This window comes from Varroa jacobsoni, unplaced genomic scaffold (genome assembly GCF_002532875.2).
Source record: "Varroa jacobsoni isolate VJ856 unplaced genomic scaffold, vjacob_1.0 scaffold_1118, whole genome shotgun sequence".
Lineage (NCBI taxonomy): Eukaryota > Metazoa > Arthropoda > Arachnida > Mesostigmata > Varroidae > Varroa > Varroa jacobsoni.
The window spans coordinates 122,615-194,703 of NW_019214020.1; the positions used below are offsets into that span (position 1 = coordinate 122,615).

General features: G+C 43.6%; 1 protein-coding gene across 4 annotated transcripts; it reads left to right on the plus strand.

Moving 5' to 3' along the window:
* Window positions 1-392: 392 nt before the first annotated feature.
* On the plus strand, window positions 393-10,659 carry LOC111266809 (uncharacterized). Of its 4 annotated transcripts, none has more exons than XR_015313556.1 (8): window positions 393-747; window positions 1,520-1,741; window positions 1,991-2,278; window positions 2,766-2,945; window positions 3,184-3,480; window positions 3,670-3,795; window positions 7,331-7,500; window positions 10,263-10,366. XR_015313556.1 is itself a non-coding variant. In XM_086971070.1 (8 exons), the coding sequence occupies exons 1-8, from the start codon at window positions 535-537 to the stop codon at window positions 10,475-10,477; spliced, it is 1,737 nt and encodes a 578-aa protein (XP_086827196.1). In that variant the 5' UTR covers window positions 396-534; the 3' UTR covers window positions 10,478-10,659. The 4 variants fall into 4 exon arrangements, 2 of the variants coding, with proteins under 2 accessions (XP_086827196.1, XP_022700342.1); XR_015313555.1 differs by lacking the exon at window positions 10,263-10,366 and adding an exon at window positions 8,664-8,802 and having other exon boundaries at window positions 394-747; XM_086971070.1 differs by having other exon boundaries at window positions 396-747; window positions 3,670-3,821; window positions 10,263-10,659.
* The last annotated feature ends 61,430 nt before the right edge of the window (window positions 10,660-72,089 follow it).

Here is a 72,089-nt window from a genome sequence, read left to right on the forward strand (position 1 = left end):
AAGGAATTTGTTCCCTCTGTCATTCTTACATCATACTATTGCCAATAATGATACTTCAAAGATATTTCACTATGTTCTTCGTGACTCGACAATAATACGGCCGTACCAGATACACGCTTAACCTATTATCATGGCTACTGCGTTCATATTTTCGATGGCTAAGCTCTTGCGTCGGACGGCTGCAGCCGAAGAATCGATCCAAGCAAGGAACGAAGCTTGGTGCCTTCGAGTCCTTTTATCGTCCAAACCGAGTAGCCGTATCACATGTCGATCATCGGCCCTCACATTAACGATTTGCCGCAGTCTTACTCACCGCCATGGTCGTTTAACTGGGTAGAATCTATGCTTTTAGCACCTTCAGCGACGGTGCGTCGTTGCGGGCCAAAGCAAGAGGGTTGGGGCTCACTGTGATATGGTAGAGGAAACGAAGCCATTGATTGGCCTAGTGCTTAGTTATATCTATTTACGTCAACACGCATATACAAGGGAGACTGACACGGAAAGAGACCAAATATCAGCGCCATTAAGGCGCTGATGGAGTTCTCATTTCAGTTGTTGCCACTTCCTTATCTGCGACTTCTAAGGGGCGTTATTTGTCGAGATCAAGGAGAACTGCGAATATGTCAAGGTTTATTGGAGGTTCTTTACAAACATGAACGCACTGTCCGTGAGGAGTGGTCGCCTTGTCGAGTCTTTGGCGGCCTGCAGGTAGCCAATGTAGCGTACGAGACTGGATCTCGAATTCTGGTGAGCTTTTGTTGATTTGAAGTACACGGTGTTCTTTGAAGCGTTACTAATAAATAGTATTTAAAGAAGGGATTTATCGAAATATTTACCGAAAATCGAATTAGGTATGCGCTTCATAGTCATTTGACTGTCCAATTCAGAATCAGAGTCGCTTGATATTAGCTGCAGATTGCAACGGGAAATTCTAACGCTATTTTATTGTATCTATTTGCTTAAATCTGTAAGCTTTCTATAGTCAGTTTACAGGCAGTATTTTTCAAAATCTAAAAATCTTGTTGCACATCTTCGGGCGATCTTTGCGGTGATAGCGAGGCTGGTATCATACACAAGTCTTGTGTTCGAATCTTCCGCAGAAAGATTTTTTTAGGTCTCTGGGAAAAACGGACCTTCACAGAGAGGTGTTAATGTGACAAACATACCGACGATGTAACGGGCGAATACATAGAAACGGCGTGGCTACGGGCCAGGCATGCGTACCTTACGGCTTCTGTAATTGTTTAAAGAGACTTTAGGACAAGCTGTGCGAGACTAAGATAAAACATTTAGCAGTTCATCTAAATATTTTCGCCTAGATATTTTTTTTACCTGGAGTGGAAGACTATCCGTGCGGGTATGATGTAGGTGTTAAAAAATGTCTTAGTGACCATTGTTTCAAATCGAAGAAGCGCTTCTGGTTGTCTTAAACTTAAAATCTTAAAGGTTCTCTTTCGTCATCAACGTCGCCACAGTTTGTTTGCATAGTCCCTTCTAAAAAAAAATCATTCGCGTGCAGAACAATGTCCTTCAGTATGACGTACTCGTGGAAAGCATACGAAACCTGGTTGAATTTATCAACCTATTCACATCGCTGAATGCCTTCGACGTCACGGTCGAGATTTCGGTTCAGGTGAAAAACTTCATTGAAGCATTGTCCGGTGTGGCGAATTCGATCGAGATAGCAAACGGGCTGTCGCGGTTTCCCTGGGAGGTGATTGCCGAAGAGCTTGTTATGAAGGTATGATATTGTCACAGTAACCGCACCCCAGTTCAGTAGGCAGGCTAACGTAGATTGATTTCGATAGAATTTTGCAAATATATATGTACTGTTTTTCTATACAACAACGTTTTATTAGCTGAGAAGTAGCTTCGCCTAATAAATACTTTGTTAAACAATCAACAGTAAAAAGTTGAGAGTATATTTATAGCTAATTTAACTATTTTGGTTTTGTGTATGTCTACGATTCAAATGAAATTCAAACTGCAGGCGCGTAGTAGAAGTTCGGACGAGCCTCAACTAAATACTTTTACCATTGACGACATTCCAAAATTGGAAGACATAACACGAGTACGATTTTTAAGAAGGGATCCTGGCAGTTCGTGCAAAAGATACGCAGGCCTGCGGGCCAGCACCGACGAAAAGCTTCTTATACGACTAAAACAGCGTAACGTGAAATATTCCGAAGAGAAAGCAATAGCCTCGGTCATGTTCGGAATGCCTTGTGTTGAGTACGTCTCGTTTTTCTGCACGCAACAAGCACACGTGTTCCTGCAGGTCAGCGTTTTATGAACAAAAATCGCTTTCTTTTTATTTAATGATTGTTCGACGGTAAGGTCGTCGGTGACGTAAACTGTGTCTCTGTTGTTTTAAATGCGTGTAGGAGCCAGGTATTGATGATAGATTTATAAGGATATCGGCTACCTTGTGAATTACTGAACAAATCGATAAAAAAATAAGGTAGAAATTAAAAAAAAAAAAACAAACGCCTGATAATATATCGACAGGCGTTCCGACTACCCGGGCCTTCCTTGAAACAATCTGTTGCTATGTGGTACATGGTCAATCTCATATATAATCCTCTCACTATGAAGCCTACGGTCGAAGATAAATTACTCTGTTGAACTAGCTGGGCATTTAGTTACTGCTAAATGGCTTTGAATATCGTGATTAGGAATGGGTAACTGAAAGTGTTGATGTTGACAGAATAAGCTGTAGAGTAAGATATCAATCAATATATATATATTTTTTTTTTATCACTCAGCGGGGTCCTGAGGGTCCTCTTCTATCAGACCTCTTCTCTCCGAAAAGTAAATTTCGTTGTTCAGAGCTGCTGGAAGCTGTGAACGCCTTGGTCAATGCTGTGAGCGCACTACACGCTCTAGGAGTGATCCACAGAGACGTCAGGCCCGACAGCGTGTACTATCACAACAATAATATCAGGGTTAGTAGAGATCGATAGCACCAGTCGTCACTTAGTATATGCGGTTGTAAATACCGCGTAATCCGTATCGGTCAAACATTGATTATTTGTTGGGATAAAGGACAGCTGCAAGCTGACCCAGGTCAGTGATTCAATAGCCTGAACGTGGTACGTAATCCAGCCATAACATTACAGAATTAAATCATAAATATATATCTGAAATTAATACTGAATGGTACCTGTCGTGTCCCTTTCAAAGTTCGCGAACGTAGAACATGCAAGGGTCTGTATTGGCAATTACATACGCAACAAGGAATGGATCTCGACGTTTTTTGTTCGTACATCAATGGAATTCTACACAGAAGATTACAACAGATGGTCACTATTGTCCCGGCGAGAGTTTCAGGCGCCAGAGATTTTGAGCGGTAGGGCGTACGGCAGAGCAGTTGACTGGTGGGCTGTGGGCGTCAGCCTATTCAAAATGGCCTGCGGTCACCTACCATTTCGAGAAGGGAACGAATCTACAATTTTAAGACAACGTATTCTTAGCGACGAGGTATATAGGTGTCTCTATTCAAATACTACGTACCGTCGTTTTCTTCAAGCATCTGTAACTTGATGATTAAATCCGAAAATAGAAGAACTTTATATAAATTTATAGAATGCGTCCACTAGGGCAAATCAAACTGCCTGCAAAGACATACATATTGAAAACAATGTCGATTTCGATATAATTAAATTTCAGGTAAAATGGGAGCCGAGATTCCGACGAAGGAAAACGCAGTTTAGAGACTTCGTATTAGGATTACTCATGAAAGATCCCACGCAACGGCTTGGGTCGAAAGATTATAGGGAAATTCTATATCACAAGGTATTCAAGCTGCGAAAAAGCAAAAGGTTACTAGACATTTAAAACAAATTATTTAAGCACAGAGACAGGACTCATAGCGTTCATACGTTCACAAGAATATTGTCTACTGTTGAATTAGGGCTAAAGCTAAAAACGAATTCATGAAGCCATACTAAACCATTAGATACGTTTAATACCGAAGTAAAAACGAACTCTTAAAGGTCCCAGTTAATAATGCTTGAAAATACTTAGGCGCCTTAGTATCTTTTTACAGTTGTAGATAGGTGTAAGCTTGGAACATAGGTAGTGGTAGTTTACTTGTCTACCTAAAGACGTAGCGTTTCACCGAAATTCTAGTAACAAATTGATTTTCTACGTATTCACCGTCACCCTTATAAATTTTCTCCCATCTCTCAACCAATTTATTTGTTCAGCCTCGCCAGAAATGTTCAGGTGTTGAACTCGTCCAGCCCTCTTCTGAGCTCCCTTCATTCACGAATTTCATCTACCGGTGGTCGAAACAGGCGACAGTCCGTTTTGAAAAGATACTCTGGGCTTTGCAGCACAACAGAAGCATAGCCACATTTTTCAATATTGTTATGAAAAGAAACGACTTTATTACCGATTTACTATCGATACCTTAATATTGTAAAAAGGTAGCCTCGAGTATTCGATGCAACTGGGCCATACAGGGGTCCCATATAATAGGTATGGGTTGTTAATTGTGCGGTGAAATTGCAACAGGTTTATGCAGAAGAGAACGCTTCAAACGCCATAGAGGCAGACAAACAGTGCTTAATATAAAGCTAATGTTTAGAAAATTACGCTCCATCATAGCCTTGTTGCATTTATTCGTTTGGAGGGGTACCGGTTATTTCGATGATCATCTTATCAAAGGCCAGTTGTGTGATCTCAACATATGGCCACGAAGACAATGGAGAGTTTCAACGTATCCATTTCTTTGAATACAATTTTATACTGAATGGTAGCTATATGAAAGAAGAACATCGATTATGTCTCACTGATCTTTATAATAGTAAGGGAAAAGTGTCGCTGTTTAGCGCGGTATTTATTCTGTGAAGTCACTGATGCGTAGTAGTACGCACTAGTTAACAAAAATCCCTACGAAGGAGGTTTACTTTAGATGCCGCTGAAAACGTATTGAAAATGAGTTCCTAAAGGGTAAAAATAGAACCGGAGACTATATATAATATAATTTTAATTTCTTTGCATTTTATGGTATATTAAGTCGCTTAGGTAGACACTGCAAAATTGCATGTATTTCTAAACTACCCTTAATAACTTATATTATCATAAACAGATTACGGCACAACAGAATTTTATATTGGTTATGTCCAACGAAATTGTTTTCATTGCCATGAACTGCCAGCATCATTGTCGGGCACATCAAAATTATGATATATAATATAAACTATATGAATGTGACTAAGCCTATAGTAGAGCTGAAGTATAAGTATTCAGCAAAAGAACAAAATCTCGTAGTAGGGTAACAACAACAACAGCCGCATGGGTGGAAACCATCCTCCTGGGGCATTGTGAAACGCCAGGCGCAAGACGAGCATGTGAGCGATGACGCCACCAACGTATAGCAGCACAGCCAATAACAAACCTGCCTAGCGGAGGGAGCCGACGGTTTCGTGGATGTTTTGAGGGATTACCATATTTTTACTTTGTTGCTTTTGCCCTCCCTGTCGTGTCAGCAGAGTACAGTATATTTGGCTTAGTCGCTGCAGCGACGCGCAGATACTTGATGTGTAGAATTGCGCTGAGGTAAGAACAGGAACAGAAATCTACGGCAGAGATCTGCCGTACCTAGAGTTTGTTAGTTCGGTTAGATGACGCGAGGAATCGCTCGAGCAGCGGCATTACATGTCATAAGAAGTTGTTATGCAATGCAAAGTTCTTCGAAAGCTGTTGCGGTGGAGGCGGGTACAGCCCGCACAAGTCTTTTCTTAATCAGTTTCTCTTGCGTAAAACAAGACGCCTGTACAGGTGGCGCTGGTGTGGGTGGCAGAGGAACCAACCAGTTCCCGAAACTCAACTACCAGCAGCAGCAGCAGAAACAGCAACAGCAGCAGTCGTCGTACCATCATCGTTGACGATGAGCTACGTGCGTGACGTAGACGTTGCCTGAACAATCAGCCAGACAGGCGGAAACGTTGCAAGCAGCAAGAACTGTTTTACGCTTAACAACGCAGTAAGGGCACACAGATAGAGACGACGGGACTACGAGACACGGAGGCACGAAGCAGTTGGTATAACAGTGACAGGAAAAAGGGAAGCTATTGAGGCCGCCGGCGAATGGTAACCTTTACCATCTACAATCCCTGCAGTCTACCAGTTCAGTGATCGGACAAGAGATCAAAGAACATTTCAGAACAATGCTAATCACTCAATGCTACTCAATACACTGTGATACCAGCGTTCGCGATCCGCAGCCGGGTCCGCCAGAAAATCCAACAGGTCAGCAATAGATGCGCAGGAACGAAAGCGGATGAACGTTTGTTTTGTCTTTCTATGCCACTTTTTGGCAGTATTTATGGCTGTCCGCTCAGGAAACGCAGCAGCTTGTATCTTCTCTGCGGAGTCTGGTTATAGGGAGACGAGCAAGTATCTCTGGACGATAAAGATCAACAGACACTCGCTAGAAAACCAGAGAGGCCAGCGATACCGGTATCAAGCTTCTTGGGTTTGACGGAAACGACTTCTGTTAAATCAAGTCCTTCAGGTTTTTTCTACGAGTGTATGCCTTAGATCTATGCGGCTCTTACGCAATTGTACACACATGTATATATTTGCCGTATAATTATGAACTGTATGTGAGAGGCGTGCATAGCGTTCACTTCTCCGCCAAGGATAACGAAAAAAGGAAATTGGCAGCTGATAGTCGCAGCACAAACAAGAACAACAGTATTACCTAGATAATTCGATAGGACATTCAAGTAAGCTACGTGTTATTTCTGTTGCTTCGTATGATTAGTTTTTCTTAAGCTGCTAACGTATGCATAACACGGACAACGATGGCACAGCAATTCTTATCTAGCAATAAGCCGTAATAAATCTGTACTCCAGCCAAAACGGATCAAGCCAGTGCTACTATCGTAAGCTAATAAACTTACCACCATTATGTAAAAAAACAGGTGCCTATTGTAATTTTGCACTGAAAAAAATTGTTATTTCATCAAAGTTAAGCAATTAAGCAATGACGGTTATTGTTGTACGTTAGTGACCCCTCCTCCCGCAGTGAAGTTCCGGCAAAGCGCCGAAAATGAAGCGCAGACGGCCAAGATGAGTGGAAGGCCGGAGATGTAGCTTAGGGCTCTGCAGTAAACGTTGTCTAGTGTGTGACTTTGTCCGATCTAATCAACTTTGCGTGCAACAAAGCTCCGGCAGAATGAACGGAAATAAGAAAAAAAAAAAGATAAAAGGAATAAAAAAGGAAGTCGCGATTTGAAGTTTGTATACCGCGTTCTTTCGTTGCCTGTTTCACAAAGTTTAAATCAATTTTTTTAATCTGTTTTTTGGGACCTCTCAGCCGCAACCTCAGGAAGTCGAAAAAAGAGGACTACAAACCATTCGATGAGCAAGCCAGTGTTCGTAGCGAAAAGGAAACCCGACTCAGGGAGCTCAAAGAAGTAGGATCATTGGTAATGGTTCCGCGAGAAACGTTTGTGTCACTGCAGTGGAGAGGACAATCAGTAGAGGGTACGGAAAATAACCTAATTTTATGTGGGATTCTCAAAATGTCCATAGGTAATTTGTAAAGGTAGTTTACACTAGCATTCATAATTCATAGTTAGTAATAGTAAGTTGTCGTTGTTCCTCTATACCTTAATGTGAAAAGGAAATTATGTATTCACTCAACTCACTCAAACGAAATGCAACTATTTTCATTAGATTTTTTTCTTTCATTAGTATTTTAAAGCTGTTGCTTTCTATTCCATTGCCGAAGTTCCCTGTAAAATACCTGCATCATTATTAACGCTACGAACGTTTTGAGCGTAGGTTTTTTAGAGTTAACTATCTCGTCAAGCGATGCTCTTCGAGCACCGTATTGTTTCTACTTGAAGAATAAACAAATATCCGAAAACTAACTAAATTAGCAAAAAAAAAACAGCTATCATTTAAATACAGTTGGTTTCAGAAAACAATTCATTAACATTTTATAAAGGAATGGTTTTAGTTAGTGGCGATTCCATAACGCAGTCCACGTCGTACGCTAAAATACGTTAAATATGACCTAAGTTGTTACGAAAATAAAAATATAATAATTATGCTTCGATGTTGAATATGTATGGGAAAGTTATGGGACGGTTCTCAACGAGGAACACCTTATTATTGCGAGCAAGTAGCAATTACGAGCGCTTATTGAAACGCTCCTGGGTACTCTATGCATTCTCCGTAGATATACACCTTCGTTCAATACAACGTTGAACTGTAGGGCATAATTTAGTTTCGCCGTAACTTTTGTCTGCCAGTTGGCAACTTTGTTATGGTATCAGAAGTATAGCGGAGCTGAAATTTGTCGAGGAATTATCATTGGGAAGTTGCATTAGTTAGCGAGAAAAGCAACTCCACGTTGCACCGAAGCCTTTAAATTAGCGAAGTTTCAAACATCGTATAGTGTTACGTATCTAAGGTCAACAAAATAATTTCGACATACCCTCGTAACCTTTAGTTGTAGTTATCAGAACTCGGGGGTCTGAGCTGAGTCTGGAATCTTCGCGAATGTGGAACTCTGGACTTGGTTCTAGCAAACGCGTTAATGGTTAACCCATACTTGAGCGTACTGTGTTAGAAACCGTTGACCAACCAGATAAAAATCATTGTTTGGGACTATTTGGGTTTCTATATCGCTACCATTGCAGCATTAACGATGGTTAAATCTGCTAAATTGGGTTCCAAAACCGTTCACTCGTTGGATAGTAGATTATCCACATCAAGCAAGAGCACCCTTAAAAAGAGGCCTAAAGAACTTGCAGGACGAACGATCTAAAGGAATATTGGACCGCTCGTCCGCGTGCAACAGCTATCGAATCTGTGCTGGATCGGGAAACTCTCGATATCACCGACCCAAGGACTAGCCTTCGCACGAATTTCTTCGGGTCATTATTGTCGGCAATGCGTAGAAACCTTTCGGTTACGGATTACAGTGCTTGGGCAAGACGTCCCATGGCAAAGAAGCTCTGAGGAAACAAAATTGAGAACTCAAGGAAGCCTGGCTTAATTATCCATCGACGAATCGTTTTCGGCGTGAAAATCATGGACTAAGTAATATCGACTGAGCTCTACCCAATAAACTAGGATGCACATTTTTGTAACCTGTATGTTTAATGCATTGGCGTTTATTATTGCTACCATTATTAGTTGCGAAATTAACGAAACTGCTGTTAGGCCACCTTCAAGTCGTTCTAGATATTTTCAGGTAGAATGCAAATTTCGAAGGCTAAAGCCTTTTAAGGATCGAATAGTAGGTTGGCTGCCGTGTTACCTTTCCACGCGGTTAAATAATATTAACAGTCGCGGTAAGGCGATCGGTTTCTCTTGAAGACTAATTTTTAAGCATACTCCTTATGCTACTCTGTACGTGGCGTCAATATTGTATTGTATTGTAGTGTATTGAAACGACGTCATTGAAGCCCATCATTACCTAGTAGTGCTTAGTGAATCAATTTTTGGGCATAAAACCTGGGCGAGTCAAAGCCGTTGAGTAGGGCTAACAGCTATTCATGTAGATGAGATATTATTTTAAACGTTTGCAGTTAGCCTTCTACAGATCCAATGGCCTCGTAGCAGGATAGGTTGTAGATTACAGGTATGCAAGGGTGCAGTTCCGAATGATCTACGAGACGTAGTGTATGCGATGTGGTACATTTTTCCTACCGATGAGCAGGGACAAACAGTAAGATCTTCACCAAAGTCATGAGAAGAATGAGTTTTGAGATCAACGCAGAAGCACTCCGTCAATTGTGGGGATGAAGCTCCGAAGCCAGATCTTGTCCCGATGCAACCGAACGAAAGCGGTGTGAAATTTTGCGAGTACTCAAAAAAACCGCACGTTTCGAGCAACTAAGGGGAGACCATAAGTGTCCACCTATTATTTGAAGACAAGCAATGCCAATGTACGCTAGTATTGGACGGCCTAGGATGTCTAGTTGAAAATTATGCAATCTCCTGAAGTATTCTTCGTGGAGCAGTGATTTAAACGCCTGTACGATATGTAAACGGTTGTATAATGTGTTCGAATGAAAAACAAGGCTTGATCATAAGAGGTACCGACGTATGTTACATGGTAGGCTGTGTTTTGCTATGCGTGAACCCTATTCGTACTGGAAGAATGCGTACACATGCAGACGTAAAGGCTCGCAGGCACTACAGTTTGAAATAAGAATTATCACTGTAACGTCTCATTCTAAAAGTAATAATATTGACATCAAATGTGATACGATATGTCGATTCTTTTTTAGAAGTGTCCGATTCTTCAAGTGTAAGTTCTGATCAAAGGAAAGATCGGTTCCCTGAGAGTGGCCAACTTTGGTATCCAGATCAACGTGTGGCAAGTCAGGACGTCGATAGCGGTGACTCTAAATGTACGCCTGTTCCAGACAAAAGTAGAAGAAAGCGAAGTGGGAAAGAGAAAGGTAGAGGCATAAAAGCAAAGCATTTCTGTGTCCCGTGGTAGAAAAACGCTATTGACATAAGTGGAAATTCCAGATTTATCATAGCACTGATATAATAATTATGAGTCGATCTCATTGTTGCATCCAGAAATTCTACGTGTGCGGGTACCTCTATGTCGAAAATCAGACATATATCGTTGTGGCGTAATTCAGATAAAAACATGTCTGTATTGTTAGGTTGTGTTTTGAGCGCCTTTTTATTCTGCTCCATATTATAGCTAGGAAGTATTAATTTACCTGACCTAGACTTTTGTACATAATGGAAAAGAGTTCGATGCGTAGGCAAGGTTAAGTTATAGTTTACATTAACTATATGCATTTTGTCATACATAGTGATCTTTAAAATGCCCCTCGGAGTAGCTCCTTATTCAAGTAGCTGGTTATACTTAGTCAACGATGCATTCCCCGCGAAGACACAAGTACGCTTTATCATATTTTGGCCGCCTTGTTTACCTTGCAGGTCCGCGAGTCACTTCTCAGATGATATTGAATTGTGCAAAATCATGCATTTCAAACGCTTTCTTTGCAGTGCAGAAGTTTGCTATACACTCGGCTGCATCTCGAGGACCGCTAGTCGTTTTCTAGTAGCTTTTCAATACGTTCTAGTAGACGTCTAAATTTGGCCTTAGAGCTATCGCTAGATTGGCAAGATCCGCCTATAGCAACATGTCGCCCCTAGCCTATTGCAGTCACGATAACGCATGCTCGAATCATCATATTGGGTTGAGAATTTTTTTATAATGTCAGTTTCAATTAATTAAAAACTTAAAAAAATCAGACCGACGAAATACGCGTTGAGATCGCTGGCCGAAGTGTTCGTCGCTGACTTCTCTACATCAGAAACAGAGCTTATAAAGATTCGATGGAAGAGTGTTGTGTGTGATTCACGATCAATCCAAACAGGTAATTTTTGTATTCTGGGGCCGTGAATGAGGACGCCGACAAGTCACTGTCGCAAACGAAACTTTTATCAGTTCCGTACGGAACAACAGTTTCTCTACAAAACAACTCTTGTCCTCACGGTAAAAATACAGTTGGCTAAGCCAGCTATTCGTGAATTAGTCTTACCATTTGATAAATAAAAACAACTGATAGAAAACAATTGATAAATTGTATTGCCAACTGCCATTTTTAAAGGACTAATGAACTGAAACGTTAATATTCATTTTTATCTTAATAATTTAATATTAAATTATTCTAAAAATAGCATATTATTATATTCTAAGGATAGTATATTTTTTATGCCGTACTGTTTCATTTCACTGTACCCTGTTGTTTCTTTATCACAGATACAGAACATATATATATAGCCATATAACTTCCCCATCTATCCAGGTAAATTTCCGTGAATTTTGAGACGAAGCTTCCCTTTCCGATTTCATCTGTCGTTGTGTTGTGTGTGATAAGCGTAAGAACATCTACGAACTAGTAAAAACATTGCACTAAGTTACATTAAAACTTTGCTTGTACTAACGCAAAACGAGCGCACGTTTTTGGGCTGTACGTAAGTAACTCTCAAGCTTGCGCTTAATTTCATTACCTGCATAAATTATTGAACGGCTTCCAGCATCGGGTGGGATTATTTAATTAAAGCTAATGCGCCCCTCCTCTTGACACGAAGCCTTTTTCACGCTAACTAACCCATACACGTCCATCACGGTAATAGCTGTTGTTTATTAAGCTCATTGAATTTTCGCCCATTGTCTGCGACGACAATGGGATAACACTAATAAAGACAACTATTACAACTGTCTGCCTACAAGAATACCCTGCTTTGGTCCGTATGATGACTCGACGTAAGATTGTGCGCTCCTGGTCGCGTTTGTGTTCTTTTTGTCGGCAGAAAAATGACATCGCACGATATGATTCCGAAAAGAGCTGCCCTCTCTTTCTGTGTGAGGTACAGCGTCCTTTTCGCCTTCGCGAGGTCGTAATTGTGCCATTTATAGAAGGCTGATGGCGCTATCATAAAAAACGACAGGCAGACTTCGTGACTCTCACGTTATAGCGTTGGTCAATTACTCCCTGTTCACACTTATGGCCCTTTTCAAAGACAGTACTGTCCTGTTTTCGCTCTCGCTATTTCTCAATGCGCGCCTGCTGTTGTTATTGTCCGAGGTGCGTCGTTATCGATGCGTAGGATGCCGTGGAAGTGTTATCTCCGCATTTGTTGAAGGTATTTAAAAACACCCGGTTATCGTAACAGTCCCTATCTGCCAGTACAATGTAGAGTCTTGAACTCTTCTCATTGACTTGAAGCAGTTATTCGGTAAGTGCGAGAACGAAGTACCTACCGTTCAGTCGCTGCAAGGATGTAATATTGATCACCCAGGCATGCTAGTCCTTGTTTAAGACGGTGATTGTCCCGTGTTTGCTAGACATAGCACGTCAGCCCTGATTAGCCTAACGCCTCCCGCATCAGAATCAGATAAACTACATCTGCATAGCATATAGAGTTGTCGTTGACTCTTCCTCTATTATTCCTTATATTTTGTACGGTGTTTGCGCGGGTAGACAATACAAGGTAGGACAAAGGTACCGCAGGCCTAAGCCGCCAAGCGAGTTTGGAACATTATACTGGGGCCGGAGGCGAAGGCCTGATGTCCGTGAAATCCGTACCACAAGCAGGCGGTTGATCCTGTTTACATGTTACTTAGGAAATTGTGCTCGTAGAGTGTCTGTGCATTACGACAGCTGTTAAAAGCTGCCTGTGTATAGTTGTACAGTTTTCCGTTAGTTCTTTGACGTTTTAGCGGAGAAATTTGAGCGGCAAAGAGGCAAGAAAAAATAAAAGAAACCTTAAATTATGCTGCTAGTTTGGTTTAATTAGTGACATGGTGGTAGTGCGTTTAATGTATTAATACCCGACGAGATGTGGCAGTTAGCTTTGCTAGGGCAGTCGACGATGGCTCGTGTTATTGTTTTGGCTGTTGTTGTTGACCAGTGTAAGTCTATTGCGGAATGATGAATGTCATGGCGCGTTAGCTACGTCGACGTGTGCGGGTGGGCTTTCGAACCTAGTAGTAAGATGGCTCGGTTAGCTGGCAGTATTGGAGCAGTCAACGTAGTGATGCAGGGATGGGTGGCTGTGGACTGTGGTCAGTTTACGTCCACGCAATGCTCTTTATAGGGTTCCTCTGCTGCTCTAACCAGCTCCTTTCGTAGCTCCCGCAATAACCGACAACCAGTTCCGCAGGGAGTTCTACCGTCGGCGAAATTGCCACATTGCTTTCCGTCGGGACCCCTGATGCACGAACATGTCCACTGTCCATATCTATGAAGCCAGACCATCAGCTGTTTTGCAACCATGCGCCTACCAACGCCGGATAGGAGAGCAGTGCTACTACTGGAAACTTGGAAACGAAATTGGGCCTAAGTAATCGAGGGAGTAATAGTTGGAAACTGTTAAGGCCCCTGTCTGAAAAGGCCTTCCACGTATGAGCATGTGAAGTAGATCCATGGACCGTCGGCTGCAGCTACTGCAGGGTGGCAGAGTCGGGACGAGTGCCTTTGGTTGGACCTGATAGCAGAAATTACGCACGAACGGGGGAAAAACTGGGGTGACGGCGTCGGATAGAATAAATATAGATAAGAAAAGAAAGAATGAAGTTGTTGTTTTTGTCAAGGAGCAACATTGGTCTTGTTGCGCGCCACACTGGTGCTGCCGTATTGTGCAAGCAACGGTTTATCTGATATTGTTGATTCATATTCTTCATATTCTCGATAATCGGTTTGTCATTGCAGTATGTAATACACCGCTAATATACCTGCTACACCGCGTAAATTGAGTATACTTTTAGAAAATAAATTTGATGATAATATGGTTCCGTTTACTTCCGTTATTACCTGGGTTGTCTCGACAAGTCATAAAATTTGCTCCAGTTTGTTCATTTGTCAGCTAAGTAACCGCGCCAGATTAGGCAACGATACGTATTACCTATACTTGTCCTAACGTATTTACTCAATCTCTTACTGCTGCTTACTGTAGTCATTCATTGCTAACTTAAATTTTACCCTGAATAATTGCGTTCAACCTATTACCGTATCGTAGGTTACACACGCTCACGTAAAAGCAAGAGCACTTTAAAATCGTAATGTGTGCTTGCTTTATTTTTTACATAAGGATATTTCGAAGTTCAACCCAGCGGTCGCGACACAAGCGAACGCGACTCGTTCAGACACTGTCTCCCAACTGATGGAACCGTGTCGTTCTATATTCCGGATTCGGACAATTGCACAAAGTACAGTGTACCCTCGGGATCGTTTGACATGCAAATAGTGTGTATCAAGACGTTGTCATGCACCTATCCGTCTTCGGTCACTTGCACAATGCTGTATAATATAAACAGATAAATGTTACAGGCGTCACGAGCAGTGCTACTGCCGCAGCTTATCGTCGGCTTGCTAGTTTCATCGAAAGACAAAACATGCCCAGTTTCCAACCTAGATCGCTCAAGCTCCCGTAAGTCTGGTAGACAAGTACGCTACCACTGCACCATGCTTTTAGCAGACGCAATATTAATTGGTAAAGAAATCGTTGTGTGAGTTTTTCATTCACTAAAATAGAGTACAAGGCTATTATGTTTCACACACAGTGTATACGCACAGATTACATACGTCGTATTACACAGGGGAGATTTTCACTTGAGGATAGGTGGCGAGACCGTTCGATTTCCTTATCTGTAAACTTTAACTTTATGACTGGGCCGTCTAATAATCGTTTAACCCGGGCAGTGTCGGTGGCGCCATATTTTTTGTTTAATATGTGTCGTCTTAAATATACACGAAGCGTACAAAGGACTAAATGGCATAAGTAGTTAGTAACTAGTTAGCGCCTACTCAAGCCAGCTAAGGTCAACGGGCAAAGCAGAACTTATTCAATAACGAATAGTCATAAAGGAGAAAATTACGTTGAAATGCAACTAACAGAACCGAACAGTGGTAAAAGAGAAAGCTGTCAAGCACCGATTGCTTTGCCCAGCAAATAACCATCGAAAAGTTACTCGACCGCCCATTTGACCACCTCTTGCATCAAGTGGTACTACTTTTAGGCTCACTGATCAGGACAACAATAATATATTATTTTTGACCTGCACGGAGTATCTAATAGACATTTTATCGGCTTCGGATTAAAATAGCACCTGGACAGCACGCGTTCTCGTAACACTTTATGCAGTGTCTGGCCGATTCAGGTAGATTGCCTATTTAACCTAAAAAAAACATACCTTGCGGCCAGATGATCATAGGTAATCATATCTATTTTTAATGGGCGTCCCATTAGTAAAATTGGCCTGCTCCTCGATCTCTTACTTATTTCGTTGTTGTTCTTTGTTACTATTTCGGGACAAAACCTGAACAATAATCGATGAACACGTCGTAAGTTGGTGGTGAAAAGATTCGACGATACGGTTTCCGACGCAGATTTTTTGTATCAAAATTAAAAATTTTTAAGTTAAATATTCTCCTACAAAATCACTGTCTTCCAGTGATTTTGTAGGAGAATATTTTCATGAGGAGATGATCATTTCGCGCAGCGCAATGGTTTTTTTTTTTTTTTGAAAAAAAAAAGTCGCAAATGACATAGGCACGCTGTATGTCGTATGATGATATATCAACCTTAGCTAATCATTAAAGGAAGTTTTTTTTTTGGCGTGTGCATTTATTAACAGGATTATACTTCCACTGTAACGTTCCTTTGGATTACTATTGTTTCGTACAAAAATTTCCCTGGTATGACCAACCGTATGAGAACTATAATATCATATATATATATGATAATACATCCGTTCTTGAACTAAACTCATATAATCATGGTTCGAAAATAGCAATAGGGTCATGCGAGCTACTGGCTGCCGTCACTTGAAGCACGCCGCAACAAAACAGCTGAACAGTTAGGCCAATTATTCAGGTCAAGATACAAATTGAACCACTCACTCGAATCGGGCTTTAAAATAGGACGGCGGCACGGTACCACAGGGACCTGTTAAAAAGAATCAGGTCGCATTCGAGCTCGGCACAATACACACTCATATAAAATATCAAGCATAAAAATGTGTGTTAGCGATCACAAGACGTAAACAAAATCCTAACGCGGGTAGGTCCATGCTTCTGTCGAAGAACACCGGTACAACATGCTGAGAGGGTCTTCATATTTAGGTTGCCGAACTATTTAGATTACACGAGTTGTCAATTAGCAAATCTTAGCTCATCAGCGGCGGAGCTTCACCTTTCAAGTGAAGCTGCAGAGAAAAAAACAAGGGCGAGATACATTTTCTCTAATGGTGTAATCTGAAATGTTATGGAAATGTACTGCTTCGTCAACAAATAAGGCCACATTTTTGCAAATCAAATGCATGATTTCATAGTGAATGCATCTTTGTTATTTACATTGATAAGTGTAACTTTCTATCGTAAATTTCGTCACAGTACAACGTACTTATCAATAATAACCCGTAAATAAATAAGGTAACATTTGGTCTGGCTACAGTATCTTCTTATCTTCCCAACGACAGCAACATAATGATCATCTGAATTTTATTACGTTTCTTTAACCTGAACACTTTGTCATTTGGCAGAGCCCGAGAATGGAACAGCTAGCGAACCGTCTAGGGATAGTTAGGGATGAATAGTTTTCCCGTAAATATAGAGGGTTATAGGTGATGATATCGGCCTACCATTGTCCGAGCTGGTGACGAGGATTTTTCGTTTGAAACTAAAGCGAACTATTGAGCATTTTAAAAAAAGTATATATATATATATAGCCTGCAATGTAGGTGTACTTTTAGTTTGTTTCATCAGATGAGATGTTCAGCTATGTTAATTAGGTAAGAGGACACACTATAGTGCTGAACGATGAAATGAATTGCTTACGTGGTGATAATAATGTTTCTAATTTGCTTCTATTTCGTCACACACGCTGCGTTAGTAGGTGCTGATGGCGCGGCTTGAATTAGCGATACTTGGCTTTTGGGTCAGAGACCCAGCCGTGCATTTCTTCAGGTTTGCATCTGTCAGATTGTACTTTTACACACTGAGTTTCTACTTGACGTATAACCAATTGTCGGACCTTCTTTGCCGATTTCAGATGTTTGTTTGCAATCAGTCCACCTTACCTTCCCTCTACTCAGACTTACTTTTAAATAACGATAACTACAAACGTTAACAATCTACCTGCACCTGCTTGAAAGATCCATTTCCACGCGGGAGACATATGCATGTGTATATGTTAAGTCTTTTGCAGCAAATTCCTGACGATAACAACGTTCTCTTTTAGCTTTCTCCGGGCTGATCCAAACTTGTTTGCTTGACGGGTTGCTTTTCGCTCTGAAGAGCCAATTGCCTTTAAGCACTTGCCTTGTTCCGTGAGTCCAGTTCAACATTAGGGAGGGACCACGGACAGGGTGCCTCGGTCCTCACTATTCTTTTCAGACATCCGTGGTTAGACGCACTCGGCGCGACGTTGAACGAGGCTGCCCTTCTTGTTGTCGTTTGTTGTGAATTGATGCGGTCGTTGGCGGTGAGTAGCCAAGCGAGCGAAAGCCTGGACATGCTTGAGCCTTTTTCATCGTTTGTCTCGTTTTGCTCGTCTCTTTGAGTGAGATGCGTCGCCAGCTCGCTTACTGCGCTATCCCTACGTTTCGTAGACTTCGGCTGAAAGCAGGCCGCGCTCCTCCTTTACGGGGGGCGTGCAAGCGGCCTCGTTCTCAGTTTTCGTTCTACCGCACTCTAGGGATAGTATTGGTCAGGCAAGCGACGTTGCTTGGCCACTTCTACCACTGTACGACCTCGCGGTCCATCCGACCGACCAAGCGTCTTTCTGCTTGGCGTCTACCGCCTCAGGGCTCTCCAGGGAGTCGAGGCCTATTTAAGAGTTTATTTATCATCGCAGTTGTTACGCACTGGGCAGTCGCTTGCGTGTATGTGTGGTCGTCGACACACATGTGCTTCTTTGACTGCTTGCGCGAGTGCGTATGTGTGCGGAACTGGAAGGCCAATAGAAAACCCCCGGCACTGCCGCATAGTTCACATCGGGGACGTAGTAGACAATAGGGGCAGGGCGGATGACAGCGGGCGAATTCCGGGAGCCAAAGAAACACGTAACGAAACGGCTAGCGCTTGGGGGTATCGGTGTGGGGTTCTGGGAAACAACGACGACTGGCTCTGGCCAAAAGAAGCAAGAGCATTCGTAATAACCTATGTACATAGCCCGAGGGGCCCAGAAGGTCACCCGGAGGGCTTGAGCAAGCGGCACAACGCAACTTGGGCGCCCCGTTTGCAATGGCAGCATCAGCAGCCGTAACGGCACCACCACCGTCACAGCTATTCAGCATCCGCGCTGCAGTAATCGGACACAACAGGCCCGGACACATTGGGCCGATTTGGCGATGGCCGATCGGGATAAACAGAGAGGTTGAGATGGTGTGGGAGAGGCTAGTAGAACGAATTTTGTCATGGAACCTGGCACCACCGCTGTTGCCACAGCTGCTCTTTTCGCATATTACTTGCTTACTGTAAAAGCTAGTCCGCTCCTCGCCCCTTATAGATGCCCCTTTTCGAACTTCGCCTTTCGAACTGGCCTGGCCGCCCGTACAACTCAAGCCTCATGCAGTAGAAATCAGCAACAACAACAATTTGGTACATTCGAACTTAACCACGGTCAGCTACCATTCCTGCTTCAAACTGGAACAAAAATAACACTTTGAGCGAATAGAGCGTCAAGCAAAGGGTAAAAATAAAAGACCCAGCGAGCAGTACCTCATCGTTACGTTGTACAACTACAATCAACAAGTGGATCTGTAAACAGTAATTATTCTTTGGCTGCGCAACGCAATTCTGTGACTTTCTGTGAAAGGCGCTTTTTAACACTTCGCGGGATACCTGTCTAACCGTGTACATGAAATCGACGATGATGCAGAGTGCGACGGTTTCGCAACCGCTGCTACTCTGCAGAGGTGAAAGTACGATCCGCTGGCGTTTATATTTCCTCAGTGTCGGCCGCGAGTACTGCTGCTAGCCTGACGACCCGGAAAAGTTCCCGAAAGTCATCCGGTAACAATGCATAGAAAACAGTACCGCGATAAGTTGCTGCCGTGACCATCAATAGTATGGCAGAATCACTTGAACTTCATCTCTCGCATTCTCCTTCCCGATCGCTCTTTCAGCTTCTTCTTTACTTGTGCACATGGCGTGTATAACGTCATACAGCCAGCAGCGAGGCAACTATTGCGTCGGTTGGGCACTCGCTGGTTCATTCAGCACGTGGCGCTGCCTGTACTATCGCGACACCAGGAACGCCTCCGACCGGTTTCGCTTAGGGGTTTCCTTTGCATTACGGCGTACATAGCCAACCATCTCATGTGAAATGACGCGGGGTAGAGCACGGGTCGGCGTCATACTGTGTGTGCGTTCATGTGTGTCGTTAGCGCTCTGTGAGCCACTCCCGGCTCCCATACGCAGGCCATTCTAACTGATTTATCGCACAAACACTAGCTTTCACCTTCGTCACCTGAGCTAGTGACTTGACGCTCAGGGGTTCGTACGCCGTAGCGCGACGAATGTAGTACGATAGCTTTTGGTGTGCAATGCTTACTGCTGCTATTGCAGAACTTCAATTTCACAGTCTGCTGCGATTGTATGGCCTTCAAAGGCGAAACAGCTACCCCAAGCCAAAACAGGGCAGGGTTCCATTGTGCTGTGGGAACTCCTTTTCTTGTAGACATAACGCACGAACATTCGACAAAAAACGCAGAAGATATAGTTCCTCACCTCAGTCCTGAGGGGAGAACTTTTTTTTCTTTGTTGCCGTAGTATTATTATTATTATTATAGAAGTGTACACTCATCGGGTCGGTTGGCCGACAGTCTGTTTCGCGATATCTAAGTCGCTACCGCTATCATTGTTACCGATAGTCCAGCTGCAGCAGTGTCGCTATCTCTGGTTTCGTTCTTGTAAAAGCTAGCTAAGAATAGCAGGAAAAAGATCTGACGCTGCGTGGAAGAAAAGTGGCGGATAGAAACGAAGCGGGCGTACATGAGAACAGGAGACCTCCAAACGAAAAATGCGCATCGAATCAAATACTGCAGTCAAACTAAATTCTCTATTTAAGACTTTGTTGTAACTCGTACAAAGAGCGAAATACTGCGATGGGAAGTTTCGCGTCAATGTATGTGTACGGTCATTGCCGCATGTGTTAGCGGATCATTTAGAATATCAGCTAATTTGAACGCAAAACGTTAATGTTGACTGCGTCAAGGTAACAGCTCTTATGAAAAAAGACTAATATACCATGGGATTGGTTACGATATATTCATCAGTCCTGCAACATGAATTTGCCCCGTAGCGCTTGTATTTTTGAGAGCAGGCTCATTCTGAGAGTGTTTGGGATCGTATACAATTTCAATATATTAAACCTTGAAATAGAGTCACTATTACGACAAAAAAAACAAACCATAGTTGTTCACCTTTTTTGCTAACACGTTATTATCTGTTTTTCTCATAACCAAACGAATAAGTGCTCTAAATGGCCAAACTCTTCAAAATCAAGTTTGCCCCTACAAACCCATTGCTCTTGGCGTACTAGGGATCGTATCAAAGTTATCACGATTAGAAAATGCGATTATTTACACTGTGTATTTTGTATATTGTTTGCCCTTTACAAGATCGGTGTAATTCCTATACTTCGATGCCGACAAAATAGGAAAGTCTAATCACACGCAGAGTTTATTCGGAAATATTGTCCTTTATAGAACAAACCTTCCAAATAGAACAATAAAAAAAAATCGCATATAAAGCTGTTCTGTTTCTCGTTTATGCTTTTTTATGGAGTAACAACTATCGAAGAATTAACGCCTGATTCGGAAATTGTTATAAAACCCCCCGGTTCATGCCCCAAATTTAGTACTTGAACCCCGCTAACACCCCCCAGCCCGCTAACAAATTCGATTCAAGCTGATCGCAAATATTGCTGAATTAAGATAACCCGCTTCTATACTACTGCTTTGTTTGGTGTGTCAGTCTTTGCTTCACTTGTCGAGTCGCCGGTCGAAGTCCACTTCTGCGATAGCCTCGATGAACCCCACTAACATTGATATTAGCAATGCGTTAGTCGGCAGAATCGTGGGAGTCAACTATCAGTTTAATAGAGATCGATGTGTAAATATGACAGACGCGTTTGCACTTACGTTACGAAATTGTGGCATTTTAAAATTCCGTGCAGCAAACAAACCGAATTCGGTTCTTCTGGCTGTTCACTTTGATGCTAGGGAAATTACTGTGAGGATATGTTCGCCCACGGAAGGGCAACTGCACGGTAAATCCCGGTTACTATGCCATTAAAAATTTCGACTCGCCCGAGGGCAACCTTTGGCAGCGTTATTGCCAGGCATAACCACTACTTGTACTACAGCAGCCTCCAGAATTTGTGCAACGTTTTCAATCCGAGTCAAAACGAACTTCCGTCGAAAAAGTTCTGTGCCTAACATCTTTAGCAGGGCGCAGATACCATCTAATATACAACTCCTTTCCAGCTACCTCAATCGGCCGATGTAATGATAGTGAACGATGATGTCAATAACATGATCGATAACTCACGACTGAAAGCTTGAGTTAGGCCCATTTCGCAAAGACGTAGGCTTTTGCTTAGGCGCTTGATTTCATGGACGTGGCAGACATCGTGCAGTATCAGGCAGTTAGAAATGGCCGGTTCAGAGGTAGATTTGAATCAATATTGTCCAGATAGTGTCATTCAACGCACATAGGATTAGATAGGGTGTAATTCACAACATACAGAATATATTGTAATATTAAGAGTATAGCGCCCATCTAATTGATGAAGGAGAAGCTAAGCTTTGATACACTGGGCTTCTCGAAAGTAATGATATGAGCTGGTTATGAAGTTACGGATTGCTGACTTTTATATGCTCAGCTAGCCCGGAGAATCTTACGTACAGAAGAATTGACGATTGTTTCAAGTCGTAATCAACCATATTTTGTTGTTGTTAGATGATTATTGTACTTTCTCTTTTAGTGCTAGCATTTATTAAACATGGAAGTACGTTTGAACGTATCGCAGTGCTAACATTACTAGCCATAAAACTTACTACGCTATAATCTGTGTTTTGGAGTAATTTTTTGTTCCTTCCCATCATTTCTATGTCCTATTGCACATATTTTCATTTTGGACAAACTTACGAATTAAACATACCCTAAAAAATAGACGTCCTCACACGAAAATGGCTCATTTTAAAAAATCCCTCGCCCCCCCCCCCCCTCGTAACTGGCATCACTGTATTGACTTTCGTTAGTACGCGGTCCTATATAGAAATCTTTAAACGCAGCCTTACTAGCTACAGAGACTTCGAAAAAAAACTTGAACGGTAACAAATTATACTTAGTTTTTATCGCGTGATTTGTGTTCAGCTCACTATACTGCGTAACACAATAAAATACAATGCACATAGGTAGGTAATCAGTTGCGCCAACAGCTTAGGAACGCCTACGTAGGTTAACGCTCCCATAGAAGCAGAAGATAAACTATATATAGCCATGCTAGCATTTTATATATTATTCATAGACTACTAAAATTATTTCGAGTGCTTTTATACCGATTCGATGGATTTACACCGTCGATTAACGACGACATATAAACGCAATCCTGCTCAAACCACCTATTCTACAGGAAAAGATACAGGCTAACCGCTCAAGCCGATGCTTTAGTTGATACCGAAGAACTGAAAATGCAAAATATTAAGGAAAACACCGGAGAGAAAACTAAATTACGTTTTCTTTATGTATATCTCTAGCAAGAATAAACAATTTGCGCCTATTATATCTAGAGACAAAGGTTCTCAATTCTCCTAAAGTCGAGAGACAGCTGACGAAATTTCGTCCGGCAGATTATATACGAAGGGCTCGTTCGCGTGGGTAAATAAATAGAATTTCAGCTCTTCTCAAATCAAGTCATAGTCTATCAATAAACGGTATTTAAATAGCGATCTGAATGGGAACATATTCTAGGCTTTTTTTTTTCTGGAGAACGCTGTTACGCTAGCGGAACTACCAAAAGCAAACCTTACCTGATGTGCATTACGGCTATATCCCTATAAACGTATATATGGGAATTAGACAGTAATTACGTTCCCACAAAATCTAGCAATGGGTTATTATGAGCATTGCTCTTGGCCAAGCCAACCACTTATCCATGCAACCCTTCGCGTGTAACTACTTCAGCGAAATTCAACAACCATTTAGCTATTAGACATAATTCAGAATTTTTGCTTCAGTAAGTAACAAGGGGTTAATATGTATGGCAACACAATGACGGGGGGTCCTATTGTAAGCTACTGAAAACACTCTGAACAAACAATAGGTGGCCGTCCTGTTGCTCAGACAACTGGGGCCCTTCGTTTAGCCCAGGTGACATTCAGGCTCCATCACACGACAGCAGTTTTTATGAAACAAATACATTTTTAAAATTATTATTGATATGTGATCTTCGTTCAACTAACCCCTGCTTGAAAATTAAAATAACGATACCATACAATGTCAATTATTCAATATTTGTAATAGCCGGCCTTACATTGACTGAAAATATACATTAATGTGGGTCGGGGCTCTTCTAAGCTATAAAAAAAAACTTGGGAAGTAAAAAAACATTAGAGGAGATACCAGAGAGCAAACTTTTTTTCGTACGTATCTTCAGCAAGAATTAACGACTTGCTGATTATTTATAGACACGTAAAGTTTTGGTTCCCAAAAAAGGGGAGGCAGCTATCCATTGGCAACAGCATGAGAAGGACTAGGACAGCGTTAGGCAAAAAGAAGAGTCGAACTTTCTTTTATTTGAACATTTTATTAGACTTACAAATAAAGCTTTGTTGCTCGAACATAATACGGACCTTTGTCTAGGCGTTCCTGATGCTACGATTTTAATTGTAAAGCCTATGTTCTTGTATTTGGACATAGGTATAAAGACTTATTTGTGCCTTCAGCTTTAATGATAAAAATCAGCTGTACCTGTATATAGATAGCATGCTTTTTAAGGTAGGTCCGACGATGCTTCTTAAACGATGTTGATTGGCCCCCTTTAAAAAAGGTAAAGAACAAACAGAGTTACTCCTATTGGCACAGTAGATACTATCAGCCGTTAATGCTACGATCTATTGAAATTAAAGAGCAACTTTACGACTTCGAGGTGATGATTAACTTACTTTGCCACATCCGATTTTACTTCGACTACACTTGACTTGCAGGCGAGTGCTCAAGTTCCCGGGTCTGAACGCCGGCCATTTCAGTTAATCCAACAGTCGGTAAATTATTCTCGGCAGAATTGTCCCCAGCAGGGTATCCGTAGTCATCACTGCTCGTTCCAATCAGGTAGCAAATTCATGATGATTACCAGGCTCTGCCACGTTAACGTAGCGGACTTGATGGGCTGTGTCGTTTACCATAGCAAGGCCCGATCGATCTCGTTGTTGTCAATGCTCAAATTAGCTACACCAGCCAAATCAAAGAGCTTCTCAATAGCGGTCGCGTCGTCATGTTCGATGGTAGTCGCGCCCTGTGCAAATATTTTCAGCTCTCCGTTTGGCCTGAATCGGGAATGTCATGCAGGGGATTACTTTATCGCTTTCGTTGATATAGATGGTAACAATTTTGTCCCGACTGGAAGTGACGTGTCTGATCAAGCCACCGAATTCTGGCAGCAGGAAATTGAGATTACTGTCAGCGTAGTGACCGGGTGCCTGAGTTTTCATGAAGTGCGCATTATCTTCTTGATCATTGTCTTCTCGATGGCATAGTCTTTCTGGCTTCAAAACGAATAGCTACGAGAGCCGGACCTGGTCCGCTTGCTGCGTGGTAGTTTGATGCTAAAATGTTCAAAATCACATGCAGACGCCCCAGATTGTACATGATTTTCGTAGTTTCACCAAGCGCCACGTTGCTGACGTCGACATTAGTAAGATCCACGTGTGAACTATGAAGATTATTGCTGAACCAGACTTTGACCGGTGAGCCCATAGTGAAACATGGAGCTGCTATAGCAAATAGGGCGAACATTGATACGCGTACCATTTCAATATTGTAGTGCTCGTCGTTGGCGATACCGGGTGTAATGGTTACTTTCAATCTCTGACTTTAACAAGTGCCTTCAGGCATCTCGACGCTACCATAAAGTTTTTGGCAGGGCCAATTATTCAACAATGCAACTTTTCGTAAGTGAGTACCCAAGCAGAATCTGAAAAAACAAGTAGCTTGTCGACCAACCACAATTAGGGGGTTTTCCTTCAGCAGGATTTGAACATACGAAGGAAAGAATAGGTTGTGTTGGCCGTTTACTGGTCATCTTATTGGTACAACGGTTTAGACAACTGGGCGTCTTGTTATGTTAAATCGTTGGAAAAGTATTGGCCATTTCCCTAATTTAATAGTTATAAAGTAACATATCGCAAATAATCTAAATCGTCCCATTGAAAAGTCACGATCTTATAATAGTAGATGTGCTATCATTGAAAGGCTATTGACGATGATTTAAAATCGAGTTAATGCGTTCGTCGTAGAAATTCCGATGAGAAAAATTCTCCAACGATCGTCATTTTAATCGTCGGTCCACCAACTACAAAAAAAAAAAAACAAAAAAAAAAGTTAATGAAGTAACTGCGTACGTTGACCAAGATTGGTACGTGGGTAGACATCACATCGATACTACACTGTTTTAAGCCAGCTGCAGAAAGGCTGGCAGCAGAGAAAAAGTTCGATTTTAGGAGCCATATAAATTCATGTTAAATAATTTGTACGATCGTATTTTCGGCTCCCGAACACAGTGAAATTAATCCAGTTCTAAAGCAGTCACTCATAATGTAATAAAAAAAAAAAAAAAAAAACTGGATTACACAAAAAATGTGCAAAAAAAAGAAGAGATGTGTCTTCGGGCCTACCTTAAAAGAAGCGACGCCTTGTGTTTGGTGAGACTGGAAAGAAATTACACATAATAAGCTACGGCCGCCTAGCGGAGCGATTGATCTTGACATCCACTATCGACACCTAACAAGATTACAACACACAGCGAAAAATAGACCGGAGCTAGCGAACGAAAGGGGGGTCACCTACCACCATAACAATGTTAGACCACGTAAGTCTTTGGCTATCCGGCAAATATTCAGAGCTCGGATGGGAAATTTGAATGTGCCGCCCAGCTCTTGCGCCATCAGACTATCATCTTTGTTCTGGTCTATGCAAAATTCCCTGTTGTTGATTCAATTTCAAAGGAGAAATGCAAAAATCACCTGTCACAATTTTTAACCGAAAACCACAGAAGTTTTAGAGTGATGCGACTATGGCGTTCCTAGATCAATAGTCAAAAAAAAACATGGATCAAAATGGCGTATGTTTAGTTCAGTAAAATTATTTTAAGATATAAAAATTATTTGGGTTCACGTTTGCGCTGTCTAATACTCTCTGAGATCGCTTCGGATGTCTGAGTCTTCGTATGTCTTCGTGTCTATCTCTGAATATAACAGCGGATTCAAACGAGGCGCACCCTCTCGACTTCCGCCTGCAAACCGACACATACCGCGTACTTAGCTCGTTCCCTAGCCCAAATTTCTTTCTGGGAAGCACTGTACCATCAGACGACAAACACTTCTGTTTTCGGTCTTCAATCCGTCAAAGCCTTCTCGACTATATACAGTATATATATATATATATTACTTTTCTTAAACCCGGTTGTTATTTTTAGGCTGAGTACGATGCCTATTTATCGTCTGTGATTTTTTGCCGTTGCGATACTGATTTATTTATCCCGCTGCTAAAAAATAGTGTTAAGATTTGAAAAATTTTTCTATTAGGAATTTGTCGAGACTTTGAAAAAATGACTTCGTCGTTTCATCCAACTGTCTATATAGGATGTTTCAGCCAAAGCGAGAAAAAAAAAAAAAAAAAAGTTTTAATGGGTAAAACCTTCTCTAGACCACTAAACGGACCATAGACTATAGCAGCTTTACATTTCCTTCAGCGTAACGTCTTCGAGCTTCAATTGTAACTATCGACGGATGTAGTCGCTTGCGATTACGGTAGAGGATCTAGTTTTCATTGTGATACGTAGCTCTTTGCAAGAACGGATTACTGTCGACGTGACTGTAATGGGACAGCAAGATTATTCATTCTTGCAGCATCTATTCATCCAATTTCTCTGCCATATTCGTTTGTCCGAGACGAGCAAATATGGCATCTTTACATACACCTGAACGTTAATACCTGTTACTTTAAAATGGGTCGACTTCAGCTGCAGCTCTTAACCCTTCGTGAGCCTGTTTCGCAGGAGGTCGTCCCTGAGGCTCATTTTCAAGTTCGAAATTGCCCTTCTCGGAGTATTTTGAACGGGCGACTGTTGACGGTGTTTCACCAAATACAGGGCTTAAACGGTGAGCTGTGTCCGCTTCGGTAGTTTATACGGATATAATTTATATCCGTAAATCACTCGAATATTTGGATTTTCCATGGCCCACTACAACCCCCCTCCTGAAATTCCGAGTGACGATCAACGAGCGAATGAACGGCCTCAGATTTCAAAGAATACAAATGAAAAAGAAAGTGTCGCACAATGCCAAACTATATGAAATTAATATTCATACTGCTTCAGATCGAATCGTTATATATACGCGGTTTTTCTTCGAATAAGCCTTTGCGTTAAGCATAAATAGTGTACGTTATATCAAGCTTCTAGACACTGAACTTGTCGATTGTGGTATGAACAAAAGAAGCAAAGCGCTATCTGAGAAAAGGGTTCCTGGAAACCCGCAACGCAAGCTATCTTCTTGAGAAAGTTTCTATCTGCGTTAACTTGCGAATGAAATACCGCTACAGTTGATCTTTTGTTGTAAAACTTGAAAGTTATATATAAAATCAGCAGTTGGTGATCAAGCTGTATAAATCCGTTCGATATTTAAGAGGCGGATCTCGCCGCTGTTCCTGTATGAGGCAGAAGAAAGCAGCAACCCGATACTTTCGCACAATGTGGCAGTAATAAGCGCCATATTTATAAAATAGCGTGTCATACGTCAGAAGGAAAAGCAAGGACCCTTCTGCAGAGGGATGGATTCTATTTGTTTAAAGAAAAACGTGGACTACAAGGACGAAACGACCGATGTCCTAGCTGTTCGATAGGCGCAATACAAGCAAATAATGAAAAATGCCGAGTGTCAAGGTGCTGATCAACGGTCGATAATTTATTAAAAAGGAAAGTAAAGTGGGTCGGTTTCTGATTATTTATTTCGACCCATATGTTCTATAATGCTAGCAGTGAACGCGTATAAAGCGATCGAGGTCATATAGACTAGCTTCAAAAGCGCTCTTCAAGCAATACTCGCGGCCTACTGATTTAAAGCTTAGCGGGCGTTTTGCTTACCGGCTGTGTGTCGAATTTCGCGTGTATGAGTAAAAGATTAAGTCGGATTTTCTCTAGGATGAAGAACTGCTTCATGCTTTTTATCCATCGATTGAGGCCTTGAAGACGACATCAATGTTGTTACATTACGTTTAAACTGATCAAGTAGATCTCTATGCGTCCTTAGCAAACAGATCGAGAAGTACCTTGGATAACTTCGTGCATTAGTTGCAAATTATGAGACTGCGGTGCATCAATGCTATGTTGTCCATCTAATAATGAAAATGTCCAGGAACTTGTCTCCGCTGAAAAGGAAAAAATCGAATGCAAAAAATCTGCTTCACTGCACCCTTGTATTATATTCCAGGTATGTACCGTTAGGCATATGTATTTGAAGATTTCTCAGCGTATATTTGAGATTACACAACCCTCATAAAATACCTATTGTATTATAGGCGTGTATGAATTGGAATAATTGCTGTCACGGACGTACTTCAGCCGACTGATCAGTTGGTATGAGAGCAGATATTACAGGCGACCTTGTAGGATGCTATCCTTAATAAGATCTTCACTTTTCTACAGTGAGGGTTTTTTTTTTTACATAACAAGTCAGATACCCAACCTGCAAAACATAAGGCTCACACGTTTCAATGGTGGGCCTAAGATCGGCAGATCCTGTGGCATTATTTCAATAGCGCTCTTGGAGCCGCTGTACATTATATAGGCCAGCTCCTGCATGTTTTCTGACGGAGCAAGAGTAATTGTGAATCTAGACAAACAGTCTAAAGTTGACGTGCTTTTAATTTAAACAAAGTGTTGACTACAGAATAATTCTTGGCGTTTCGCATGTTTTGTGGTTTCCACACACTGAATCTCCTACAATCATGTTACATAGAGACAACGATCATTTACTAATGGTGTACATCCGGTTTCCAACATTGTGATACGGGCCATTTTGTAAATAAGCGGAAATTCCGCCGACCGACTTGCGCAGTGTCTCCGTAAAAAATCACAACGCCTAGATGAAGATTCGTGTTGTACTTCAGTCTAAAATCTTTGATCAATCGAAACAAGTCTTTCTCCGATACCTACATGTTGTTTATTATTTTTACATAGCTTGAAAGTTTGATCATGAAAGCAGTCGTCTGGCGCCCTTCTTCGCATAATGTCTTAAAGAGAATCACCGAGAAAATTCACTTTTGCCTTCTCAGTATCCTGCTCAACTCTAAAACTATTCAAGCTATCTAATAGGGCTAAGTAGTAAACTACTTAAAAACACTAAAGTTTCAGAGTTTCGATTTAGCGGTATTACCAAAGGGGTGATGATCGGCTACGGTATCCCGTTGTAACCTCTAAGCCCCTTGTTACGTCGGCCCCGTAATCCTATCAGCTTTCATTCATCGCTATGGTCGCGTTATTTATTCCGCAGTATTCTTTCAGATGCATTTGTCTAAGGTAGCTATATTGTGATTCTCAGCAAAACACCGGTAGACGGCATCAACAACGAATGAGAATCCGTGGCTACGACAACTACTATAGTCATTGAAATGACAAAGATCTACCTTATACGAACTTAACCTCGTCCCAGTTCATCGTTGGAGGTCCTTCTCTGCGTGACCGCCTTAGTATTTATAATGAATGCGAGAAAGGTTGTGAGCTTAAGGGACATGACACTCCGGTTAAGGTTACACCTACATTGTATAACATAGCTCAGACATCATTCTTAACCGAAACCCCTAGTTGTCTAAACCGTAGCAGTAACTAGGTAGCGGCCAATCAGAGTTGCTTAACATGCCGACTGTTGCCTCAGAACATTTGCAGAATATTTACCAGACGACATTTCCATCGAGGATTTTCGCCCTCACCCGCAAGCACTATTCTGCCGCCCATATGCGCATAATCGGGGTCGGTCACCAGCCCATTACTATTGGGATATTGCCCAAGTTTTCACAGACGAAAGGTTGCGACAATGAGTGAGTAACTGACTTCTGCCGAAAGTGATGCTTGCGAAAAACTGACCGTTGGGTTAACTTCGTAAAAGGGTGCCCTTTCTCACTGGTCTAGATGCCTAAAAACACTATTTAAGGCCAAAGTATTGTAAACAACCATCACACTCGAGCTCACCGACCACGAGCACTACAGCATTGAAATGGCGCGCGTTTCAGTATACGCCTTATCTGCCGTTGCAGTTCTGTCTTTTGCTATGGGCTCGCCGATCAAAATCCAATTCTGCGACAATCTTGATGGTTCACACGTGAACCTTACCAATATTGATGTTAGCAATGTGGTGCTTGGCGAAACTATGAAAATCAAGTACAATTTTAACACAGATCGGCCTATAAAAAATGGGACATTTGCATTTGAGCTTGAAAATTCCGGCATTAAGATTCCATGCAACAAGCAAACGGAGTTCGGCTCCTGTAGCTATTCGTTTTGTCGTCAGAGGAACTATGCTATCGAGACCACAATGTGCGCCCCATGGAAGTGCAAGTGCCCAGTGAAAGCGGGCCACTATGCCGTAAACAACCTAAATTTCCCGACGCCGGAAATCGGCGGTTTGCTCGGAAGCATCATTGCCAGTCAGAAGACAGTCGTTACCATTCGTATCAAGGAAAACAGCAGGGTTATCTCCTGCATGACGTTTTCGATCCGGGCCAAACGCAGAGGTGGAGGTATCTTCGGCAGGGCGAAGCTACCATCGACCAAGACCGATACGACCGCTCTGAAGAAGTTCTTCGAATTGGCCAGTGCAGCTAACCTGACCGATGCCAACAAAGAAATCGACTTTTCGAAACTAAGTCGATCGGGCATTGTTGAACTGAACGACATAGCCCACGAAGTCGGTTACTCTAACCCGGTGCATTTCGCTAATCATGGATTAGTTAACCTGATCAAAACTGACAGTGACGATAAGTACCTTAATGCGAAAAATCTTTCTCAGAATTATTCATCGACTAATATGTTAACCATGCTTAATAGATCATAGCCTATACAAGTCTTCACCATAGGTTTCAGTAATACAGCCTTATTTATGAATCAGACAAAAGAAGATATTCAAAGCAAAGAAAACCCAACTCTTCGTTTTACCTAATGCTGCCCTAACAGTTCTGACATCATTACCAATGAGATAGATGTTCTCACGCAACAGAAAACTCTTGAAGTAGTATGTAGTGACTATAAGTACGAATAATAAATATGTATAATCGAATAAATGTATGGTAACTCACTCAGTTTAGTCAGAGTTACAGGTTTTATGATGACTGCTCTATGTATGACAAGTACCGATCAAACAAGCCATAAGCAGTATTTCTAGATTAATGTACCTCAGCTTCGAAAGCGTACTATCACTTCAGTACCAAGGAAGCGGTAGAAGAATATATCACAATACGTTGAACGACCAAGAAGTGAAATAGGAAAGTTTGTTAACGCTACACATCGTCAGGTCTAATATTGCAATAGGTAAATGTCGTCTAATTAAGTAATCCTAATGCTGCTAGACACTATACCCTACAGGAGTAGTTTTTTTTAATTTTAATTAAAATTAATAAATGTTTGGGTTATTTTGCTTGGCAGTACGCCGCGGCACTGAGACAATGGCAAATAAAACGTTTCTGCGATGACGGTTTAGTTAGATTCTATGAATGTAGTCCTGCGTAGCCTTTGCGATGGGAGAAGGCATTAGTAAATCTAGTTTGAATTTAACGTGAGGCGTCCGCAAGAATAAATCAACACACATCGACAACGTCCGCGGACACGGTTGCTTTCTCTGGTATCAAAAATACGTATTTCCAGTCAAGAAAGTGCTTGTTAATTCGACAGAAACGTTGAATTGGCCGCCACACTTTTTTACATAATTAACTTTAGTTCAGACGTTTTTTATGTCAACAAAGAAATAGTATACAAGACAGACAAATAGTGAAATCAGCCGTCTCCGTCTTAGTTCTCATATTCAACTTAAGTTGAAGCTAATATGAACCTGTATGACTGAGTGAACATGTTTCACTGAACACCTTTTCTTCATATTCAATCATCTTTTTGTTTCTTCGTATACCAAAATGCTTTGTTTTCTTCGCATGCTTAGACCACGAAGAAGGCGTCCGAAGTCAAACTGGTCATCAGTTATCCAACTCTATGCCTACAAACGTAACAAACGGTTAAAAGAGCCAAAAGAGATTGTCTCAATAACTATCTGTCTTGAAGGCACCGGGTTAGACCTTGTGAGACAACAGCACAGAACGGTGATCGGCAAAAAAAATCAGGCGTCACTGATTACTGGAGCATGGCTTCGATCCATCAAGAATGGTGCATTTAAGATGTGAAATGCCAGCTAGAAATACAATGCTACAGTTAATAAGGGTTCGGATACTGCTGATATTTATTTTGTGGCCAGAAGAACCGTCCCACCAAGATGACAAAATCTGCCTCCTGCAACCTAATCATTACGCAAACAGCAATCTTAATCCGCCGATGCCGAACCTCGGCCGCGTGTCTGTCATCATTATCGTCACTCAGAACACAATCATCACTATACGCAGCAACGTATATGACAAAGTCATCTCTTGTATGGCGTAATCGATTAAAGCGAAGCAGAAGGACAGCGGTGAAGATCCGCTCGATCTGTTTGGAGGCGGAAGCGAACTAACATCTAGTCTGACTAATATCAGCCTCACCACTTCCTTTTTCGAATTCGCCCACGAGCCTGGCCTCACTAACCTGATAGGCTTCGTTTAATATCAGAATTACGCTAAATTAATGTTAAACGAAGTGCACCTTCAGAGGTTATTTGCGAATCAAATAAGTAAAAAAGTGGTACTTAGAATAACCTCATAATTCGTGTCTTTCGAACTAGTTACTATACTGCAATATCTTACGACTTAAGGATTTTTGTAGGATAACAGGGTTTTCTAAAATCAGATGTTTTTTTTTTTAATTGCAGACTTACGTTTTGTACAACTGTAAGGCTGCTTTCGCTTCTCTACCGTTTCGTTGTTAGACAAACATATGAATTAGAAGTTCGTCACTTTGGTAATCCCTCAATTGCAGACGCACGTTTTTACTAAACGAGTGACAATGAAATATATATTTTCTCTCAGACGTTTATCCTTCCCTGCTCATGCATCAATTTTTGCTACACACATACAAACGTATAAACACATCTGTCTCGTTGAACGTAACCTTGTACGTAGGCCGCCTGTGGTCTTGATGAGGGGATTTATTGCGTTTTTCTTCCAGACGGCCGGCCTCTCGAGACAGATCAGGCAGTATGCAAATATTCTTATGCAGTAAAATATAGCATAGGATGCCACCTGTGCCTTCTCACAATAAGGGATTATATTAACTTGGGAGATAAGATCATGCTAGAGCGAAGGATTATTTGAATAATAATGCTGTGTCAGGCCGTGCCGAGTGGTCGGGATCCTTCGCGACGACGTCGTGCCCTTTGCTATGGTACGAAGGTCAGCCCCCTTTGTAGCAGTAGCACCACGATGAGTTCTCAGCTAACACTTAATAGTACACTGCCTCTCCTGCAGACTTCGTTGATGCCCGGGTAGAGTTCCAAGTTGGGTCGGTCGGCTGCAGCTAGCTAACGTCGAGCTGCCCATGACTCTTCTTCATTCAAGAGGCCGTTGCTCGTTGTTCATTTCTTGATTATTCACTGTGATGGACTTTTCCGAGGACTAGGAGGCCGGTGATTGGGCTGGTGATCGAACAAGGGGGCTCAGCTCGTAAAGCTGGTGACACCCCTCGTGCAACTGAATGGTTAAACGGAGTGATTTGGGGAGGACGAAAAGTTAAGCAGCTATTTAAGAAACGCGGCACATTTGCCTCTTGATTGCTCGCGATCTTTGCCTTAAAGAGTCCGATGACTGTATCGTCGGTTCAAGATTGAAGGTTGTAAGAAAGACTTGTCAGGAACAACTAAAGATATTTCTGTCCATGTGTAGATGTGTATCCTCCCGGCCAAACTATATATATACATTTATTAACGACAAACCAACTTTACACTGTCTCAAGGTATGATACGGCGAGTACAATTTAACTGTATATATAGGTAAACAATGAGCTTAAGTGGAATGGTACCTTTATTTTGCAAATAATAAGCTACGTCTGCGCATTGCAAAAATTGTAGCACAATTGGCTTCTTCTACGTGCTTCTCATCTGTTCTTTCTACCATAGGCCTTGCTATCGTTCATTTGACTTGCTCCAAGGACACTGTAGATTATCAAACTCAATACGAGTAGCCCGTAGAGGTCGAACAGGAGAAGGAACTCTTATTGTATTAATCGCTCCTCCTATAAACCTAACTTTTACAGATGAAGCAAAGCTTGTCGCCAGATTCAAGGGTTTACTAGATTAATAGGCAAATTGTTTACTTACTTAATTTTACGGGAAATAACTGAGCCTATGATGGCACAAATGCAAATGGCTCGAAATGGGATAGTCTATAAGTTTTTTTCAAAAAAAAAACGGTTGGTTGCCATTGAACGGACCCTATGCGATATTTACAAAAACGAATGAATTAGACAACGACCTATAGGTTTTCTTTAAAACCGCTCTGTTAAGATATTGATGCCCAATACAGAGGGGTCAAGACAGAATACGACATACGAAAATTGCAGGCAAAATCAATATTTCAGATTTTGTTCAGAATTAGTAATAATTTTGTTCAGTAGTTAATTTTTCAATCAGCCAAAGCACATTAAAACTGAACACGGTCACAAATGTTCTTCTGAAAGCGTTGTATGTTTCCCTTCCTAGCACTACTTCAAATAGAATGTACGCAAGATTAATGAATCGAAGCTATAGATGAGAGTTGCCGTGCCCCGTTGCATTTGTAATTATAGAAACACAAACGTTCAGCGTTTGACAGTGGAGGCTGTCTAAGGTATGTACATGCGAAGGTTAAGACTCCTCGTATCATTAGTTAAGTAAATTTACATGCCTACATGCTACAAATTACATGTCAGCGTATACTCATTTTAGATTTTTAAGGTTACGCCAACTTGACGGAAAAACGGCAAGGATCGTTTGTGAAAAGTGTGCGCACCCTAAAAATAGGCAGCTTATTAGGTTTTAAAAGTGCACTCGGATAATCAAGTTACACTAAGTTTAACTAATTTAGAACAACAAACAAAAGTTGAATCGGATTTGTGTTACTAGTACATGACAGCCTTCTAGTTGAAATTTTCCAATTATTAAATGGCGCTTCCGTAAAACAGTCTGCTAGCTATTCTTATTAACTTGTCGTATGTAAATTCCGGTTCCGAGTAGCGCACAATCGGCGCAATTGCACCGATCCATAGCAGAAATACAATTCTTGCACAAATATGCTAGTTATTTCCGTCTAGCAAAATCTGGATGATGAACATATTACGAGAGCACTAAATGGCCCAAAGGTTAATAAACCCACTGTCTTAGGACGATCCTATTTAGCTAGGGTCTATCTCCATCTATGACCCGACGTATTTACTGTCACCGTCGTCTTCTTCAAAACTCATCAATGAAGAGTTATTCCTTCGTAACAGAAAGCTAGAGTAGAAGGCAGCAGGGATCGCAAGAGTTAACTCGAACTTTATCGGACCACAGCTCAGCAGTGGGTAAAGGTGCGCTGGATCAGGAGGCATCGAAAACCGGTTGACAGTAAGCGTCCGACAATGGGAGACACTATGCCGGCGTCGGTTCAGGCGCAAGAAAGAAGACGTAAAGCTAGCGGCAACGAGAACACAAAGCAAACGGACCCTATGTATCTAAAAGCACTGTATTAGTTAGAAGTCGAACATTTGCTATCATTTGAACGAGATAGGCCATTCCCAACACTTTTTCGGGCCACGCGGCAGCCCAAGTAAAAAGGAAGTCATTTTCGTTCAATTGGAGAACGTTGGCCGGCCGGTTAGCCAGCTAGTCGACAACAAGGAGAGGATGACAGAAACCAAGCGCACCAACACATGATCTGCTATTGTTGTATTGTTACACTAAACACAGTACCAACTCGCACGTTTCTTTCTACCATCGCGTTGTTCCCTACGGTGCACGGCTGCTGCCGGTAAAACTGACGGCACGAATGAGCCTGCCCGTTGGGTCGTGATTGGATAATGTATTTGCCGATCGAATTTTGACCTGGCCCCTATAACAATCTGTAGCAGAAGGGCCTACAGCCTGAACAGGCAGCGACGATACAGTTGCTGCAATAGTCGCCGTAAAACGCCGCCGACCTATATCCTATGGCTGTTATCGTTGCTTTCCTCTCAGAGAACGGTACGGAGATCGGCGCGGCGCAAAGGATACGTGTGAAAGCGAAATGCCCCTTAGAGAATCATTTGCCACTGGCTCGCCAAAGAAGAATACCGAGATAAGACAATGAGAGAGAAGCAGAGAGGTACTAGGGCAAGTGGAGTCCCCTGTCTCAATGGTCGTAGTTGAGCAAGAAGCAAAGGGACCGCCTGCTACCAGAGCTGGCGGGCGGGCGTGCAAACAATGCTTGTCTACGTCATTAGTTGTCTTCGGCACTGTTTCGTTGTTGTTCTAATCCGAATTCAGAAGTTCTTAAACGTGTTCCGCCATTCTAGCCGTGTCTCTACCTTGAATTCTGTTACTATTTGTGAAGAGCCCATCCCAACAGAGGGCTGCCCCGCGCTGTGGGGAATAGGTCGCCAGAGGTTCTTTTTCATTGGCAATAACGGGCTTGTGTTGTTCGTTCGCACGGCGGCCGTTAGAAAGTAGAGGCCCACTTGGAATGCTCAACGCTCTTACACTCTTCCTATCGCACTGGTTCCCAATGGCTCCTGCTAAGCCTCCTCAACGTTCTTCTTGTTCAGCGCTCAATGAGCTCCCCCGGGGAACACTATGTCGATTCAAGCATTCTACGCGTTTGTTTTTACGATTTCCTCCTTAACCCGCCGTCCGACGAGTGCATTGGTCGAATCCTTCCTGCCAGATCTCGTTGGATTGTCATCCATCTACTGGAGACTTTGCCGATGTCTATGACGCATGCTTAATCATCTGCTTTGGTGCGCCTGAAACCACATATGTTCAAGATTTCAGCCAACGAGAATAGCAACGGTAAGAAGATACAAAAAACGCCGAAGCGGAGCGTATAGGGCAATTACACTTTCGATTTAAATATATATTAAAGCGAACAATGAACGATCGCAGTGAGGTCCCTCGAAGCTGACAAGTTGGGTTAAAGCTTTCTGTCAGTGAGTCAGTATTTTGTGCCCAAGGAATTATGGTTAAGAACCTACAGTGCACAAATGATTCTATTAGTTACCAAAAATCGAATGTGATCCGATCATTGTGAGGCGTCCGAAATATTCGAAGACCCCCATGCGTTGGTGTGGAAGATATATAATACGCGCAAAAAACCTCTTTCTATTAATATAAAGTCTGAAGTAGAAGTGAGTCGATATTTCCAACGATATAACCAACCCCCTTCCGCTACCGTCGCTTGGGCTGTTTGGACTTCCTGAGCGTGGGGGGTATTTCGACATCCTTTAACTCTTCGGTTTTTTTTTTCTAAAGATTTAGTGTATTAACAGCTCGCACTGCTCTCCGGTTAACAGCTCTTCATCGGAATTTTTATTCTGGCACATTGGATCAATATCAGTGATAACAATAAACTATCATAGCCACAAATCAAAAGCATTACTGTTAGGACTTACTGTCGAACAAAACAGCGTATTGGGCAACAGGGCCTAAACGTAGCATGGGTGAAGTGCTCACGCTCATTTGAAGGCACTAATCGAATAAGTTAGCTATTAATTGATGGTCAGGTTTATAGGTCTTTGCTTTTTTCTTGCTGAGAAAAATTCTGCCGTTGCTTGCTGATTTTCGTTGTGTTCTTTCTTCGTGTGAACTGGTCGGTTGACCCTTACAGTTTAAGAACAACCGTTGGGAATTGTGTTAGGCGCTTGCCAGAGCAACCAACGGGTGTTTTCCCTGCATCAGAGTGAAGGACACCAGGGTTTGGTTATGCGTTGGGAATATATGTAATAAGCTTGATTCTCCCATCACAAAAGACGACCTTGGCGTTGGCGTGGGCACAGGCGTCATTGCCATATCCGCTTCCTGCATTGCTTCTGTTATTGCTGCCACTGCTGCCATTGCTGTAGCTTCGGCTGCCACGAAAGCCATCACACAAACATACCGCCGCGTATGCGCGGCGCCACCAACACATTTTTTCATCCTTTCTGTTGATGATCGCATTATTGTCGGAGCTCGCTCCCCGTCATTCCTTTACTCTCCTTGTCCCTTTGAAGCGTTCCCTTTTTTCGAGTTTTCGTTGATTTTCTCTCGCGACGTTTGGTGATACCCTGTTACGGCGACTCAGCGAACCCCTCTTTTACTTTGAAGACGCGGCGATTCTCAAAAGCTCGCAAAACCGGTAGGAAAAGTCGACCGACCGGGCTGAACAGAGACAAATCAGTAGTCAGTTATGGATTTTAGCGTTTCCTGCGTTCTTTGCTCATCTTCTTTGTTTCCTTGCCCATTGTATTCAGCCTGCATGAGAGTGGAGGACCGGGATTCCGGGAGACCCGTGTGTCATGTATCTGCGATGTATGCGCCTGTATGTATATTCCATCCATGTGTATATTAACCGGCCGAAGGCATCGGAATGCCAATGCGATCGGCGCTATTGATGATCTATGCGGCGATGGTGGCTGCTACCGCGTAGCAGGCTACAGGCAGGGCAGCTACACAACTTTCGGTTTCATTTCTTCGTCCTCCTATTTGGAATTAAGACGCGAAAAGGAGGCGCCAGGATAGGCTCCTACCAAACAGGCGGGCGGGCAGGCAGGCAGGCTTGCAAGGACCCATCAAATTGCAATTATCGAAATCGCATTTCTACTTTCTACTGCTGCCTTTGCCACCTCGGATCCTGCTACTTAGCTAAAAGTTAGTTAGTGTGGTCTTAGCGCCTGCTCTCCTACATAGCAGAAGTCAAGGGAGCCTGACTACTTGCCTTGGAGTACCCTGATTTTGCTACGATGTTAACGCCCAGTCATTCACTTTTAGCCCAGGCGGCGCATACGCGGTTAAAAACACGGAGAGAAAGAAAAACACAACGGGTGAGATAACGTTCCCTCATACGCAGATACAAACGCATACGACACCCATCACGTGGGTATGCCGCGGCTACAGAGCATCTTAGAGAGCTTTGTGGGTCGACGATGACCTGTCGCCTGCTGCTGGTTGAGGTCGATTGGTCGGAATCTTTACGGAGGTAACAGTGTAGCCATCTTTCGAGCTACCAACCATCAGTTGGCGTTATTCTTGAGGCCTCAAGAAGCAGATCGATTTACTTCCAACAAACACAACATTTATACAGGTGGACATTTATACGAAGACCAGTAGGCACTCATCAGGTATCATGCCGCTTCTCTCTTTGGTACTCAAGGGTTTCGGATTTCCGGTAGACACTTAGTTGAAGCCGTCATAATCCAATCCTTATTTCTTGTTTTTTTTTTCTTTTTCTGTTCACAGACATTACTATTTACTCGGGGCGATAGCTAATTAGTTTTGCAAATTTGCCATAGGAAACAATTGAAACAAATAGGTGCCCAAGATGACTTTAATCAGTGTCCAAATATTTCAGTATGTAACAAACAAGATCGAATCGACCGACACAATTAGGCAAATTCAAAAAAATAAGCAGCGAATCAACCAAACAGGACATGTTTCCATTCAAGTTTCACTCAAATTTCTTAAATTTAAAAATATCCGGTTAATCAAGAGTATATATATATATGTTTCGGTTTCTTGAAAAAGTGCATTGTTATGTTGTAGTATAAAAAAAAATGTTATGTTGTAAATTGAAAACAGGGGGTTGACTAGTTCGTCATTTCTCTGGACTTGCAGGAAATTCGTGCTAGACCTGCGAGTCGGATTTTTCGCAAACGCCCAAGTGAACGAAAGAACGACATCAGTCGATATACAAAATAGGTTCTGTGCGTGTTTCCTTGTGCGCTGTGCTTTACTGGGTTGATATAAAATCATGGAAATGGAGTTGTGGCCTACAACCTGGCTCGCCCTTCACTGGCCAGCTCGTTCACCGCACAAAGCTATGAAGGTGCGGCGTACAGCTGTCGATGCCTTAAAAAGGTGAAGAAGGCCATGAAAGGCCAAGAAGCGCCTCCGGCTGCTTGGCGTTACACTGGCGCCGACCTGAAGTTTGGTCCAATAGGTTTGACAACGGATTCCGTCTGAGTCAAAGTAAGTCGATCCCCTGTACGCTGTTCGTGTTGTTTGCGCTCAAAATAACTTCACCAACCCACAACCACTGTCGGTTGCAGCAGTACTCGCCTTACATTGGACCTAAGGCAGCGGTAAAGCGGTCGGAACCCAACTGTTCTCTAATATCCACGTTCATATCCACACTGACTCTGTGGTAATAGTCATAGTAAAACGTCGTGATACGAGCAGCAGTAGCAGATATAGCAGCAGGCAGTTGTAGTGGCATCGAGGCAACACAGACGGCCTTAGGCCCTCACCCTGCAAAGGCGCTGCAAAGGTCTTTTCGAAGCGGTTGGCAAACGGTAGTTGTTCCAGATCGCCTTGGCCTGGATTCTGTCACTTGTTTCTGCTGGCTCCGACGAGCGAGTTGACGGTTGGCGGAGCGGAACCGACGCCTCCTGAAACATGTACTACTGGCCTACCCCAGACAGCACCTTCCTGCTTTCTCCAGAGATACCTCAACCTCCTGTGAGGCAAGCCGAGACGGTTCGACTGAGGTCCATTGCTTTTTCAAATGCGCCGCAAAGGCCCTCTTGAACAAGCTTAAAGGGGCGATTTAAAGCCCAGCCCTACCGCCATGACAAGCGAACGAACTGCCCTGCCTTATGAAATTTCGGGCGTCCGGTCTTGTGTTTGGACTTGGGATGACACCTGTCCGTTAACTGTGCGCTTCTTCCATCAATTGAAAGGCCAATGCTGGTTTGATTTAGCTTTGCTCATTGCTTACCAGTCAGACTGTGGCGTTAGCTATATCTAGAAGTGTATTCGTCGATGCCAGGATACTCGAATTGTGTCAAATCCCAGACGGGCCAGATCGACGGCGTATGCACTGACGGTTGACAATGCTTGCGTTCAGGCACGCTATCCTGCGACTTAGCTGCTCCGGGGAACTAAAGAACCGGATCACGTCTCACAACTGACCGACGGGCCACGCGAGGCGAGACCAGCACCCAGCTTAGAAAATTACCCGAACATGTTGCTTGAGCCGACGGCCAAGGTCATATTATAAGGGGTACAGCAGAAGCAAAAAGGATAAGTGCCGTAGCAAGGACTGAAGGTCAAGAGAAATGAGATACCTGCAACCAGCACAGCGGCACCGGCGAGCCGATCAGCTAACAGCTATTTTCTAAAAAATCTGCCAGCTATGAATTCAGAGCACCAAACTCTGATAAAGCTGTACTACTGTCTATTGTCCCTCTAGCATGCGCTTTCATTGTCGCGCGCCTTATACTAGGAAATATAGAATACGGTAGATAATATTAGCTAAAAGAAGATACCTCCTTTCTGTTTTTCTTAGGACGTGTCGGGGAAAACACGAGAGCGAAATAGAACCCGATGAAGAAGTAGTCGGCTGCTAGAAGAGGCTACATACGTGTGTTTTATTTCGGGCTCGCGTTTCGCTTAGAGGAGAGGATGGCCATTCCCATTATGGCACAAATACGACGAAGCGATGTCGTGTGAATTCACAACACTCGATCCAAACGCCTGCTTTCCTACCCTATACTGAAGCGGCCTGCTTGAGCGCCACGCTGACCAATCGTCCGCCTGGAATAGAGGGTTTGGTCGTTCTGGTGGATCTGTTTTATGTTATGTCTGCCGTGGACTGGCCAGAAGCTTGGCAAGCTAGCCAGCCTCCGAGTGGCCTACTACGGTACACCCTTGCCTTGGTTCGGTTGCCGGAGCTAAGATTGACTGACCCCCACTCGCCCTTTGTTACATTTCCGTCTTTCTCTCTGCCACGTCCCCTCTTATCTTCAATGCTAAGTTGGTGGGTTGCTTAACTAAGTCGGCATTTTGCATAAAGAGCGGCCAAACGCTCATTCACTGTTTACAGCTAGTCCCAGTCGCAGTATGAGTGTGCTGCCAGTGCATAGATGGCTGAAAAGCCCCTTGAAAGAGGCGACTAGAGTGCTAAATAAGGTTATTCTGCCACGAACTGCCAGACCGCCTTCGTACGTTTTACACAGTGCAAGGGACTAGTAAGTAATGTGGCCTTCTACGACTGGTGTCTCTTTTCGACGCGTCCAGCGCCGTGCCTGTCCCTCGAAGTTGACATCGTTTGGTACGCTTTGTCGTTCGTTAGTTGAAAGAAGCTAAAGTGAAAAGAGCCTGACACACTTAGTTCTCCGCTTGTGACCCAGTTAGTTGCAGCCTTTAATCCCGCCTCGCTTAATCACGATTATGGCTACATAACTGCTGCACACGCTGCGGCGTTTCACACACGGACTAGCGCTAGTGTGGTGTGGGCTCCATTAAAGAGGCCTAGGCAAATACGATTTTGTGACGAGCCAACGAGAGGCTGCGGCCACAATTGCGGCTGGTGGTAGGTGACGCAAAACGCAAACCTGCAGTTCTTTTGTCTCAGTTTAAACCTCTCCTCTCAAGGGAGTAATGTTCCTTTTTTTTTTTTATCTGTTTGTCTGTCTTCCTGTCTACGGTCGGTGGTCATGTACAGCTTTAGCCAGTCATATCGTATGTTAGCTGTCGGCTTTCTCCGTTGGTTTACAGCAAAGCTCCCCATTGCTTGAGCGGAAAGTCTGTTCCTATAGCGTACTCTTCCTTCGTCAGTCCTTTTCCTAATGGCACGGGCGGATTTGCGCGGCCGTCGTGTAACTTCTGCCTTAGTTGAGATAACGCCATCGCAGTTCTGAGTGTATCACCATTACTACTACTGTACCTATCCACCTACCCAGGCCAGTTGCCCTGCTACAGCATTTCTCCCTCTGTAGCCGCCAACCGTTGCTGCTTTCCTCCGGCCCAACCGCTACAGACATTGTCCTTTCTGTACGATGTTCCTGTAGTACAGCTCTACAGCTAAAGCCTCCACTTAGAGCTCTCGCTACTCACCTGCGGGCCACTAACTGCCTCGGGGAAGAGGTTCGTACTCGTTATGAGACGTTCATTAATTTTTTAGTAAGCCCGCTGCGAGCCCCGCTTCTATCCTATCCTTTCTTGTCTATCCTATCGCTTTGTGCTTAAATCTGCTGCCGGTGGTACACCGCGCCACGGGGTGAGTGCCTCAAGGTACCCCTAGCTTCCGAGGTACGCCTAGCAAGTTCCGTAAGTGCCTAGCTGCAATATTTTATTACCGCCTCGCAAATCGCCAGACAGCCAACCAGTCTATCTTCCTGAAACCCAGGCTGCTCCCCAAGTTAGTGACGCTGTGATAGGCACACAGATGGTACTGATCTCTATCCTTCGCCATGGCCAGTCCGATGCAGTGCCACAGCTTCTCCGTTTTCTGCTGTCCACTGACATCCACTCGTCTAAATCCCCACGATTCCTTTAGACGTTTCTCATTAGGCCAGCCAGTTCCTCCTTCCTGAGTCGTCTGACAGCCCAGTTACTATCTTCTTATCGGTTCATTTCGATTTAACCCAGTAATTTAGGTGGCGACGGCGCTCTCGTAGCCATGGCGGCCACGACAGCAACGGTGGTGCTGTTGCATGCGTTGCACTATCGCTTCAATAGAATGACTTATTGCGTCTTGTCGGCAGTAGCGCAAGCTAGCGAATCACCGCGCAACGTGTCCTCGCTCTTTTCTTGTTTCCGGACCCTCGTGAAATCGCTGGAAGTTTCGTAGTGGCATGAGATCAGAGTCTGTCGTGACAAATCGTTCGTATAAATCAACTGCACCCACCGATTTCTGCCGGGGGGCTTTGAAAGGTTTCGATTACCCTGAGACCCTAGTACCGTCGCGGTCGTCTGCAGATCAACGAGGCAGTCGACAAAGTGTGCGCCGACGGCCAGGCACTCTCACTATTTATGCCGTTTTCTGTGGTGTTGATGATAACCGAAAAAGGGGAGTGCTCTTATATGAAATATGGTTTTCAGAAAATGGCGGATACGCGCACGCCAATCAGCAATGGCTGAACGGAAGTCAGAACATGAAATTCTATAAGTGGAATTAATACGCCTTGCGTCTTACCGTTTAAGCCATACATGTATATATAGATAGGGCTTTCTTTGTAAAATAATTAAATAATTAGTTTAACAAAATGTGATTAATTTGTAGCACATGGTAGAACAACGCATTCTGCTAAACGAATGCTATAAATTGAAAGCGTTATTTCTTACACTATATTTGTATTAGGATTTGACGAGAATAAGTTCCTCTCTTTTTATATCATACAAAAAACAAAATTGCGCTGTCATTTCGGCACGAAACACAATACTCTTTTCACAAACGCTATCCAGTGTTCTCGATACTTTCTAGTCAAATGATTCCTTTGAGGGATCCATATAAAAGTAGGTAAAACTGTTTATATCCTTGTGGCAGATATGTAGTGATAAAATTGGGGCACTGTTAGCTTCTTTATCAGTCGCAAGTCAAGTTTTCTCGTTAATTCGGTGTATATGAGTGAGGCAATGTATGAAAACGTCTGGCGTCAGCGATCTTGCGGATATCGATACCAATGGGCACAAGAGGACGTCACCTTCAAATATTAAATGTTGTTACATTCAAAGAGATCTTTGCTTTGATTGCATGACAGATAAGGGACAAGTTATCGTATGCTCTTTGGTGCGTATATATCCTTTATGCTTTATTTTTATCACGTCCGCTTTTTCCCTTCCTTGCCGCAGACCCTTTTGCTCGGCCGGTTTTGAAGGGAAAAGTGACAAATAACTGCCTATCCTGTCCAACGTTGTCCGTTGAGAAGGTGTCACTGGTTCGGTTTTTCGCCCTTTCTTTACTCCCAGCGGATCCTCGCGCAGTGGTGAAGGCAACAGTGGTGGCGGGTTGCTTTCAGTGTCGTCCCATCGCCATCGCTGGAGCTGGCGTAGCTTTCAAACGATGAGAGAAGCAGGACTCACCGTATTTCCTAGAAAACTGCTCTGGGCGCTGCTGTCAAGGTATCGTCGAGATAGTCATTGAGAAACACCTATATCAAGTTCTGGGGGACCAGATAAGTGACGGACAATTTTGCGGATAGGCAGCTGCGTGACGACAGTTTGCGGTTCGTAATAGTAGTATTGGTAGCAGTGGTAGTGGTCGCCTGCAGTGGGCAGAAGGACCAGGAGTGAGGCCGAATGCAGTATGTGGTATAGAACCAGATGGTCCTGCCAGCCGCAAAAAGGCAGTGGAGTCACTGGCGTTTGGTCGGGTGGGGAGGATGGGAAAGGACGAAGACCGCCATATCCTGAAGGGAATAGATCGGTTCGTATAGTTCGCGAGTTAGCGCAGTGCTCCAGCCGCATGAACGGCAGCAATAGCGGTAGAAACTGCTGCTACTGCAGTAGGAACCTCGTATACGAGCCGATCTGCGGTGGCCGATCGGTTGTGGCTGGCCTGTGCTCCCTCTGGGATGAGGGCAAAAGCCACGAACGAATTCAAGAGAACAGGCGGAAGAATTGCCGAAGGTTCGAGCTAAAATTCCACTGCTGCCATCGAGGGATAAAAAAGAAGAAGTCGTGAGGAAAAGCGGAACTACCGTAAAGTGTGGTGGCAACCACGCGTAGAAGGTTGGCTGCCTGTCGACGGTCGGTTCGAAGCACTCACTACTGGCACTGCCCTTGCTTCTCCAAGAAGAGCAGCAGAAGCGTCGCGACCGGATATTACCCAAAATGACGACGGCTTTGCTATTGAGCGCTTGTTGAACAATGGCGATTCATCTTCCCGCCAAAAGGCTCTCGAGCTGCGACTCTACTGCAACTCAAATGGGGTCTATACCGCGGCGCTCTACAAGTCCGCGTATAGTCGCTGAAACCACTAAAAGTCGCTCGTTGCTCGCCATTTCTTGTAAACGGCAGCTTTTCCGTGTGGTTGAGAAGAATTTGGAAAAAAGAAGGCGGGCATGGGGCACCGTTCTTGTTGGCGCGTTGCGCCGTAACTGAAGATCCCCTTAATATTAGAGGAATCGCCACTATTGGATGTTGATGGAGTAGCCAACACGTGAAAACGATAAATATGGGAGGAGGGCAAAATTGAGGTGGAAAATGAGAGAATCTCACGAATAATATCAAGTCAAACAAAGTGCTACGCAAAGCTTCTTAAGATTCTTTTTCTGTGTCATTCGCTCGACGCAAAGCAGAACCCTATTCCACGTGGTCCATTCGAGCAAATTTGTTATGTGTGACCGTAGGGGTGCATCGATTTAAGTCTACTTATATTCATTGTTGTTATCAACAGAGATCTTGGGCAGGTTAGCGATTAATCAACACGAACAATATGTAAAAGTCTTGTCCTATACTATTAAAACAGTATCTACTTCACTAAACTTCATAGTGTGGACAAAATTATCGTGAACCAGTATCGAAAATTAAATTATGCGCACTCTACTATACATATATATATATATATAGCAGAAAATCCAAAAGTAATACACACCGATTCTCTTATATGAATATCCCTTCATTTAATATATTCACATAGGTCTAGCCTTTTCCTGTCTTTTCCTATCGTTGCCTTTGGTGAAGTCATTATCATTATATCGAGACAGTGGTAAAAATAACTAGCGGGCATCGATAGAGCTTACCGCCTCCATCGGCTCCTTTCTTCTCTCCCTGTCTCTCTCTTTCTGACGATCGACGCAACAGCAACGACATATCAGTTCCCTTAGAAGTCGCCCAGCCAAAAAAGATCCCCGCTTGTCCAAGGACCATTAAGCTGCCATCTGGCCGGCAGACAGGAACTTCCTGCGTACCTTTCTCCAATTTCTTTCTTTCAAAACTAGTATCTCACCTCCACATTATCCGGGGGACTTCGAAACATAGCAAACACCATCCCTGAGCCAGCATCGTCACTGGATGGACAGCCATCGAGCATCGGACCTTGATCGGCTGATAACAGCAAAATTGAGCATTATTCCGCTCTATTGGTTCTCCTTTTTTTATCTTTCTATTGTTATTCGCGTCTTCGTTTTTCGTTTCGTACCTACCTATGAATGAAGGAGCAAGCATACTCACGTACCAACCCTAGTCGAGCAGGCTCGAACCTAACCTCTACCTTCGATATAATCATATGTACTGCGCCTGCAAACTAACCAGAATCCAATCGAGACTGGCAGCTTCCATGTTCTCAGTCCGGGTGCCAGGATAGGATATATAGGCTAGATGGGATATAAAGATAGCAAAAATGTTTTCTAGCTTACTTACTTCTTCTTGCTCTTGGGCGCCTAGGATTCCTTCCGCTGCATCGCTCGGGCTGCTTATGTTGATGCCGCCGTAGCCTCCTACGTTGCCGCCCTTCATGGAGAGTCTTCTGCTTAATCCTTCATAAAAATCATTGCTGCGTCGAGCCTTTTTGGAGGAGCTTGGAAAGGCTCATCCGGTAAGACGGAGACCGAGCCACGCAGGCCGGTTTGCATTATTCGACACGGCGGCAGCGCCGGTGTTCCAACGTCGGCCAGTCCCCCTCCCCGACGCTTCTTTTCGTGTAAAATGACTGCAATATCCGTTGTCTGTTGAGAGCATGCGGACAGCCTCGAAGAAAACCCCGTCGTTACAGCTTTGCAGCTTCTCTGGACCTGCAAAGCTCACTCGCCCCTGGTCGACGGCAATTGTTCCCCATTTGCCTGTACACCCCCTCCATAACATTCCCGTTCGTACGGTCGCCCGCTTGATTTGCCCTTTTCTCCCTGCTAAACAACGAACGTCCGTCGGATCTTTAGCGGGTCTTCTTTTTCGCGACTATACGAGAGGCGAGGAGCGTGTGCGCATCCACGGTTCGTCGGCTCAGCCCCTTCAGCGCGGCACAGGACGAATTCTGAAGATCTAACCTGTGTTTTTGTCCCAGGGCCCAGACTACCCCTCGCCCGCTCATCCAGTGTCATTGCCTTCTCTCTCTATCTCTGTCTCACTCTCTCACACATTCTTTGCTTTAAGCTTTCTTTCCGGATAACAACAGCAGTGATAGCGGAAAACTAGTCGCTCGCGACGAGTGGCTACGTAGACGGATAGCTGGTTTTAGAAGCAACGACAGCTCGTACCGCTGCTACTAGCATCACCGCCACCGCTCACGAGTTAAAATTACCGTTGCTGTTTTTATGCCTAGTGCGTACGAAGGCTACATAGTGACTTCTTCTTTTGCTAACTGCCGTCCTCTGGCTTGCTGACTGGCCTGCTTGCTCGTGACCTGACGGCCTTTCTCCTCCTTCCATTCGGTCTCTTCTTTTTCTTTTCATCTTTTGCACACTTCATGTGCGGGCAAAAATGGAAGAAGGCATTGTTGTTTTTTATTCTGTTAGCATGCGGCGTCGTTGGGGCCCCTTCTTTTCAAGCGGCTTTCAAAGGCCGTGTCGGCCCTCTGCCGTTTCGAACCCTGGGCTCCCCGTTAAACTAGCTGCCGCTCCGTTGGTTAGAACGTGTGCGACTCTTCCTAGCGCAGGCCGGAACACCGGGAGCTGAGCTGGGTAACTCAGCGTGGATTCGTCAGTTGAGCCATGCCGGAATTTATGTACTCTCACCTATTCGTCGCCGTCGTCTTTTCTCTACGCGACCCTCCTGCACCCTCTTTCTTTACAAGGTCTTGCTTCGTAAAAGTGTCTCGCTAGCTCAGGCTCGTTTTCTTTTCACCTAGAGACGTAGGACTGCTGCGGAAAAGAAATGAAAAGACAGGTCTGAAGAAAGGTTGACTCAGCGAGGGTTATTTAAAGACGAGGATACTTCAGGCTAACTAGGCGACGTGGCTAAGAATCTTCAATTCCGATAAGAACTGGAGACGAAAGAATCATGAAAAATCTACATAACAGTAAAAGGAATAAATGGTAATAGTTGACTGAGCTGTCGCTGCCTGATCAATTATCTCACACAATCTAATTTTGCTTCCTCAAGTCAAATTATAGTAGGATGTACGTTTTAGGTAGACAATGTAAATTAGGGTAGAGAACCACAGAGTGACCAAAGAGTAGTTTGACCATGTAACTATGGGGAGCTCTAAATTGTGTTTTTCAATTGCTAAGCATAATCTGAGTTCAAACTGCATTAAATTTGATACAAGGGACCCCGTACAATTAGTCTTCTTTTATTGTTGAAATTATGTTGAAAGCGATTAGTCTAAGCTATTAACATATTTTAAAATTCTACATCTTACATTTTCTTAATAAAAACTATCATTATATATGGGGTAAATTTCTAGTTTTGGAGCCGTTGTTATTTATTTTTACACCAAAAAATGCTTCTTAAAATGTTCCAAACAGCACGCGACTTCAACAATGGGCTCAACCGGTGCAAAAAAAATCGCATGCTTTCCATCCTCAAAGAAGGTAGGCAAGACGCTAACAAAATATCGCACCAGATGACTGGCATAGCATACCTAAAGGTAAAAGTTAAATTCGATTTACTAGGTCTAACGCGCGATAATGGGTAAAAGTCTCCTTCCTCAAATAGCGTTATGTTACTAAACGGTACTGCCACCCAGTAGTAGACCACCTTTATTCCGAGAAAATGCCGTTCTACAAAGCGCTGACGCTAACAATTAATTGGTTGCTAGTGTTTTGTTGCCACGCCTTTGCGACGCTATTATCGGAGCTGTGGCTATAGAATAACTTCGAGCGAAAAGACGTGGGGTAGCCTCTCAGTTATTGCTTCCTCCACTCATATCGCGGCTTTGTTCAAGCCTTTTCTTTTTCTTTTTTTTTTATCTTTCGCCTTACACCCTGCTCATTCAGAGAAGCAGGAATGAAGTGCGATGCGAGGGTACGACAACAACGACGAACACAAACTGAGACGCTAGCTAGCCGCCGACTTCTGTATCATTGCGATGCTTAGACCGGCGCTTCGAATCTATAGAGCCCGTTTCTCAATTCCGTCTGTGTCTCAACGTCGCACTCCACCCTATCTTCACTCCTCTCACGGCCCTATTTTCTGCCCATCAAAGGAGGCGCATACACACAGACTGAGAACGGATTCACAGACAGATACCATGCGGGACCAGAGGCTGCTGGACAAGTTGGGAAGATCTTATCTAAAGAGTATAATTAGTTTCTCATTAGTACGTGCTTTTGCGGATCTGGCACCATAATGATTGTACACACGCATCGTCTAACCCCATACTCTTCACCGACAGCGTTTCCGCCCACAACTCTATCCAGCAACGCGTTAAAGAAGCTGATCATCTGTAGCAGTTGTAGTAGCGACGTACAAAGCACGTAGAACAACCATGGCAGGGTAACGTCTTGCCGCTCGTGGGGCTCCATCACCAACCGGCAACGTTTCGTCCCGACAGTGTCTGCAGGGCGGTAGCCTCAAAATGAGGAGGTGTGTGCAAGGAGATGGGGAAATGTCATATAAGGCCTTGTTTCGAAGTGCATATCGTATGTATGGCAACCTACTTACTCGGAGCTTTTGCCCAATCAAAAAAAATGAGTAAGCGTAGCGCTTTTGTTGGGAGAAAAACAGACTAAAAAGGCATGCGTAACCGTCAATTAGTTTGTGGATAAAACTGACTGGGTGACGATGAAGGCAAAGCTTGGAGCACCGCTTCGGCCAAGGAATTGCCCCACAACCAATACTCGTAAATAAAGTCTCTAAGAAAAAACATTAACTGAATCCAGTTTGTAGATGTACAAAGTAATTTAGGGAAAATTATGTTGCCTGTTTGTCGTAATGGACATGCGTTCATCCGTTACTTTTGGTGCCAAACGAAAGCCAATTTTCCGGAAATAAATAACAAGTCTTTCATGGCAAACAACACTGCATCGTTTTTAAAATTCGAACAAATCTGTCCGCACTGGACAAACCCCCACCAAAATTAAAAACTTCTTTTGCCCTCCTGCGTTATTACCATTTTTATGCTGTTCCTGAAGAATGCAAGAGGCACATTTATGAAAAAAAAAACGAAAGTTTGTTCAAGAAGGTTAGATAAAACGACTCCAAAGTCATCAAAAAGATAAAATCAAAAAAACGTAGTTTTTAAGAGGTTTTTAATACAGTATGAAGACTAGAATCTTAATTGCCTATTGGGTGCAGCGATTTGTCTTTTGCAAGTTTTTACACTCTTTTGCATTTTTCTGATTTTGTACGCTTTGCATTTTTAGGAATTTTAGCCTGCTATCAAGTTTACGTGTAACAATATCGCTTGACGCACAGTTACTATTGAAAAGATATGTGCGGTTTAAAGCATACAAATTTTGAAAATGACCAGTTAAAAGTTTCGATCCCGAATTGAAACTTTAGCCGCGGTAGTTGACGATTTCGTTAAATAAATATGACGGTTAGAAATAATACGTTTAACACACAAAGAAAGTCCTTCAAATGTATGTTTTTGTTTAGATAAGGTTTTAGAAGGTACGTATAAGAAAATCCTCAGTTCAGTGGGAACTGTTTGGATTGGTACACAGTAGTACGCGAAGTCGCCGAGCTCGCTGTTCTGTACCACTGAGCTAGGGTTCATTCAACACCTATTCGAAGCACCTGTATGTATAAATATATTCAGCGAATTGGAATAACCTACATTTACTGCGTGACGAAAATGCTCTCATTTGCTGCCTACACAATCGACACGCTACTTGTTTTAGATTATATTTTGTAGAAGGCAAATGTGGATAAAATAATCTGCAAAAGGAAGGATTTTCCCAGAGGGAAATATGCCTTAGAGCTGAGAGAGAAAATTGTGTTGTTTTATCAATAGGGCCCTATGCGTAAATTCGTTGTACCTGCCGATAATTGCAATTATCACTTTTCTCATAAGCGAGATTGTCTAGTTGCCCACTAACCAATGATTCATCTTGTTAACCTACAACGTGCTTTTTACCTCATCTTCCTACTTTTCTTGCTATTACTTCTTGTATACTCTCCGGGCCTCCTGTGCCACCTTGCACGCTCAGCATAGCGTATTATAACTTAAGAGTCGCAGACCTTAGCTGAAGTTGTGTCTTCGCAGTTTGCCGTAATTCTGTCCTCACGCTGCTATCGCAATTTGTCCCTCTAGGCTCGGTGCGAGTGTGGAGCCACAAGATCTCCTCGGGAATCGTTCCCTCTCCGCCCATGCCTTTACATTTCGGCCTTGGCGCTTTCTGAGCACTCCAGTTGTCTCTGATTCCTTCACCACTCTCCAGACATTTCTGCGAGAAGTTGAGCTGGTGGCTGTACGTATAGATGTGAAATAACGACAGAGGGATTTTCCGTGAGTGACAACTGGCAGGAACAGGAAGAAAGCTATGCGAGTAAACGGGACTACTTTTGAGATAAATCAAAGCCTCGTATTTAGTTTGCGTTGTTGTGTTCTCAGCTCTGCACTCGTCAGGCTCGCGCTTGGTGGCAAATGTGCGTGGATCGGCGTTCTCAGTGAATCGGTGGCTCGGCCGACCTCATGAGATGATTTGATGATCGGATTGAGGCGGTATCTCATGTTCGGGCGACCGATAGAAGCGCACATGAAATGGTTGGGGTAGATAGGCAACGGATTCGCGGGCAATAAATTGCTGTCTGAAGCTTTTCGCATTCCGAGCTCACTGCACTAGTAGACTTCTTTAAACGACTTTTTCCGACACGAGAAGAAGCGATCGCTGTTGGTTACGTTACGCTGGAACAGCGAAGATATTTCATAACGTGGCATACGGCATCTGTCGGCCCACACACATTAACTCGAAAAGGGGATAGGTATGACTTCAATTTCTTTTTTAGATATCGTACGCAGCCGGTTAAAGGCTATTTATTGCTAAGGAGCCTTCTTAGTTTGTTAAGCCAGTGGTGTCTAATGTTGATCGTTGTTGCTTTAATTATACGCTCGTGCATATTTCTCATTCATATTGTTCTAGATTTGAAATCAAACTATACTAATGTAAAGGTTAAAAATAATATACGTCGGAGTCATTAACGAGATCCTGTTTTTTTTTTTCGTAAACTTTTCCGTAGACGTAATGGATTCATTATTTTCCCTGCATGTCCCCTTTAGAAGAATGGTTCTGATAGGGATAAGGGCTGAAGATCATTAAAATTTTGAAAAAACACACTGACCGTCTTGTTTCATTTCGTAGGGAATAACTTAGTTAGTACAATCGTTCATTAAATGCTCGTTTGCGGTTAGTTATACGCAGCGTCACTGGACAGAGCGGTGAACTGAGACTCATTAATTTTTGAAATCGTTGCAGTTCTTTGTGGACACGACATCGCATAAAGCATCCATGTTCACTAGGTTCTTTTCGTTTAACGTAAATGAATGGTGTTGAGTCATCAGGGGCTTGAGGTTTTCCAAGGTCTACGTTGATAAAATGAACAAAGCAAAGTTTACATTGGCTATTTGGATTTAGACTAAAAAAGCCAGTTATCTTAAAAGATGTGTTCGCCCGTGAACTTCTTTGCGTACAATGTGATTTTTACGCAACTAACTCGGACATACGTGAGAGTATGACTCGATTTAGACAAACATTATAAACAGTTGTTTATATAGGCAAATATTAACGTAGACCCTTTAGAATGTACTGATATATTCTTAGCTTTCTTTTAGCGTTCGATAGTTTTAATTAACAAACAATTACAATGTACAGCTGCCTAGAAGAAATAATTTTGGTCTGGCCATAATGTCCAACGATTAATTTTGTACTTATAAATTTGTGATTGAACGATTCAGATAAACTACTGAGCGTGCGTGAGTCTCTTCCAAGTCAGTTTCGCCTTTTTCACTCTTGTAAGTGTTTACTTGCCGTCTCCAGTTCACTCGTAATCTCCTTTGACACTGGCTGGTAATACGTGCCCGGCATGTTTCTTTTCAATGTCAAACGTTTACACTCCGTCTTGAATGAATCTTGCAAGGCGCACCAGAGCAAGCAGGGAGACTCAGAAACCAAACTGAGATAGCTTCCTTTGTAAACGAACCTGGTCCGTACCAGCAAGAAAGGAACAAACGGTATTTAGCACGATGGGTGCTTTGCGGCTGTTTGGCGTTTTAGCAAAGTTTACATTGTGGTGACGCACTCGTAGCGCAAATGGTCTCTTTCACTATGATATCGGCCAACCACGCGTCCTGTACCCCCTTGAGAATACCCCACCTTTCCAAGAGCAGATGGCAACCTGCGGTAGAACATGAAGCAATGCTGCCAGATCCTCTTCTTCCTTCGAGAGATCTCAGGTTCACGTTCCTCTTCTTCTTCTCGTATTCTCTATTCTTCCTTTTCCTTTAAAGCCTGCTTTACTCTTTTCTCCTCTTCACCCTAATCCTGCTTTAGAGAACCCTCCCGGTCGAGGCGTCAAGTCCCTCCCGTCTGTCCTATCTCTTGCTCTTGCAAAACGTTTCTTACTTTTTTCGCTTGCCTGGCTCGTGCCACGGTGCTCCAGCCCGACACGCCACCGTGTGGGCCCGGCCGTCTCGTTCTGAATCTTTCTTTTTCTCTCTCTGTCTTTCTCTGAGCTGCACATGACCAGGAAAGGCGTACTCAATCTAGTTTCTCCGTTTACCAGATCGGGAAACGGAGAGACAAAAAGGTTGCTATTGTGAGCGCCTGTGGCTGACTTTCGTTTCCGGCCATTGTTTCTCTGATTCTCTATACATCGACCCACGGGAACACATACTATATACCAGCGACATTTGCCGAGGCCAACACCACTCGTAGCAATGGGAACGCCTGTGAACACAATTCGTGGTCGCCGGGTGATCTGCGATCGCCTCCTCTCCTGCTGAAATCCCCTCTCTCCTACTTTTTGCCTTTAGATTCTTCAGCCTTACCTCGGACCAGCCTTTGCCTTACCAGCTTCACTCTCGGATCTTCGTTCTTCTTGCAGCGTCGTTCAGATCTTCCGGCTATCCCGAAGTGACTGGAAAACTGTCTACGAGGGGAAAACAGAGGCGACGGCGATTACGGAAACAGCATCAACGAAGCCGGATCGCCGGGGGAAATGGCGGTCGGCGCGTTTTAGTAGCAGCGAGAAAACAGGCCAGAGAACGAACAGGAGGAAGAGGAAAACGAAAAGGCCGAAGAAAGCAGATGAACAGCTCGCGAAAAGCAAACTACATGACTAGAGAGAGCGAGGGAGGAGACAGAAGGGGAAAGAGAAGATATTGAGCTAAAAAGGAGAACGAAGTGCTGAAGCAAGAACCGAAGGAAACTCCAAAGATCTTCCGCAGATTCTTCGCATTAGACCTAGCGTCCGGGCAGCGAGGTAGTAGTAACTAAGCAGAAAGAACGAAAGAAATAGAGAACATTGGGAATGACAAAAATTCGCAATGGAATGTGCTCACTACTTGACGGGTGCCGCTACCGTCGGTGGCAGCTGACGGTGCCAAGCTTCGTCGTCCAAACGTTTCGGCGGTGGCCTGTGCGCTTTATGGCTTGCTCCCTGTCTGTTAAGCCACGGTCCAGGACTTCACGTTGTAAGGACGATGAATGGAGAAGTATACTTGACGCCTTTTGAAGAAGGGACAGAAGACTTGCCGAGAGGACGCGATAAAATAAGAAAATTGGAATAACCTTTTATAGTGCGCCGAGAAAGACTACGGCAGCCAGGGAGGTTGTATGACTAGGGGCGATGGAGGTCGGGTTGTAGTCTGGTAGCATAGAGTAACCTATAGGGTTAATGGAGGGTTGTAGGTAGAAGATCTGGCTATTAACACAAGCCGAAGAGAACTGCGACACTGAGTCTGCGGTGCCTCGCGCGAAAGAATTCCGAGTAGGACGCACCTTATTCGCCAACAGTAGCACTTGGGATCGTTTAATCTGACAGGTGCTGTGGCCCTAGCCCACAGAGAAGAGGGATACATTTGTAGCGATACTCACAGGACCAACATGAGCAAGCAGGGCGGTCTGCTCATATGTGCTGTTGCCCCCGCAACCCAGTTAAGGTTTGCTGCCAACATTCAGGTCGAGCCGGTTGCCGGAATCCGATTCCTATTAATATTCTTTGGTTACTACGTGATAGAACTCGCTGCAGGGTATTTGAGGCACTTTGTTGAGTTTCCTTGGCAGCCGAAACGCAACCCACCCGCTGGCAGTAAAATAAAAACGAAAAGAGCGGAGCAGACAGGCGACTGAACTGGTCCTCGCCATAACGAGTTTAGCTGTAAACATAAAGAGAGTCCGGCGAGTGGAAGTGATCCCCCCGTTGATCTGTCCTTTTTCCCACTCGTTTCTTGCCAAGAAATGGACCTCGTTATTCTACCCTAACGTAAATCCGAAAAGCGTTGAAAAAGTAAAAGCACCATACGGAGCAAAGCGGTGAGCGTCACATCACATTCGATTTTTTGCTCAAACTACCCGTTGCGCTGAGTAAAGGCCGAGACCAATTGCGTGGTAGTAGTCGTACTAGTAACAGCAGCACATTTGTGCAAATTTTATTGCCCAAATGCTTGTTCTGTTTTGTCGGGAGCTATCGTATCTCGCTCGTCGCTCCTAGCCGAAGTAAACGATCTTGCCTCCGAAATACCAACGCCATTCTCCAATAGGAACGTATGTCCTCCTTTGAAAACTGCTAGAAGCACTACGGCTTTTATTCCAATTCTTTTTGCGCCTGCGGCGAGCTTGTCGTGTATGGGCAATATCGAAGCTTTAACCTGCACTCGTGGCCACACATTTTGTTAGTTTTTCTCGCTATAAAAGTACTTCGTTCAAGACAAAATCGAATTTGTCAACAACGAAAATCAAAAGCATGGATACAACAGCCTATCCCCATACCTCATTCAATCAACTGGAATCACTCAATTCATCCTTGTGTCATTCATATTGATGACAGAATATATAATGTAACATATTATAATCAAGTAAGACGGTGGCCTATGTCATCTGACTGAACAACAGTGGCAATTTGCCTGTTGCATTATGTGTTCTCGTAGTTATGGTTATTACAGCGGAATTACCCCGGGGAAGGCTTGATAAACTCCGTTCATAAAGCTGGTCCCACAACGTGCACTTGTCCTCATGCGTGCCTGTATATGTCTTTGTAGCATGCAGGCCTTTTCCTAACTCACACTTAATTCGCTGCGCGTTGCTCCATAATCAGTGCGGATACACAGAATGAGCTAAGGGGTCGACGAGGTGACGAGTCCCGATACCGGACAGAAAACTCAGTTAGCTGTTTCATGGGGCGTCTGCGCATAGCAAACTAGTTCTAAGAAGAGAAAAACAAATTCAGTCTGTGGTCGCAAGCTGTACGTAATAAATCTGCCTACCCCTGCCATGGTAACCATCATAACTGCCATCGTCATCACACTATCCCCATAACCACTTTGGTTGGCAGGAATTGGTTCGCATTCCTTTATTTCACCAGGGTCCGGTAACAATTAAGTCGTGGCCGTAGCATAGGGTAGCCAATTGTGCACCCGAGGCTCGCATGCGGTGTGGACACAAAATCCGCAACGTCGTTTTCTACTACTGCTGCTCCTGTCCCGTAAATAGTTATATCTACATTGTTGCTTGTTAATCTTTTGCTGTTGTATGTCCGCTCTCTTCATGTGAAATAACATAGGTTGATTCTCGAATAACTTGCGCATTTTCGACTTTCATGCCAAGTTTTTGTTCCCTCACCACCGCCGCTGCCACCAATAGCCATTCAGGCTCACTCAGATTCCAGGTATCTGTCTCATGCCTGCCTCTTTCGGTTAACGCCGTGATACCCTTATCTAAACGGGAGTCCACCAAGCGTCGAAGGTGTTTACTGTTAGTCGATTCAATCAGTCGACACAGAATTTTCGCGGTAGCACGGCTTAGGCATGGGTAAGTGCATGTTGCAGGACCGACTCGAGATTATTCGCGAGCTCCCAATTAAAGGTCACTCGATTGATAAGTCTGGAATTCTAACGTGGATAGAGAAAGAAGAGGACGCGAATTCCGGCAACGGTGCTACTGCCGGAGGAAGTCAGCAGCTCCAGGTGGATGGGGGGATGTGCAATACGGCATCTATGATCTAAATGCAAATGGCATCTATGATGTCATTTGCATTTAGATTGTGTGAACTTGGCACACGAAGCATCAATGAAGGCAAGGCAAGCCGCGGTAAGCTAAACCGGGGTGGAGGTTTCCAAACATTCGCCACTAGTCTCTGCAAAGTATTGCGTCCTAGGCGGGGCTGGAGGAATCACTGGTTTTTGGGGGCAATTAGGCAGGTGATCAGAGGACAGGGATTTTAGGATTTGGAGAAAACTACCTTTGCCTGGATAGAGACCTGTTTTGGCCTGTTTGCCGGTTTGCCAGTCCTGTCATGGACAGACAGTCAGAAACGAAACGAGGGAGTCGAGCCATAGGGAAACTATTGGGAGAAGGATGGTAGTAGTATTGTTAAAAACAGGATATTGTGGACGAAAAATAGGTTATGCATGAGGCACATGCAAAGAAAACGATGAAGAGATTGAAGTCAACTACGAGGAGACAACTACAGATCAATCCGAGATCTTCGCGGAGCACCTTGCTGGATCGGCACTTCTCTTGATTTCCAACAGAGATGCCGGCGCAGCGTTTCGTTGCACGCCGTTACCCAGAAACCAGCAAGAGAGACTCGAATGGCTTGGGAGACTGCTGAGGCGCCGCTAGCCACGGATGACACAAGCTACTAAGGGTACGTGCATATCCCTGAACGCTGACCGAGTTCTTTGGAGAAGCTGGGTTTCGCCATACCGACGCCTAAGAATTCAATCAAAAAAAGAACTGCCTCCATCACTACCGAAGCGGCATTGTGATATCGTTCTACCTACTACAGAAATACGTCCGCCATGAAAATAGCCGTTGAAACGCCAAGGTCAATTCTCGCTGTGAGTGGAGGGTTTCGAAGAAGAGAGAGCGAGAGATAGAGATAAGAATGCCATTATCCGGTCTATATGAAAATTCCATAGAATATGAAATTGATTTTGAAAATGTATTTCAAGTCCCTCGTAACTATCCACATAACACACATAACACAAGTAAACAGACTTGTGATTTACGAGGTAGACGTTGGTGTGTGCGTATGTGTGCTTGATGGGGACAGATTTCCGGTGTGGTTGGTTCAGAGGTAACACTACTTAGGATTTTTGGATATTGCTTAAGTCGAAGTGTATGACGGATGTTATTCCACTCAAACGGTAGGGTGTACACCTCCAAAGGGAAGATCATATTTATGTTCATGTTTTTTTGTAAAATCGATTTTTATGTAAATAAAATAGAAACAACAAATATGTTGGGACAGGATCAATTAACGCACCGTTCACTTAAGCTTAACTACATTTAACAAATCTGTGATCACTAAAACTCCGCTAAGTAATCCTGTCAAATAAAATTGATCTACCATGCATCATGATAGTGGCGATGGATTTGACGATATATTATCTCATTTGGGGGATACATTGTATTAAATTAGAGAGGTTATAGACTAGCCATTTGTTTTTTCAGAAAAAGGCCCATTCAGTAAAAAATTTCTACCGTCGTATAGCACGATGCATTAATAGTTGAATATTTCAAAATTGGTGAGGCACTTTAAAAAACAGTCGTAGGTTGATTGCAGTTGGGGTTGCTCTAGTGTCGTTCCCATCAACAATTTATACGACTGCCTTTCCAAGGTTACTGCGTTGCTTGTCTTTGAGAATACATGGCTGTAATTTTTGCCGACGAAAAGTATCGCGTACCTCATTGCGTACCATCAGGCCCTTTGGTTTGGCCTTGACCTCAGCTAGTCTAATAACGATGATAAAATTCCTTCTAAATCTCGGACTGGTTACCCGAAAGGCAGGTAACAGATGAATCCTCCTTGAATCAATTTTCTCGGATTCATTAAGCGTGAATATCACAGCTTTTTGACATGTGTTAGTCTTCAAATTATCTTAAAAATCACGTAACACAATAAAGCACTAACAGAAGCTTGACGGTTTTAAAAGCAACTTGTAGTAAAACGCATTTTATTAATCTATTTTATAAATACGTATTAAAAAAATATTTTGTTTATTAGAAAAAAGAAAGGGAAATAATGCAGAAAAACGTGCTTCAGATTCGTTAGCATAAGTTAAAAGTCATTTGAAATATATTCATTTGTACCGTGTCCATTGCTTGTTTACAATTAACGTCTTTTTTTAAGTATACATTTATAAAATAAAAAATAAAAATAATTTTGTATGAAATACTATGCGTGAAATTTAAGTTAATGTCTTAGAGAGTTATTAATGAAATCTCATTAGTCAAAACATTTATAGCAGCATATATATGAAGCTAACAAGATAATTGCGTAATCTAAATATAAGGGCAGAATCCACGATGATTTAATCGTCGATTAAAGAAGTCAGAGTAAAGTAATTTAAGGAAACGCGGTAAAGGACGACAGCCTTTTGAGCCAGTCGTGAATTTATAATAGTGATTTCATATATCGGCTCACACTTACATTCATTTCTCCGGATAAAAGGATGACGTCGAACCTCGCAAACGAGTATGTTGGTGTTTGTAGCCAACTGTTTTACTCTATTAATTCCTTAGCCATGAACTGCTATTGCAATAATAACAATAGTTCAATCTATCGTAGTAAAGCCGCGTTATTATTGTTGTATACAAATTTACGACGGCAGTAATGACAAAAATCCTACCTAGTCTGTTTTGTTATGTCCTCCGTATTCGACGCTTACCGTTATGGCGACATCAAACGTTGACTACTGAATCCATTGCGTTTTCTCCTAGAGTCGTTTTGTCGTCTGCTATTTCACCGCCATTGCCCCGGGTCTACCGTTCCCTTCTTATGAGCTGGGCTGCTTGCTTACCGCAACCCAACCGCTTTTCCACTAGCCGTCGCTTTCTCGACCAACGTCGTCCTAAACCTTTTTTACCCGCGCCCCGCCAATATTGTCCCGTATTCAACCGAACTATAAATACTATATCAGGTTGCAATTCACGTTCTTCCAGCTAGAACCTAGAAAATATTTAGTGGCTGTAAGAGTTACACATCTCGTAGGATGACGATGGCAACGCAACTAGGTGCATGAGGCCTTTACCGCTATATAAATGTATATATAATGCTGGCAGACAAAGAAGACGGGGTTATATATATACATATATATGCACTTTTATGTCGTATAACATGTTTGGCGAGTCCTTCGGGCGGGGCCTAAGCGTTTCGGTATTTGCCGCCATTTCGTCTTCGTCGTTTTAACATCGGAAGCTAGGAATGGTCAGAGTCATCTCCCCTGGGTATTCTTCGCATTCGACCACCGTACGACGGGGCTGATCAGGACCAGTTGTAGATCGATTCGTGTGATCGTCTCTTTGTGTCTCTTCAATATGTCGAATTGCTATCGCTGTTGCTGGGCTGCCGGTCCTGCTGCTTCAGCTATCCTTAGCGTCTTGCGTACGTCGTCCCAACTAACGAAAGCAGCAGTATAGTAAACGGACTTACCGGCTAAGGAGAGCACGCTTGGTCGACTAGGCTAGTAGTTATTATATAGGCGAGTTGTCCAGCTTCGTTCACTGTTAAACGTACTGTTCTCAGCTGGGCGCGTTTACTGCCGAGGGCTGCCATCAAAGCGGCACCGCTACAACCCGTTCCCTTAACGAAACGCAGGAAAAACCTATAGACTCCCTGGATGAACACAGGTCGATAGACACGCCAAAGAGACCCATTATAACACGAGTGTTAGCACAGCTAGTCATTGCATTCGTAGACAGTCGTATAATATTATAGCGCACTAAAAGGATCAGGAGCAGAAAAAACGGAAAGGGGTGGACAGTGGTGCACCAATGCGTTGTCCGACGGCCAAACGCTGATGCTATTTGATTGCGATTACTACACTTCTGCTATCGGTCCCATGCCTATTGCCAATGCAACTAATACTAATACTGCTCCTGCCCACTTACACTACAAGAATTTAGTGACCTGTCGCGCAAGGTTTGTACCCAGTGCGGCTTTGCTGCCCAGGTTTTAATAGTGGTGACTTCGAGGGCGCTAGTTTCAACGCTGATTTTCATTGGTATGCATGGAAATGATCATTGTTGGCGTCAGTGTAGCCTAATCAGCCCGTTTTGTTAAAACGGCCACAGAACGCAGCTGGTAGCCATGCAACGCTCCAGCTACTACTTGACAACACAAAAAGCAGTTAAGCGCAATTGATATTGAAGTGAACGAACTGGCAGTACTATAGCGGATGGTGATGCTGTTAGAGAGAACGTTATATCCTTTAACGATAGCTAGCCTGGGCAACTTAGCAAGAAGGAGTGATCCAGATCGAGTCACTGGGTGAACGTTACTGTTGACGTGACGCAATTTCGTTGCTAAGAACTAAACATACAGGCGGTACGAACATAGGTCAAAAGTTTTGAAAGCTAGAGCCCGGATATGGTGAAACCGACGGGAAGGTTTAAACCTGAGCAGCGTTACCATGGCGACAAAAGTTTGCGTGGCAGCTAAGAGTTCCGAAGTGCATAAATGCTAAGTCTGTACAATATTAGGATTTATAAAAATAGGTGTACTGGGTTGTCCAATGTGTAATATCTCTATTACGTGCCTTTTCTCGACCTTGCACATTGTATTGAGGTATAATATATTGGGTGCTAAAGATTGTCTTAGAGTCAATAGCAAAGTAGCTGGGTCTAAAGAATGGTCTGCAATTTTAAAGCGAATTGAGTTAGGAACGGTTATGCGGTATCAACGACGCCAAGCACGCCTGCAACAGTTATTCCTTTAAAGAGAAGTGATTCTAGTGAAGCCTTCCGTTGTTTATCCATGTATGTTGCATATAGAGTGTGTCGCAGTGGTTAGCCTGGTTACAGTTTTCTACCTTCGAATGTAAGTTTTTGTTTTTTTTTTTTTGTAAATCGCCTTAACTGTACAAGAATGAATTTTCAAAGCGAACTTTTTGTACTTTATGATTATATGATGGTGGTGTTAGCTGGTTATGCTCTATGGGGAGCACTTCGAAAAATCTTTGTTAATTATCATTGCGGAGATGTTTATATTATTTACCAATTTGTGCCATAAGCTAGTATAAATTATGTTGGCTTACAGATTATTAGAATGCCGTTTTTTACAGGTATCAAAAGAAACGTCTCTTGTTCTGATCAAATTCAGTATGTTAAAACAGTATAAATCTTTAGAGATAATTTGTGTATCGTTGGCGCAGACCACGCAAATGCGTTATTCATTGTCAAAAACAACGACCTCGGATCGGTCGAGTGACATTTCAGAAGGGATACTGTTTGGTTTAACGTCAAACAAGCTTGAAAATGATCAATCCTTGGTTGTCTTGGTTTTTAAGATAGAAAATATAAATCCGTTCCAAAAAGCGGACCTCCACTCCTTGGAAAAGGCTGATGTCTTTTTTAATTAAATAGAAACCATATTAAAATGATTATTATATGACTATATTGAATATCTGTACATTATACTGACGTTCCCATGCGGATATTTTTTTTCCTCGATTACTGAATAGTCTTTGCAATCTTTGGAAAAGCAGATCGCATTATTACGTCGAAATGGTGAACTTCATTGAGATTTTTCTCTAGCTTATGGACGTTACTTACACCGTTTTCAGCTAAAGTAACGAATTTTTAATATCCACACTTTTAAATTAGGGTAATAGCGTGTTCCACGGTGCGCATGCTCTTCTGGAACCGGCAGCACATTTCGTACCATTCGCTTCGTGGTACCCATTAACGAAATAACGCTCAAATGGTGATTACTTTCGCCTGTGACGGTGGCGAGAAGTATCGTTTGTAGCCGCAAAGCAATCAGCTCAAGGACTGATCGGTAACTGTTGTGTGTTCAGAAGGATGAACCTTTGAGGTAACAACAACAACAGCAATTGCTCCTTCAATGCATCCGACCCCATGGGGTAGATGATGCCCATTGAACGGAAGCATGGCCTACATGGAATCGGGGATGACCAAGGGTTTCGGAGGGACGCGGCAAACCTCAGGTAGAGCACCCGAATCCTGCTTTTTTTTTGCGATAGAGGCGAACTATACGTAAGCAAAGGAAAGACAACACTCACGGTCTGACAGGCCCAGTGGTCCTTTTGTAATACCGACCACCTACTCGACAACTCTTCGCACACATAGAAAACTTGGTCGCGCCAATAGAGGGCAGCAGAGGAAGGTAATCGCTCGTCGAAAACGGCAAGCTTGTGCTGAGTTGTTGGGAGCCAACGTTGCTGCTGCTATCGGGTGGGACCACTGGTGACCGAGGGATACATCATCAAAAGTTCGCTGTCTTTTGTTCATCTCCTTTGTTCTCACTTAAGTCCTCGTCTGATGTTCACACTGTAATTCCTCTATAACTCCGCTAGTGATTCAGCTGGAGCCAACGAATCAGTCGAGTCAATGTGCGGGCCGCCTATGTACAAGCACCCGCATTAAGCGGCAGAACGGGATCACGATCGGCCAGTTCCCCGTCTCATGTCCTTCTTTTGCCCTTTAGCTGTATATCGTTCCCTCTATCGTTAGGAATTGGGATGGTTTTGGTTTGGATCTTTGAGATGTTCTGCTGGACTTTGCTCGATCCGGCTCAGCTCAATAAGAGCCTTTCGCCCTATTTCTTTTATATCGGAGCTACTAGCTGCTATTATTGCTGCCGTCGCTACCGACGATGATACAGAGTTCATCTTGTGAGTGGTCACTTTTGCGAGGCCATCACGCCACGGACGCGCTCCACCAAGTGGAGCAAGCGAAGCCGGCTGGCCTTTTGGCTACCTTGCCCCTTAACAGTTTCAGGTCTGCCGTCTGCGCGAACCAGCACTGCCGTCTGTCCCCGGGAGCTCCACAGCATTGCACGAGGGTAGCGGCTAGATAAAAGTTGTTGCTGTTGTTTCTGCTCCTAGACAGAGTCCGTGGTCAGGAGCATTGCTGACTCGGTGGCTGCTGCCGATATAGCCTGCTGGTCCGGATAAAACCTGTCGGTCAACGCAAAAGTCAACACAGTGAAATACGTTGAACAGTATTGCAGGCTGGCGAAAATGTGAAAAAAGACCCGGGAGAACTCCATATCTTCGATGAGAGAAGTGCGTAGCTAGGACGTGGCCTTAGGCTCATGCGGTACAAGCAGCCACCCTACTCGACTCTTAGGCTCCTAAACTCGGTTACTGGTCAGAGCCAGCCGTAGGGCGTTACCATTTCACCCTCACCATGACCAGATCTGCTGGTCGTTATCATCGTTGATCGAGGGTAGCAGAAAGAACCCCGCGACAGTCAGCGTCGTCGGGTCGACAAAGGTCAGTGCGGTAAAGCAAGGTTTACTTTATGACTTATCTGGCTTTTCCTTTGTTCACTTCTTATTTGCTCTTCTCTTTTATATCTTGGGGAGATGTATTCCAACTTGTTAAGCGTTTGCTATTTTTTTCGTTTTCGCTCTGGCGTAACTCATCCCGGAGTAATATAGGCCATCAGTGAGATGTACCCATGCAGCGACAGTGGCAATCGTTCGAGCAGAAATAGCAGTAGCTGATAATAGTTCTGTATTGGTCAAGTATTATTTCGTTTGCGCGTCAATGTCAGATACACCCTAATCCTTTTGCTGGTCTCGCACTATGAAGTTTCTGGGCACTACTCGAAGATAATGTTCCACAATCGCTTATTGCCAATCATTTAATCATTCTCATATATTAACTGGCATTCTCTACTGCCCCATCGGCAATGTCCAAACGCCAAATGATGCCTTTGGACATAACTGTCGTATCGCCTACCAGAAATGATGGTTTAATCTACGATGAGAGTTCTTGAACACAACGAAACTGAAATTAAGCGTTTCAGCTTAATTTAAATACGTGTCGCTTGATATAATTATCTCTATATTAAGGCGACTCAACACAAGTAAAATGTAAGAATGACTGACTTCAGCAACAACAAAATTAACTAACGTTTTTTTTCTTTGCTTTTTATATTGCAGACATTCGGAGTGTCAAAAGATCGCCACTCTCTTCATATCGCTTCTCTTCTGTTGCTTCTACAATAATCAAAACAAATTTAGAATACGGTTACTGGGGTCTATCCACTCCTCGGCCTCCTTTACTCCTTCACTTTAGCTCATTTCCCCGTGTGGCACTACACTAAAGGCAAAACGCCTGTTCGTTCTCGCGGAAGAAGCGAATGTTTTGTGCTGCTTTATTCCCATTTTCGCTGACTCGAGCCTAAGCGAACGGAGTCTTAGACATTTTGAACAACAGTAATAAAACAATGAACTAGTTTTAAGGGGAGAGAGACAGTAGAAAACACGCAGGGCTCTACCGTATGGTTCCTCTGTCTACATTTCTCGACGACAGTGATGCGATGACGACAGCGTTGTCCACGGTGATATTGGCGGCGACTGCTTTGGAAAATGGAGGGGGTGGTCAAGGAACAATCTGTACGGAACCGGCAACGGGTAACGACGAAAACAAGAGAATGCGACGCCTGACATTGGTGTTGACTGCTGCAACCACCGCGGATGGACGGACTTTATCATTGGAGTCTCATCGGGTCTACGACAACGACTCGCAAAGAAGAAAGGGGAACTGCAGTATAACGTCATCTCCGTCAACCAGAGAAAAAGAACAACAGGACAGTAGCTTTCACCGGGGTGACTGCCAGACTTGACCCGGTCTGGCTGTGAAACGCCAGTCCCGGTTTTCCATTCGCTGTCTCTCATGCAGCCGTCACTGCTTGCCGTTTGCCGCCACCGTTGTGAACGATGACAACGATGCTGCTGCCACCGCCTCCGCTGTCGTTGCCGCTGCCGCAGGATTTGAAATTACGCTGCTTTTGTTTCACCACCTTGCCAACCGGAAATGAACTTGTTGCTTTCCTGGCGCTTCCTTTTTTTCATTTCTACTAAAACGACTGTTCCCATTCCTACTATCACCGACACGACTGCTACCGCTGCTTTTTCTCTCTCCATCACACCCGCTAGCACTCTTAACCGGGCAGGCAGGCCGCTGGCTTCCTTTCGTTAACCTTCCCGTTTGCTCACTCGTCTAGCATGCTAGCCAGTTTCGACGAACCCCTTGCCTTCTACACTCGTACGCCTTTTCTTTTCTGCATCCCCGACCCATTGCCGGACGTCAGTTCTAAGACCCATTTTGCTATCGTCATCGTCCCGGCCGTGACGGCCTGTTCACACTCTCTGATTACCGTTCGTCACTACTCCTCGCTGACGCAAAGTCGCGCAAGCAAGAGGACTGACCGAAACCGGAAATTTCATAACTTTTTGGTTACTTTTTCTGCGGCCGTCCAACCTTCAGTCAGACAACGTCTAGCGGCAATCCAGAGACGACTACCGGCACGATCTCCACAGCCGTCCGTTCCTTGTCGTAGTCGTCATCTCGTCTCTGTCCTCTCTGCTTTATCTCATTCTGTATGTTGCCATCTTCTTCTTTTTCGCTCTGTGTCCTAGACGTTGTCATTTTCGGCGGCGCTAACAACTCCTTCCACCGCGGGCACCGTTGCTGGCATTGAAGACCTTGTCCAACAGCGGCTTCCGTAGTTCCTTTTTTCTTCTAGTTTCTTATAAGTCTCCCATCTTCCTTCAACCCTATGTCCAGCATCTGGTCCATTCGAGATATGGCTTTTAGAGGACTTTTCATCGCACATTCATCCTATTCACTTTCCTACCCCTCAATGGTCGTTTGGGTCCTGCCATGAACGTCTGGCTCAACTCGCCTTTCGGCTCCGCCTTCTCGCTGTGGTCTGTGGCTAATGTCCGTCTGAAGCCCCATCTTCGTCCTTGCTGCGATACCCATTCTCCCTATGCTATAGCTCATCCTCTGTTGTTGATGTCACCATAATTCCGATTTCTCCATGAAAATAAGTTCTCATGTTGATCTATCTTCTGTTAAGTTTTTTCGAACGTATATGTGCGTATTTATCTATGAGTCAGCTGAAGAGAGACAAAGTGGGAGAGGGGGGGGAGGAGAGAAAAAGAGAACAAAGAAAGTGAGCAAGGCGAAGAATCGCGTAAGTTATGGCGTGATACATATTAAGCCAATATTATCTTCGTGCTACTGCGTTGTATAGAAATAAAGGGCATGCAAGCATCAGTAGTAAAGCGCGATTTACTTCATAATCATCACTATCATCGTCAATACGTAAATCCTATGGGAGACACTCCTTCCAAGACTGTCCCTCAAACATTTTTTCACAGGTCTCTAAGTTCCATACGGTTATCGGTTTCCTCTTTGGATTGTTGTCTACAGCATTGCGTCAGGACAGTTTGTCGCCTAACTGTCAAACTGACAAGTAAGCCTTCTCCCCGGTCATTCTTTTTCAGATCTTTTTCATTTTGTCTGTAGGGCCGTCCGGTCCATAAGTTCTCGCAGGTTCTAGTTAGATGGCAGATAACTATGCTTAGCTCTAACGCTCAGAACCTGGTTGGCCTTGTGACGTGCTTCCCTCTTTACCCATACCCTCTTGAAAACTTTGAGTCACACGTCCACTCAGCACGAAGCATAGAAAAGCCCAGATAAGATGGCGGTGCTACCAGAGCCATTAGTACCGCCGTTGCAGCTACTGCTATGAACCTAACCCCCGAGTAGACCCCAAGGGTATTTCCGAAACGTTGGCAATAAGCTCGCCACCTCAATCAACAGCACCCTTCACTTTCTATGCTGGACGTGAGAGCCATTGCTGCTGCCTTTTCCACAACCGTTTGCCTCCATATTCGCCCTTCACCGTGCCACCTTACTAGGACTAACGCTATCATATCGAAGTGCTAGCCACCTTTACACCTTGCACAGGCAGACGCAAACACACATATCATCATACCCGCTCTCGACCAGATCGTACCTACGTAGCCACACAGCACGCCTTTAGGTTCTCTGTTGCAAATCACCTTATCGTCCCCTTTTACCACTAACGTGCATGTGTGTAACCCTGTGATACGTTGGATAATTCGTCATGCGGATATACACACTGGGTTCCCGGCTGTAACCAACTTCCGAGAAGCTCACCTGCTTATTACTTCACAACTTGCCGTTTCTCCTGGCCACAGATTTCACTGTACAGCTGCACATCGCCACTTCAATGGCATAGATTCGGATGCTCGCGAGCATGATGACTGGCACGATGCTATAGGTCCTGCGCCCATTTCCCTCTATCTATTAGTCCTGTCTCCTGCTCTTATTCGTCTACTTATCCAGAGTCATTCCCTATTGATAGTTGCAGCCTACCTGTAAGCTAGGCTGGACATTGGATTCATGTGAAAATGTTGCAACTCTAACGACCAGAAGCTCTAGCAAAGCGTTATCTCTCTTCGCTTTCTCGATATACCATATATTGATTCGGTGCGACGGTCGTCATTACGATTCGATGATCTCGGATGACTTTCCCTGCCTAGCCCCGCAAGGACTGCTCGAACTATGCACTAGCTGGATCAGCACACAACAGATCTATCCTTCTTCACCGGCGAAACCGGTGTACATATACAAATTGCTAGCTACACACGCAGGGCGTCACTGGAGAATTCTCGATGTTATAAGACGATGACTTCAGAAGCGGCTGTACAGGCCTTTTAGTGGGCGCGGCTTTAAAGGTAACACTATATAATGGTCCTGTTTTTGAATTGCTATTTTTTTATCGAATATCTAAGTGCGAATGCCGTATGTATGTGTCATATAATATAGCGTTAAAAATAAGATAAGTGCAAACTGGAAGAAGTACCAGAGATAAAGGCTGAACTGAAAACGGTTATGCGGGTGGGTTTAAGGGGAAAGATATTAACTACTTCTGGGTATCAAAAAATACGGCTACAATAGCAGCTAAATGATAAGTACGATAGGCACAAGTAACCCAATGTTATAGCAACAATTGTTATTAAAATCAAGTTATAATTTCTAAATATATCGCGATTTTTACAATTAATATTACATCGGTCTGCCATCCCACTAATCGCCTTAAACGTTATAAATTTATTAACAACCTGTATCTCTTGGTACAGGACTCTTAGTGGAATCCAGATCAGTCAATAATTTCATAGGGCACGTGGCTATTGTTTCCAGCCGCGATTGCACTGCCGATCAAACATCTCCCGAACATCGCATTTAGTAAGCGCACCGTGTGACGTACCTTAACGTCGGCGCAGTACCAATGAAATGAATCAACAATGGGGTTTGATGACACCGACAGACGACATCGACCTCAAAAGTAGACCTCCTTCACAACGCATTATGTAGCTGGTATATAGTGGAGTTCGTAAACACAGTGCGGATGCTCAGTAAATATCAATCACAACCTGCGCGTATTTTTTGCGAACGACCCCAAATAGAGACGGCCTCTTACGGACAATGAACACGAAACGCCACAGGACGATCTATTGAGCAAGAAAACTCACGCTTCAGAAGGCATCAATCTGGGCCATATTCGTACAGGGACCCACAAATACAACAAGGACACACAAAAGCAACATGAATGTTTCGAGTTATACATCCAGTTCTAAGCATTGCTTCAGGTCTTTTTAGCATGGAACAAAATGTATCTTCGAGTGTTAGCCATCTACCGTAGTGTCAAGCTTGGTAAGTAAGCGTGTCGCTATTGCGCCGTTACGGAGATGCATAAACCACATACCGCGGACTCTATCGATAAAGTATTACAGCAGAACAGCAGACACGCCGAATATATGCTAATTGATTTGCTGAGAGCATCGACTGTTCGGTTCACTCGGTCTTTTCTAAGGAACTTGTTAATAAGCTTATCCGTGTGATTACACATAGAGATGGCCTTGTATGCGGCCACATTCAAACATAGTCTTACTATGTTAACTTTGGAAATCGTTTCTTGGCTGAACGTTTACCGCCACTGCTTAAATAGTGTCTCTAAGGCCAATCCGGAAAAAAACATCATTATAAAACTCCTCAACTTAGACACCACACCTTTTAACTTATTTTAGCGCTGCTTGTACGGCCTTGGCTGTATCATACGACAGAACGGTGCTGCGAACTAGAAATTTCTCTTTTGTGAACAAAGCGGCGTTCATATATTTTCATTGGATAGCGGCAGCTGCTCCACGACTTGAAACCATATGGCCTATGGTTAGTGATATACCTATCCAGGCATCCTCCAGTAGCTGGTTAGTAGAGAGGATAGGACGTGTTATGGGAACCGGATAAGGCAAAGACCAGACTTCCAAAGAAGTTAGGCTACTGCTCAGTGCGCTGGATGCAAGCACATTTTTAGGCAAGCCAATCGCCAATTGCCCAAAACATTCTATCGAATGAAGTTGTAAAAAACAT

Excerpts from the sequence above, each read along its gene's own strand:
- LOC111266809 (XM_086971070.1), top strand. The coding sequence starts at position 535 with ATGGAGTTCTCATTTCAGTTGTTGCCACTTCCTTATCTGCGACTTCTA. Across the intron at positions 2,279-2,765 it reads AAGCACACGTGTTCCTGCAG|CGGGGTCCTGAGGGTCCTCT; the intron begins GTCAGCGTTTTA and ends TTTATCACTCAG. Across the intron at positions 3,822-7,330 it reads AAGCTGCGAAAAAGCAAAAG|CCGCAACCTCAGGAAGTCGA; the intron begins GTTACTAGACAT and ends GGGACCTCTCAG.